The 72089-nt window shown below is 44.7% G+C and overlaps 3 protein-coding genes across 4 annotated transcripts; 1 reads left to right on the top strand and 2 right to left on the bottom strand.

Moving 5' to 3' along the window:
* Positions 1-23597: 23597 nt before the first annotated feature.
* Positions 23598-26173, bottom strand: LOC109774771 (MATH domain and coiled-coil domain-containing protein At3g58410-like). Of its 2 annotated transcripts, XR_012181162.1 has the most exons (4): positions 25809-26173; positions 24616-25513; positions 24057-24223; positions 23598-23960 (listed from the first exon to the last, which is right to left on the bottom strand). XR_012181162.1 is itself a non-coding variant. In XM_073496050.1 (3 exons), the coding sequence occupies exons 1-3, from the start codon at positions 24687-24689 to the stop codon at positions 23809-23811; spliced, it is 393 nt and encodes a 130-aa protein (XP_073352151.1). In that variant the 5' UTR covers positions 24690-26173; the 3' UTR covers positions 23598-23808. The 2 variants fall into 2 exon arrangements, 1 of the variants encoding a protein (XP_073352151.1); XM_073496050.1 differs by having other exon boundaries at positions 24616-26173.
* Positions 26174-59023: 32850 nt separating this feature from the next.
* Positions 59024-61935, top strand: LOC109774772 (ubiquitin C-terminal hydrolase 12-like). Its single transcript, XM_020333534.1, has 6 exons — positions 59024-59045; positions 59550-59676; positions 59902-60026; positions 60541-60856; positions 61524-61690; positions 61787-61935. The coding sequence occupies exons 1-6, from the start codon at positions 59024-59026 to the stop codon at positions 61933-61935; spliced, it is 906 nt and encodes a 301-aa protein (XP_020189123.1).
* Positions 61936-66630: 4695 nt separating this feature from the next.
* On the bottom strand, positions 66631-68276 carry LOC120968612 (uncharacterized). Its single transcript, XM_045232381.2, has 3 exons — positions 67208-68276; positions 67016-67084; positions 66631-66931 (listed from the first exon to the last, which is right to left on the bottom strand). Exons 1-3 carry the CDS (start codon positions 68036-68038, stop codon positions 66926-66928), a joined length of 906 nt encoding a protein of 301 aa, XP_045088316.1. The 5' UTR covers positions 68039-68276; the 3' UTR covers positions 66631-66925.
* Between the last annotated feature and the right edge of the window lie 3813 nt (positions 68277-72089).

Raw genomic sequence — 72089 nt, 5'->3', positions numbered from 1 at the left:
TTTATAGCTCATGAAAATCAGTAAATGCATGAAAAATAACAAATGAAGTCAGAAAGGGTTGAAAATGATGATGTGGCTTTGAATGGTGCATTTTGAACACACAAAAAGTCTGGAGTTCAAATAAGTTCAAAAAAATGAAATCCCTTTGTAACTGATGAGTTTTCATTCGAAACACTGATACTTCGGAAGAGATTGTCCATTTTGTACACGGAGTGCATCCAGTTTTTGCCGTAACCCTCTCAACTTTTTAGCACATGCTATGTGGGTGAAATGATGATACCATGCCAACTTTCAACCTTTTCAGAGTTCATTTGTAGTGCTTTTCAATTTAAGGGTCATTTATAGCTCATGAAGAAATAGCAAAAAGAATGAACTAAAAATAATCAATTAAAATATGCTGTTATGATCAACTAAAACAAAACTATAATATTCTTCAATAGCCAAAAGAATCAACTAAAAAGATTTTATAAAACTCCAAACGAAAAGGAATTTTCATAAAGAATGTTTTTGTTAGAAACTTTAATAGCAAAAAGCATTATCATAAAGATTTTTTTGATAGAAACTAAAATAACAAAATCTGTTTTTGAATAGAATCATAAAACACAGTAATATTAAATAGCAGGAAAAAGAATCACTCCAAAATCTATTTTTATAGTAAAGTTAATCACAAACTAGTGATTCACACAAATTTCAAAGAATTCAAATTTAAACTATTCAAATTTGAAAACTAATGGCACTAACAGAAAGTTTATAATTTTTGTGACCTAAAAGCAAAAAGAATTAAAAAATAAACTTTAATAAAATAAATAAAAATAGCAACAGTAAGTATTTTGTTGTAAGTAGAAACAAAACAAAATAAATAAAGCAACAAAGAAAAAAAAGTGCCATCTACTGGGCCACCACGGCCTGAATACGACTAGAAACCCAACCATGGGCCAGGATTCAGGCCCGCACGTGGCCCAGTAGGCCCCACAGGCACATAGTGTATGGTTAGGCCCAAAAGCCTGCAGTTGAGAGGAGCTCGAGAGGGTGGGCGCAGCAGCGCTTATAAACCACTCTCGAGCTCTCTCAACTAGCGAGGTGGGACTAAACTTTGGCCGCGACGCGGGCAGCACATGTCCTTTGGTCCCGGTTGGTGGCACCAACCGGGACTAAAGGTGGGCATGGGTACCGGTTAGTGGCACCAACCGGGACCAATGCCCCCCCTTTAGTCACGGTTGGTGCCACCAACCGGGACCAAAGGCCTCTTTTCAGCGGCGGCCTTTGGTCCCGGTTGGTGGCACCAACCGGGACTAAAGGGGGCATTGGTCCCGGTTGGTGTCACGAACCGGGACCAATGGCTTTGCTATATAAGCAAACACTTAGTAAATTTTTCAGAGTTCATCTGCAATTTGCCCCGACGACGCCGAGCACATCGACGCCGCCAGGCTGCCCCGACGCCGTCGCCGCCCCGCCCCTGAGCCCGCGCCCCTGCCCCGCCCCCTCCGTCGCCATCGCCGAGCCCGCGCCCGTGCCCCGGCCCCTCCGCCGCGCCGTCGCCGAGCCCGCGCCCTGCCCCGGCCCCGCCGTCGCTGTCGACGTCACCGCCCCCGAGCCCGCACCCCTGCCCCGCCACCGCCGTCGTCGTCGCCGTCACCGAGCCCGCGCCCTGCCCCGCCCCCGCCGTCATCGTCGCCGTCACCGCCCTCGAGCCTGCGCCCTGCCCCGCCCCCGCCGTTGTCGTCGCCGCTCCCGAGCCCGCGCCCCTGCCCCGCCACCGCCGTCGTCGTCGCCGTACGTCACCGCCCCAGAGCCCGCGCCCTGCCCCGCCCCCGTCGTCGCCGTCGCCGTTGCCACCCACGCTTTGAGCTGCCGCCGCCCCGGCCCGCTGTCTTTTTTTATTAGTAAAGTTTATGTATTTTTTTGTTCATATATAATGTAGATGTATATATATATATATATATGTATGTATGTATGTATATATGGATGGATGAAAATATTGGTGTGATGTTTTTTTGTTCATAGACCTTTTTATGTTCATAGAATTAGTATTTTTTTGTTCATATATATATAATTAATGTAGATGTATATGTATGTGTATGTATGTATGTATGGATGTATGTATATAGAAAATATTGATATTGTGATATATAGATTATTTTTTCTTTAAAATTTACCCCCTCCCCGATAACTTTAACATGAGGGGGGACGTCGGACATGCATGAGAGAGAGGCGGTCCGCTTGCCCGACCAACTATCGAGGCCACCCAAACCCTAGAAAAAGAGCGTCGTCGTTGTCGATCTACCCAGGCCCTCCCCAATAACTTCGACATGAGGTGGGGACGTCGGACTATATAACAAACACTTGTGGAAAGTTTCAGTTTTCATCTCCAGTTGCGTCCCCCTCCCGGATAAACCCCTCTCGGATAACTTCGACCGTGATAACTTATACCACGGGAGCACCCCCGGGCCCTCTCGCTCGACCAAAACTCTCAAGGACACCCAAACCATAGAAAAAAACGATGTCGGTCTCCTACCCCCTCCCGCCGCGCCCCTACCCTTAAAGCGTTGCCGAGGCCACCCCAAACCAGGAATAAGCTAGGTCTACGTTTGCACTAATATATCCACCTGTTGTCATGTTTGTGTAATAATTGCCATGTTGTAATATTTGCAGAAACAATGGAGCACGGACGAGACGAGCAAGCAGAAGAGGTGTTGGGGGACATAATCTTAGCCGGAGGTGATATCTTGTCGTATCTTAACGACAATGATGGTCTGGAAGAACAGGGTGAAGAAGCAGGCTATGGTGATCGAAGAGTGGAGGAGGAAAGACATGATTATGATGGCTCCGGTGACCCAATGTTGGTGCAAGAAGGAGCCCGTGGTGACGGCTCCGGTGACCGAACAAATTCCGGCCAGGTAAATATATTAGTTAAGCCTGTGCTGACTAGCTAATTGATGCATTCATTGTTTTGGTATGTACACATATTAATTAACTCTCATCTTTCTTCTTTTTTCTAGCCCTCCGGATCAAGCACAACTTCGGTAAAGAGACGAGGCCCGAAGAGAAAGTTGCGCTCGGATGAAAGGTTTGAGATCACAGCAATCGCGCGCGACGACCAACCGATTGAACCCATCCGGACAAAGGAAGCATTTGCTGCTCAGTGCGGGGTTCTTGTTAGGGACAAGATCCCGATCAGCATCCACCAATGGTATAAGCCTAAGAAGGAAGACCCTGAGGTGTCTTATGTCAATGATATGCAGAAAGATGATCTTTGGACTGAGCTGAAGGCAAATTTCACCCTACCGCCAGAGGAGGATCCAGAGAAGCCAGTTAAAGAGCAATTAATCAAGTCTCATGCTCTTAAGAAGATGGCAGACCTATTCAGGAGGTGGAAGAATGAGCTGAAAACGTTTCTCGACAAAGAAGAGACACCAGAATTCATCGGCCGGTATGAGAAGATCAGAGATCACTGGCCCGCATTTGTGGCCCACAAGACATCGGAAAAGAGTAAGAAGATGTCAGCGACAAACAAGAAGAATGCTGCGTAGAAGAAGCTTCACCATCGCACGGGGTCAGGTGACTACCTCAAAGCCCGGCCTAAGTGGGCCAAGGCTGAGAATGATCTGCTTGAAAAAGGGATCGAACCACAGACAATGAACTAGCCAGACCATTGCGGGACTTGGTTCTTCAGGGCTGGCGGAAAATAGGACCCTCTATCAGGGAGGTGCGTTTGGACGAACGAGCTTTTGAGAATACCAGTCAAGAAGATTCAGCAATATATCGATGCAGCGCAGGAAGGGACGTTCGTTCCAGACAGAGAGAATGACGAGCTCACAATGGCCCTCGGGAATCCTGAGCACCCTGGACGGACACGAGGCACGCTAGGCTCCGTTCCGTGGAAGGCTGGTTTTCCGGACGCAAGCGGTTACAAAAGCCAGGAGAGGAGGAAAAAATGGAGCAGACCCAAATTCAGAAGCTGCACGAAAGGGTTCAAGCGCTAGAGGAACGAGACGGCAATCGACATGCCGAAACTACCCCCGAAGCTACCCCGCCATCTCAGCGGAGAAGCAGCGTGGCTTCCACCGAACTTCTTCAACCGGAGCATGTCTTGACGGCTCCTGCTAGCTACCCCGTGGATGCTATCACGGAGTCTCAACATTGCCACCTTATGGCGCAATGGCAGAACTTCAAAGTCCAGGCGGCTGTTGGCTCTGTTTTACCTCCTGAGCCCGGCGCAACCTACCACTGCCGGCCGATTCCAGAAGGATATGCTAGGGTGATGGTGGATGAAATAACGGAGGGATTTTAGGACCTCCAGCTTGACCACCCTACCGGTGAAGGGGAGACTCGGCTGGGTTTAGCTCTGAAGACTCCGTGCCTATGGCGGAAGGAGCTCATTAACCTTCCGAACTGGACGCCTCCGGCGAGTAAGGGCACTCCGCCGCCTCCTCCTCCGGCGAGTGATCAGGGCACTCAGCCTCCTTCTGCGGCGCGTGACGGCACTCCGCCTCCTCCTCCGGCGAGTGATCAGGGCACTCAGCCTCCTTCTCCGGCGCGTGGCGGCACTCTGCCTCCTTCTCCGCCTGCGCCGGCGTCCCAGAGCAGCCAGTCTCCTCCTTCTCCACCTCGTCAGCAAGGGCGGAAGAGACCCGCTGCCGCTCCGGCTGCTCCGGCGCATCGTAGTCCTTCTCCTCCGCCTCGTAAGCAAGGAAAGAAGACAGCCGCAGCTGCTCCATCTGCTCTGCCGGCGTCTAGCAGTACAGCTGCCATAGGCGGGAGGCAATATAGATTAGGTCCTTCTCTGAAGACTCCAGAGAAGTTACCATACGAGAGGACCGAGGAGGAAACCAGGAAGATCGTGCGAGCCGAAGTGACGAACTTCTTTGAAGGGGTGAAAGCAAAGAAACATCCACCTCCGGAGGAGAAGGTAGATCCGGTGAAAGCGAAGCGCACTCTGGCTGCCCTGACAAAACCACCAAAGTCTCCGCCGAAAGGCAACTATGAGCGCATTATTGCAAAGACATTTGCCGAAGCGGAGCGGTCGGGAAGTACTGTCAGTGATCAAAGGTTAAAAGAACGACGAGCTGGGAAAAAAATTGCCCAGCTCGGCGAACAAGCGAACCAATCGTGCCCCCCGCTCAAGGTGTATAGCGACATCGTCGCTAATGATCCGAGGATGGTGGCCGGTTATAGCAATCTTGGAGATTACCTGCCCGACGATGTACATTATGAAATCATGGAGGTGGACGAACACAAATACCATTACGGAAAGCCTCTCGTCAAAGATGAAAGATCTCTAACAACGATGATGCGAAGATTACATGATTGGTACATGAAAACCTGCAGAGAGTCTGATGGGATGAATACTTTGACGCTGAGAGTTAAACCGGAGCATGACCTCATTGGAATTGAACTGCTGAATGTTCCATTTGAGGAGTTCTTCCAGTTTTTCAATCAAAAGGCCCTCGATAAATCAACGATCACTTGCTACTGTCTGTAAGTAGTACTACTTCTGTCATTAAGTCTCTCTATATAGGTCAGCTCTTTCATTGCATGTATGTATAATTATCCTCACTATATTATGCAGATTGAAGATCACCGAATTGAAGAAAAGACAAATCGGTGATATTGGGTTCATTAACACAAATCTCATAGATGCATATATGGTTGAAAAACATGCCAAACAAGCCGAGGCCAACTTGCTACGATCGTTGGTATTAAATCAAAACAAAGATATAATACTCTTTCCTTACAACTTCAAGTGAGTGTTACTGTCTTGTGCATATTCGGTTTCCCTTATTAGTCCAGGTTATGGTAATGTAATTGATGACTTATGCATGCATGTGCAGCTTCCACTATATTCTCCTAGAGATTAAGCTTGAGCAGGGAGTAGTAACCGTCTTAGACTCGAGACGAAAAGATCCCCAGGACTATGCGGACATGACTCAAATGCTCGAGAAGTAAGTTAAATCGATCATTATCCACCATATCAGCAACTTTGTTCATTTCCTGATATCAAGTAATTGTTTTCTTTGTCTGGCAGGGTTTGGAGAAAATTCACCACAAAAGCTCCGGGACTGCCGAAGAAGCTGCAATTTAGACACCCGAAAGTAAGTACTATAGTAGCATGTTCCGCACATCTCCTAGTGATTCAAGCGCTAGTTTCATCAATACCATTTAGCATGCTTGCTTATCAGTTAGATTGACCTCTATTTCTTGTAAAGTGGTTGTGGCAGGAACAAGGGAATGATTTCTGTGGATACTACGTTTGCGAGTCTATCCGCCACACGACCTGTGAGCGGGGCTACGCTGACGAACAATATGAAGTGCGTAAGCAATAATATTCACAATTTTATTTTATTACCATCATTTGTGTCGAGTTTCATTTATTCATATATATATATATATATATATGTATTGACCCCCTTCTTCAAATTAGATCTTTCGGATGCGGGATGAACTCCTAGCACCAGATCGTATGCGAGCAATTCAAGAGGAATTGGCGGCATTCTTCCTTGACCACGTGATCGCTGAAAACGGAGAATAATATGTGGACCCTGTGTTCTTACAATTTAATTAGGAGATTATATTGTAAGAGATAATTATTGTATATATGTAGCCAGTAGTGTCAGATAGATATACGAGAACTTGTTGTTCGACCAATCTCTCGGAGAAGGAGAGGTGGTTGATATCACTTCTCTCTGTATGCATATGTTCATGACGATCTTCTGTTTCCTTCATTTGCTTACTAGCTAGCGTGTCTAGTCCTCTCCATACGTATATAGTACGTAGCGTCGACCAAGCACAGAGATAAGAGAGGATACTTCTCTCTATTAATTAGCTAGCTAACACAATATATGAAACACCTAAATTAACCCCCCAAAACCCCCAACCCCCCCCCCCCCTTTCAAAAAAAACAAAAACCCCAGCCCCTGAAATGCTGACGCGTGGATGCCTATTGGTCCCGGTTGGTGTCACCAACCGGGACCAAAGGCCCCCCTGCCTGGGCTGGCAGCAGCAGCCACGTGGAGGACCTTCTGTCCCGGTTCGTGTAAGAACCGGGACTAAAGGGTTAGGGCTTTAGTAACGACCCTTTAGTCCCGGTTCGAAAACCGGGACAAAAGGCCCTTACCAACCGGGGTAAAAGCCCTTTTTTATACTAGTGTATCTTTGTCCACTTACGATCGACTGGTCCTCGTTGCCCATACGTGTTTCACTACATGGTGGGATGCGGTTTTTTGTTTATCGACTCATGATTTTCTATTGTTGCTTTCATGGGCTAGTGCACAAATTTAAATCATTAACTATGCATGGTCCAACAAGTCATGGCGAAGCGTCCATATTTGGCAAGAAAGTCCAGCTCCCCTATGTAGGTATGCCCAACTATGTAGGCAACAATAAACCGCCAAGATTTAGGTTCCTATGCATGTATTGTCAGTTCATCAGCTGAAACGATGCAGGAAGCAGGGGCAGAATCAGCATACAAACAAAAGAAGGGATCTTCTTTAAGAACAGATGGTTGGATTATAGGTTGCAAGGTTTATACAGACGATGCATGGAAGAACACTACTGACTCCGAAACTAACTCAAGGAAAATAGGAATAGGATTTTACATTTAGACTGGCGAGGAGCAAGAAGAAACAGGTATCTTAATCTCTACAACTGGCAACATTGTAAAATCTCCATTACGTGCTAAGGCTACAGCTGTACAGGTTGCTGCGGAAATTGCTTATCGCATTGCTAATAACCAAATTACTTTTCTAGTGGACTATCTGATACTAGCTCGGGCACCGGCATCAAGGAACCTTCGTCAAGTGCCTGGGCATTGGCGAATTAGAAGCTGAAGGAAATATGCCCTAGAGGCAATAATAAAGTTGTTATTTATATTTCCTTATATCATGATAAATGTTTATTATTCATGCTAGAATTGTATTAACAGGAAACTTGATACCTGTGTGAATACATAGACAAAACAATGTGTCCCTAGTATGCCTCTACTTGACTAGCTCGTTAATCAAAGATGGTTAAGTTTCCTGACCATAGACATGTGTTGTCATTTGATGAACGGGATCAATCGTTAGGAGAATGATGTGATGGACAAGACCCACCCGTTAGCTTAGCATAATGATCGTTAAGTTTTATTTTTATTGCTTTCTTCATGACTTATACATATTCCTTTTACTAGGAGATTATGCAACTCCCGAATACCAGAGGAACACCTTGTGTGCTATCAAATGCCACAACGTAACTGGGTGATTATAAAGATGCTCTACAGGTGTCTCCGAAGGTGTTTGTTGGGTTGTCATAGATCGAGATTAGGATTTGTTACTCCGAGTATCGGAGAGGTATCTCTGGGCCCTCTCGGTAATGCACATCACAATAAGCCTTGCAAGCAATGTGACTAATGAGTTAGTTATGGGATGATGCATTACGGAGTGAGTAAAGAGACTTGCCAGTAACAAGATTGAACTAGGTATGAGGATACCGACGATCGAATCTCGGGCAAGTAACATACCGATGACAAAGGGAATGACGTATGTTGTCATTACTGTTTGACCGATAAAGATCTTCGTAGAATATGTAGGAACCAATATGAGCATCCAGGTTCCGTTGTTGGTTATTGATCGGAGATATGTCTCGGTCATGTCTACATAGTTCTCGAACCCGTAGGGTCCGCACGCTTAACGTTCGCTGATGATTTTTATTATGAGTTATGTGTTTTGGTGAACGAAGATTGTTCGGAGCCCGAATGAGATCACGGACATGACGAGGAGTCTCAAAATGGTCGAGAGGTAAAGATTGATATATTGGACGATGATATTCGGACACTGGAATGGTTTGGGTACATTTCAGCGAACCGATGGGTTACCGGAACCCCCAGGGGAAGTAATGGTCCTTCATGGGCCATAGGGGAGAGGGGAGGCAGCCCACAAGGGGTGGCCGCGCCCTCCTCCCATGGGGAGTCTGAATTGGACTAGGGGAGGGGGAGCCCCCCCCCCCCTTTCCTTCTCCTCTTCCCTCTCCCTTCCCCTTTCACCCTCCATAAGAAAGGAAGGGGGCCGAATAGAACTTGGAGTCCTATTCAGTTTCCCCCCATGGCACACCCCCTCTAGGCTGGCGGCCTCCTCCCCTCCTCCTTTATATACGGGGGGCAGGAGGCACCCCAAAGCACAACAGTTATTCTCTTAGCCGTGTGCGGTGCCCCCCTCCACAGTTTACTCCTCCGGTCATAGCTTCGTAGTGCTTAGGCAAAGCCCTACGCGGATCACATCACCATCATCGTCACCACGCCGTCGTGCTAACGAAACTCTCCCTCAACACTTTGCTGGATCAAGAGTTCGAGGGACATCATCGAGCTGAACGTGTGTTGAACTCGGAGGTGCCGTACGTTCGGTACTAGATCGGTTGGATCATGAAGACATTCGACTACATCAACCGCGTTAACCTAACGCTTCCGCTTTCAGTCTACGAGCGTACATGGACACACTCTCCCCCTCTCGTTGCTATGCATCTCCTAGATAGATCTTGCGTGATCGTAGGAAAAAATTTTAAATTGCATGCTACGTTCCCCAACAGTGGCATCCGAGCCAAGTTTATGCGTAGATGATATGCATGACTAGAACACAAAGAGTTGTGGGCGGTCATAGTCATACTGCTTACCACCAACGTCTTATTTTGATTTGGCGGTATTGTTGGATGAAGCGCCCGGACCAACCTTACATGACCACGTTCATGAGACCGGTTCCACCGACAGACATGCAACTTGCTTTGCATAAAGGTGGCTGGCGGGTGTCTATTTCTCCAACTTTAGTTGAATAGAATTTGCTGCGGTCGGTCCTTGTTGAAGGTTAAAACAACACACTTGACGAAAAATCAATGTGGTTTTGATGCATAGGTAAGAACGGTTCTTGCTAGAAGCCCGTAGCAGCCACGTAAAACTTGCAACAACAAAGTAGAGGATGTCTAACTTGTTTTTGCAGGGCATGTTGTGATGTGGTATGGTCAAGACATGATATGATATAAGTTATTGTATGAGTTGGTCATGTTTTGTAAAAGTTATCGGCAACTGGCAGGAGCCTTATGGTTGTCGCTTTATTGTATGAAATGCAATCGCCATGTAATTGCTTTACTTTATCACTATGCATTAACGATAGTCGTAGAAGCAATAGTTGGCAAGACGACAACGACGCTACGATGGAGATCAAGCTGTCAAGCCGGTGACGATGGAGATCATGACGGTGCTTTGGAGATGGAGATCAAAGGCACAAGATGATGATGGCCATATCATGTCACATATTTTGATTGCATGTGATGTTTATCTTTTTTTTGCATCTTATTTTGCTTAGTATGGCGGTAGCATTATAAGATGATCCCTCACTAAATTTCAAGGTATAAGTGTTCTCCCTGAGTATGCACCGTTGCGGTAGTTCGTCGTGCCGAGACACCATGTGATGATCGAGTGTGATAAGCTCTACGTTCACATACAACGGGTGCAAGATAGTTTTGCACGTGCAGAATACTCGGGTTAAACTTGACGAGCCTAGCATGTACAGACATGGCCTCGGAACACTGAGATCAAAAGGTCGAACATGAATCATATAGTAGATATGATCAACATAGAGATGTTCACCATTGAAAACTACTACATTTCACGTGATGATCAGACATGGTTTAGTTGATATGGATCACGTGATCATTTAGATGACTAGAGGGATGTCTATCTAAGTGGGAGTTCTTAAGTAATATGATTAATTGAACTTAAATTTATCATGAACTTAGTCCTGATAGTTTTTGCATATCTATGTTGTAGATCAATGGCCCGTGTTACCAATCCCTTGAATTTAATGCGTTCCTAGAGAAAGCCAAGTTGAAAAATGATGGTAGCAACTACACGGACTGGGTCCATAACTTGAGGATTATTCTCATTGTTGCACAGAAGAATTACGTCCTTGATGCACCGCTAGGTGCAAGGCCTGCTGCAGGAGCAACTCCGGACGTTATGAACGTCTGGCAAGCTAAATCTGATGACTACTCGATAGTTCAGTGTGCCATGCTTTACGGCTTAGAATCGGGACTTCAAAGACGTTTTGAACATCATGGAGCATATGAAATGTTCCAGGAGTTGAAGTTAATATTTCAAGAAAATGCCCGAGTTGAGAGATATGAAGTCTCCAACAAGTTCTATGGCCGCAAGATGGAGGAGAATAGTTCTGTCAGTGAACACATACTCAGAATGTCTGGATATCATAATCACTTGACTCAGCTGGGTGTTAATCTTGCGGATGATAGTGTCATTGACAAAGTTCTTCAATCACTGCCACCAAGCTATAAAGGCTTTGTGATGAACTATAATATGCAAGGGATGAATAAGATAATTCCCAAGCTCTTCGCAATGCTAAAGGCTGTGGATGTAGAAATCAAGAAGGAGCATCAAGTGTTGATGGTTAACAAGACCACTAGTTTCAAGAAAAAGGGAAAAGAGAAGAAGGGGAACTTCAAGAAGAATAGCAAGCTGCTGCTCAAGGGAAGAAGCCCAAGTCTGGACCTAAGCCTGAAACTCACTACAGGAAACAGGAGATTTGCCGTCAGTACTGATCTTTGTCGTCAGCATTTCGTCGGGGCAGACGGCAAAGACAAATTTTACCGACATCGTTTGACGGCAAAGAAAGGCAGACTTTGCCGTCTGTACAGAAAAAAGTAGCCGGCAAAGAGTCTTTGCCGTCTGCATTTTTTTTACAGACGGTAAAGTGAGCTCTTTCCCGTCTGTAGAAAAAATACAGACGGCAAAGAACTTTGCCATCTGCTTTTTCGCTACAGACGGCAAAATATGCGTCTTTGCCGTCTGTAAAAAAATTGAAGACGGCAAAGAGGAAACACAGCACACGGATCCATGAGGAGGTGGCACGATCTCCCGCACACATCCACAACCGCAAAACACATTCACCCCCACGCGCTCAACCCCCCACGTGCCCCATGCCCCCAACCCACTCTCTCTCTCTCTCCCTTATCCCATCCAGCTCGAGACCGCACTCCCATCTCTCTCGTATCGCTTGCGATGCAGATCTCGCCTGCCACCACCTCACCCGCCGGCGCCGGCCCTTCCCGCTTCGCCCCATCCCCGGCCAGCACCCCCATCCCCTGTCACCCTGGCGCCGCCGACCCCTGGCCCCGGCCACCATCTCACCCGCCGGCGGCGGCCCCTTCCGCCTTCGCCCCTGCCGGCCTCCGCCTCATCCACGGCAGCCCCGCCACCCGTCACCCCGGCCCCATCCACCACCTCGCCCAGCGGCCCGGGCCACCGCCTCTCCCGCCGGCCCCGTCCACCGCCTCTCCCGCCGGCCCCGGCCACAGCCTCGCCCGCCGGCACCGACCCTGCCCCATCCTTCGACGTCGCACCACCTCCCTCCTCGAGGAGCGGCGGCTGCGACGGCCCTCATCGCATCGAAGGGTGGGGTCGGATGGATCCATGGTCCGCGACCGGATCCAGTGCCGACGAGAGTGGCGAGCACCGGCGAGGCGGCCCAAGACTTGAGCTCCGCCGTCCATGGTGGCGTCAGTTTGCTCCTGTCTATGGAGAAAGGAAGAAGGGAGAGAGGCGTGGCTGCTAGTTGGCTTGTGAAATATAGTTTTGTTTTGGATCTGATGATGTGTACTGTGTAAATATAGTAGTTTGTGTTGTAAAATCCAATCATTCTTGGAACAGCAAATGTTTATACTGTGGTGTTCGCTCCCCATCGACTCTGCACTTGGACAATTTGTTCATTAAAAAAACAAAAAAGATTGTTTGCCGTCTGTGATGTTTGATGCTGATGGCAAAGACGAAGTTTGACTAACTGCAAAGACCATATTCTTTGCCATCTGTGGCAGCCTTTGAATGACGGCAAAGTAGTGATTGGCAGACGGCAAAGACTTTGCCGTCTGCCCGACTAAATGCTGACGGCAAAGCAGCCTTTGCCGGCATCCTCTTTGCCGTCCCAGCTGACGGCAAACTCTTTGCCGCCTGTATTTTGCTCTTTGCTATCTGTACTCGCCAGACGGCAAACTAGCTGATTCCTGTAGTGACTGAGTGCTTCTACAGCAAAGGGACTGGTCACTGGAAGCGGAACTGCCCCCAGTATTTGGCGGATAAGAAAGATGGCAAAGTGAAAGGTATATTTGATATACATGTTATTGATGTGTACCTTACTAATGCTCGTAGTAGCGCCTGGGTATTTGATATTGGTTCTGTTGCTCATATTTGCAACTCGAAATAGGGGCTACGGATTAAACGAAGATTGGCTAAGGACGAGGTGACGATGCGTGTCAGAAATGGTTCCAAGATCGATATATTAGACGATGATATTCGGACACCGGAATGGTTTCGAAATGGTTCAGGTATATTTCGGAGAACCGAGGGGTTACCGGAACCCCCCGAGGGAAGTAATGGGCCTTCATGGGCCATAGGGAGAGGGGAGGCAGCCCACAAGGGGTGGCCGTGCCCCCTCCCATTGGGAGTCCAAATTGGACTAGGGGAGGGGGTGCGCCCCCCTTTCCTTCTCCTCTTCCCTCTCCCTTCCCCTTTCCCCCTCCGTGAGAAAGGAAGGGGGCCGAATAGGACTTGGAGTCCTATTCGCTTTCCCCCCATGGCGCGCCCCCTCTAGGCCGGCGGCCTCCTCCCCTCCTCCTTTATATACGGGGGCAGGGAGCACCCCAAAGCACAGTAGTTATTCTCTTAGCCGTGTGCAGTGCCCCCCTCCACGGTTTACTCCTCCGGTCATAGCGTCGTAGTGCTTAGGCGAAGCCCTGCGCAGATCACATCACCATCACCGTCACCACGCCGTCGTGCTGAAGAAACTCTCCCTCGACACTTTGCTGGATAAGGAGTTCGAGGGACGTCATCGAGCTAAACGTGTGCTCAACTCGGAGGTGACGTACGTTCGGTACTAGATCGGTTGGATCGTGAAGACGTTCGACTACATCAACCGCGTTACCTAACGCTTCCGCTTTCGGTCTACGAGGGTACGTGGACACACTCTCCCCCTATCGTTGCTATGCATCTCCTAGATAGATCTTGCGTGATCCTAGGAAATTTTTTGAAATTGCATGCTACGTTCCCCAACAGAAGCCAGCTTCCAAATTACTTTGCTGCAACAGCCAACATTCAAGCTCAGGTCTTCCATATTCCTAGGGAACTTACTATACAGGCTCACAATTGTGCATCTACTTCTTATAGAGATAACTATCCTCTGAGCCAAGTAATGGTTTCTTCTAGTGCACAACATACATGAACAGGAGATCACTATCCTAGGCATTCAAACCTAGGGAATTTATATGTTAAGGATTGCCAAATCCTATGTGTAACTTGTGTTTGATATCAATACAAGGCGCCTCAGGTGCCACCAGTTGTCCAAAAAAAAAGTTGTGCATCGCACGTGATGATAACCGTATGCATGTCAGATATTTTCCTATCTATTTTGACACACTTATTCATTCCTTAAAGATCTTTCAAAGATACACACTTGCGTGTGACACGATTGTGCAAACACTTGCCAAGAAAGCGTATTGCCAATGATCTATTTTCAAAAAGCAAATCTGACAGGCACAATTATCAGAAGATGAAAGAAACAAAATGTATGGGAAAAAATCTGGGATCATTATGAGGCGCTTTTCAACTAGGCAACCGTCATATGGCAACCCAAAGGCCCTCCCATGGATTTATCAGCCCCCATCACAAAGGAGGTCATGCCACTAACAGACCCTCACCAATCTATATTCGTGTGTTCATGTTTCACATACTTTTGCAAACGTATACTCTAATTACACGCCTTACACGTTAACACGAGCACAATTGCACAAAGTAACCCTATCTCTATCTGAAGAGAACCCCTTCCTAGTTGGTCAAAAAATAAGAACAGTAGCCATCGGATTAAAGATGGAAACCGACGAGCAGTGATGACACATGTAACATGCCCGTGTGATGCACGGTTCTACAAAAGAAGAATTCCAATAATATTTTAATTTTAATTTTATGAACTTACGGTATTAAAGGTAACAGACAAATATAGCGCAACAATTGAAATCCATCATTCATTTGCAAGATACAACCCTCCCAATTTTTTATAATTGTGAATTGCGCAACAAAATCGTGAGTGCATGTTGGTTGTTCTCCTCTACCTTTGCAAAGGAAAGTTACCCTCAGATGCTTGTCACGACCCTCCTGACGCACATCTCCATAAAAATCAACATGAAGGCATTAATATAAAAGGATTTGTTGAAGTTATATATTTACCGTAATTAACCGACATACATTCTTTGTGAACATAAAATTTACTGTCATTCATACATTTGTTCCTTTCATTTTTTCTAAAGATACACTCTTATGTGTGACACGATTGTGTATATTCAATTGCTTCTTTCTAAATAAAATCTCATGTGCAACATTTTAAGAATATGAAGAAACAATAAAGAGGAAAACAAAAATAAAAACTTGAAAAAAAATTTAGTGCACCTCTATGTGTGACACACACATTAGCAATGCACCTATAAAGTGTGACACACATTTTCCACTTTTTCGAGAAAACCAATGAGCAGTACTACCAAACGACAATAGCAGACATTTTTTTAACAATGTAATGGTGGAGATGTGAGTAAATGTAGATTTTATTTTGATAAGTATGAATTAAATATGTACCATAAATAACATGCTCGGCAATTCTATATATACCTTTGTGTATCTTCAGTTAGAACACCCCACATCGGCACAGATATAATCCCGACAACTCTTAGTTTCTGAGCGTAAAAGAACACTCAAGTCTCTGAGTTCTACCGCTTTTCTTCTCTCTCGCTAATGAGCCAGAGATAGATAGATATTTTCGATTTGTAGGTTCCCGCCGTTCGTGTGATATTTATTGTCTGCGCAAAGTTCATTTAGCTAATTATGTTTTTGTTTCCTTTCAGTAGTCTTAGAAACACACGGTCCAAAAAAATGAATGGTGTATCTTTGTCCACTTACCATCGACTAGTCCTCATTGCCCATAGGTGTTTCACTACATGGTGGGATGCGGTTTTTTGTTTGCCGGCTCATGATTTTCTATCGCTGCATGGTTCTACAAAGGAAGAATTCGAATATTTTTTCATTTTAATTTTATAAACTTACGATATAAAAGGTAACAGACCAATATAGCAAGATAATTGAAATCCACATCATTCATTTGCAAGATACAGCCCTACCAATTTTTTATAATTTTGAATTGTGCAACAAAATCGTGAGTGCATGTTGGCTGTTCTCCTCTCCTTTGCAAAGGAAAGTTACCTTCAGATGCTCGTCACGACCCTGCTGACGCACATCTCGAGCAAAAATGAACATGAAGGCATTAAGATAAAAGGATATGTTCAATTTATATATTTACCGTAATTAACCGACATACATTCTTTGTGAATATAAACTTTAGTGTCATTCATATATTTGTTCCTTCAATTTTTTCCAAGGATACACTCTTATGTGTGACACGATTGCGTACATTCCATTTTTTAAGAGTATGAAGAAACAATAAGGAGAAATACAAAAATAAAAACTTGAAAACATTCTTAGTGCACCTCTATGTGTGACACGCACATTAGCAATGCACCTATTAAGTGTGACACACATTTTCCACTTTTTTCGACAAAACCAATGAGCAGTACTACCAAACGACAATAGCAGAGTTTTTTAACAGTTTAATACTGGTGATGTGAGTAAATGTATATTTTATTTTGATAATACGATTTAAATATGTACCATAAATAACATGCTCGGCGATTCTGTAAGTACCTGTGTGTATCTTCAGTCAGAGCACCCCACATTGGCACAGATATAATCCTGACAACTCTCAGTCTCTGAGCGTAAAAGAACACTCAAGTCTCTGAGTTCTCTCGCTTTTCTTCTCTCTTGCAAATGAGCCAGAGAAAGGCAGGTATTTTGGATTTGTAGGTTCCTGCCGTTCGCGTGATATTTATGGTCTGCGTAAAGTTCATTTCGCAAATTATATCTTTGTTTCCTTTTCAGCAGTCTTGGAAACACAGTCCCTAAAAATGAATGGTGTATCTTTGTCCACTTACTATCGAATTAATGGTCCTTGTTGCCCATACGCGTTTCACTACATGGTGGGATGGGGTTTTTCATTTGCCGTCTCATGATTTTCTATCGCTGCTTGCATGGGCTGGTGCACAAATTTAAATCATTAACTATGCATGGACCAACAAGCCATGCAGAAGCGTCCATATTTGGCCAGAAATTCCAACTCCCCTATGTAGGTATGCCCAGCTGTGCAGGCAAGAATAAAGAGCCAAGATTGTGCACCAGCTGAAACGATGGAGGAAGAAAGGGCAGAATCTGCATACAAACAAAAGATGGGATCTTCTTTCAAAATAGATGATCGGATTATAGGTTGCAAGGTTTATACTGACACTGCATGGACGAATACTACTGACTCCAGAAACAACTCAAGGAAAATAGGAATAGGAATTTACATTCAGACTAGCGAGAATGAGGAAGAAACAGTTACCTTAATCTCTACAACTGGCAAGAGTGTAGAATCTCCATTACGTGCTAAGGCTACAGTTGTACAGGTTGCTGCAGAAATTTCTTACCGCATCGCTAATAACCAAATTACTTTTCTAGTGGACAATCTGATACTAGCTCGGGCACCGGCATCAAGGAACCTTCTTCAAGTGGCTGGGCATTGGCAAATTAGAAGCCAGCTTCCAAATTACTTTCCTGCAACAGCCAACATTCAAGCTCGGGTCTTCAATATTCCTAGGGAACTTATTGTACAAGCTCACAGTTGTGCATCTACTTCTTATAGAGATAACTATCCTCTAAGCTAAGAAATGGTTTCTTCTAGTGCACAAGATACATCAACAGGAGATCACTATCCGAGGCTTGCAAATCTCGGGAATTCATATGTTAAGGATTGCCAAATCCTATCTGTAACTTGTATTTGATATAAATACAGGGTGCCTCAGGTGCCACCAGTTGTCCAAAAAAAAGTTGGGCATCGCACGTGATAACCGTATGCACGTCAGATATTTTCCAATCTATTTTGAGTCACTTATTCATTCCTTAAAGATCTTCCAAAGATACACCCTTGCGCGTGACACACTTGCGCAAACACTTGCCAAGAAAGCATATTGCCAATGATTTTTTTTTTCAAAAGCAAATCTCACAAGCACCATTTTCAGAAGGTGATTAAAACAAAATGTATGGGAAAAATATCTGGAATTGCTATGAGGCACTTTTCAACTAGGTAACCTTCATATGTCAACCCAAAGGCTATCCAATGGTTTTATCAGCCCCCATCACGAAGGAGGTCATGCCATTAACAGACCATCACCAATCTGTATTCGTGTGTTCATGTTTCACATACTTCTGCAATCGTATACTCTAATTACATGCTCTACACGTTAACACGAGCAAAATTGCACAAAGTAACCCTATCTCACCCGAAGAGAACCCCTTCCTAGTTGGTCAAAAAATAAGAACGGTAGCCACCTGATTAAAGATGGAAACCGACGAGTAGTGATGACAAATGTAACATGCCCCTGTGATGCACAGTTCTACAAAAGAAGAATTCCAATAATATTTTCATTTTAATTTTATAAACTTACAATGTAAAAGGTAACAAACAAATATAGCGTAACAATTGAAATCCACATCATTCATTTGCAAGATACAGCCCTACCCATTTTTTATAATTGTGAATTGCGCAACAAAATCGTGAGTGCATGTTGATTGTTCTCCTCTCCTTTGCAAAGCAAAGTTACCTTCAGATGCTCGTCACGACCCTGCTGACGCACATCTCGAGCAAAAATCAACATGAAGGCATTAAGATAAAAGGATATATTGCATTTATATATTTACCGTAATTAACCGACATACATTCTTTGTGAACATAAAATTTAATGTCATTCATATATTTGTTCCTTATTTTTTTCCAAAGATACACTCTTATGTGTGACACGATTGCGTATATTCAATTGTTTCTTTCAAAATAAAATCTCGTATGCAACATTTGAAGAATATGAAGAAACAATAAAGAGGAAAACAAAAATTAAAACTTGAAAACATGTTTAGTGCACCTCTATGTGTGACACGCACATTAGCAATGCACCTATTAAGTGTGACACAGATTTTCCACTTTTTTCGAGAAAACCAATCAGCAGTACTACCAAACGACAATAGCAGACATTCATTTAACAGTGTAATAGTGGAGATGTGAGTAAATGTAGATTTTATTTTGATAAGTACGAATTAAATATGTACCATAAATAACAAGCTCGGTGATTCTATAAATACCTGTGTGTATCTTCAGTCAGAGGACCCCACATCGACACAAATATAATCCTGACAACTCTCAGTCTGTGAGCGTAAAAGAACACTCAAGTCTCTGAGTTCTCTCGCTTTTCTTCTCTCTGGCAAATGAGCCAGAGAAAGACAGGTATTTTGGATTTGTAGGTGCCTGCCGTTCGCGTGATATTTATGGTCCGCACAAAGTTCATTTAGCTAATTATGTTTTTGTTTCCTTTCGGTAGTCTTGGAAACACACAGTCAAAAAAATGAATGGTGTATCTTTGTCCACTTACTATCGACTGATCCTCGTTGCCCATACGTGTTTCACTATATGGTGGGATGCGGTTTTTCGTTTGCCAGCTCATGATTTTCTATCGTTGCTTGCATGTGCTAGTGCACAAATTTAAATCATTAACTATGCATGGTCCAACAAGCCATGGTGAAACGTCCATGTTTGGCAAGAAATTCCAACTCCCCTATGTAGGTATGCCCAGCTATGCAGGCAATAATAAGAGCCAAGATTTAGTTTCCTATGCATGTATTGCCAGTTTATCAGCTGAAACAAAAGAAGGGGCCTTCTTTAAAAATAGATGATTGGATTATAGGTTGCAAGGTTTATATTGACGCTGCATGGAAGAACACTACTGACTCCAGAAACAACTCAAGGAAAATAGGAATATGAATTTACATTCATACTGGCGAGAATGAAGAAGAAACAATTATCTTAATCTCTACAACAGGCAGGAGTGTAGAATCTCCATTACGTGCTAAGGCTACAGCTGTACAGGTTGCTGTGGAAATTGCTTCTCGCATCGCTAATAACCAAATTACTTTCCTAGTGGACAATCTGATACTACCTTGGGCAACGGCCTCAAGGAACCTTCTTCAAGTGCCTGGGCATTGGCAAGTTAGAATCCAGCTTCTAAATTACTTTGCTGCAACAGCCAACATTCAAGCTCAGGTCTTCCATATTCCTATGGAATTTACTGTACAGGCTCACAATTGTGCATCTACTTCTTATAGAGATAATTATCCTCTGAGACAAGAAATGGTTTCTTCTAGTGCACTACATACATGAACAGGAGATCACTAGCCTAGGCTTGCATATCTAGGGAATTTATATGTTAAGGATTGCCAAATCCTGTCTGTAATTTGTATTTGATATGAATACAGGGTGCCTCAGGTGCCACCAGCTTGCTGCGGAAGGCAAAAGCGCGAGCCAGCTCCCCTGGATTCGGAAGCATGTCACCTCAGCGGGCCTTTTATTTTGGTCAAGATGGTCCACACGGCGATTGCCATATACTACATGCAAGTCTTTGGTTTGCCAGTGGAGGTGAAGAAGATGATTGATTCCCTTAGGCGTGCTTTCCTTTCGGCCGGTTGTGACAATGTTTCTAGTGGAAAATGCAAGATAAATTGGGAGCAAGTTTGTAAGTTCAACCTTAATGGAGGACTCGGAATTCTCAATCTGGACAAGTTTGCCACTGCCCTACGTATTCGTTGGTTCTGGTTCGAATGGGAAAATCCAGATAAGCCTTGGGTGGAATTGGGTACCCCTTGTGACACCAAGGATCGAGATTTTTTCGTCACAACAACTAAGGTATACAACTCGAAAATGGGATGTTGGCCATGTTCTGGATCTCGCCTTGGCTAGATGGTGTGAGACCCAAGGATCTTGCTCCAAAGTTATATGCCTTATCGAAGAAGAAAAAATGTTCAGTTCAAAAGGCACAGCACAACAACTACTGGATTTCCCAAGTGGACATTCTCCGGGGCATTTCTCCATGGATCACCTCTCCGAGGTCTCCTTATGGGAAAGACTCACCCAGGTCCACCTGGATGCCCACACACCTGATGCTATCTACTGGAAACTCTCTAATAATGGAAATTACTCCGCTAAGTCCACCTACAAAGGTCAGTTCTTAGGCCATCCTACTCGAGCATGATTCTGGTTGTCTGGAAGAGTTGGGCGCCACCAAAATGCAAATTTTTCACGTGGCTTGCGGTACTAAATAAGATTTGGACCGTTAACAGGCTTCAACGTTGTGGGTGGACAAACTGTAACCTTTGACCCATTTGTAGGCAGGTCCAAGGGACGGCGGCTCACCTCCTCTTCCAATGCAAATACATGGTTTGAGTCTGGGGTATGATCAAAGATTGTCTTGGTCTTCGTGACGTCCATCCCATGGGGGGCTGCGACCTCTGTAAAGGAATGGTGGAACCACACTGCGCTCAAAGAAAGCCCAATGACGTAGGCCGCTTGCTTAGCTGATGTTGCTTATCTCCTGGAAGCAATGGAAGTAGAGAAATGCGTGGATCTTCAGCAATACCGCTGTCCCGGTTGGAGTCACCGTTGCTACAATGAAAGAGGAGGCCTCGCTTTGGAGCCTCGTGGGAGCGAAGCACCTGAGTAATATTGTACCGCAAGAGTGATTGTTGCAATGTCGGCCTTTGGCCTAAACCCACTACACCACAACACTACATCCCCGACAGTCAGGTTCGTTTGAAAAACAGCTTCCCATCATAGACAGTCGGTTGGGAAAAACTAATGCCGACCGATCTTGTCTGTTGGGGAAAGTCCAGACGGGAAAAGCCTTTCCCGACTGACATATCTTTGTCGATCGATCGCTTGTTGGCTATGGGGCACTTTTCCCGACCAACAATCTGTTGGGCTTGGCATGGTCCTTTCCGGACCAACAGTCTATTGGGGATGCAGTGTCGTGGTGTAGTGATCTCTATACCTTCTATCTTAAATAATGAAAATGGCGATGCACAAAAAAATGAAAATAGAAAATCTTTTGCCTCGTTAAAAAGAAAAAAAATACCAAACTGAAATCTTACTCGGTTCTTTTTTTTTAGAATCAGTCATTTTATTTATTACTATTTGTTCTTCCCCAACATACATACTCTGCCTTCTGCAAAAAAAAAATACACATACATATTCTGCCGGACTGAGCACATGAACAGATCACCCGATCTCACAAAAGTACTAGTATATCATATATGAGTCGCGGAAAAGCCAAAAAAACAAAACAAAAGGTACCAGTACAAGAGAAAAACACCTGATAGGTCATTAGTTCTAAGGAAGTTGCTAGTAGGCGGCCTGAATGAAACATGTCTGCAGAGGATGACGACGCATAAGTTACCTTGATGCTCTCTAACTAGTTCCGATTCCATGATTTCTGCATCAGCGGAATCATCACAGCAACAAAAACCAGCATGCCGACGATATACACCCATAGACCATACACAGACGCCCACAAGCCACAATCCTGCAGCTAAGCTCAACAAGTCAGTTCACTTCAGCCCGATACGAGCACTACATTTTCGATCTCAACTCCTCCAGCCACCGGCAGAGGTAGAATTGCAACCTGTCGAGTGTCTACTTGCCGACCTAGGAGTACATATGAATCTGAACAATAAGCCATACAGTTCCAAATGAACATCTTGGTTTTATGATCTACCAGCAGATTTCGTGAGGGACAAAGAAATCAAGTAGTAGCTCGTAGATATCATATCTCTGTCTCTGTGTATGTGTAGCTCCAACCAAAATATTAGATCTGGCCAGTTGAAACAAGATCGTGTACGTACGGAGCGGCTTTAGTTCGAATGAAATGTCAAAACACCCTAATTCCATAAAGCAATTGTCACGAACTACTCGTATAGTCCCAAATGTCACACACATGTCAGCTCACATGCTAACTTATAATTAATTTATTGCCGATAGTGTGGAGAAAACAGAGCAAAATTAACAAGGAATGAAAGAAAGAAGCAGCAAAATTAAACAAGAGGAACAAAATGTGAATTCCCAGGATCACTACATTGTTAATATACCAGGATCTGGTTCTCAAGACCAACCCACCCACCCTCACCCCCCCCCCCCCCCCCCCTCCCAAAAAAAAGATATGACCACCTCATCACAATCAATCAAAGAATTATCATCATCACACTAATCCAACTATTCATCAAGAACTGACTGCTGAGAATTCATATTGCTAAATATGCAAACGTAGAAAACGAAAAAGCCAATGTATGCTTCAAGTAATCAATTTGTCTTCAAATCCGGTAAAAGGATTGGCAAAAGTTCAGTTAACAATTAAACACTGCTAAAAGTGTGATGGCTGCCGAACATTGTGGCTCCTCCGCAAAGCAGAATGGCAGATCAGAGAAATTACAACAATTTCAAAGGGACAAAGCCAACATTTGAAAATGCCCGAGTCCATGAAGATGTGATCATGGAACCACATGCAGAAGAAACTCATCAACTGATAACATGATCGCAGGAGCATCATCGATATACTCATTGAAGTACTTGCAAACAATATATTAGATTCCTCAAAAAATAAAATTAAAGGTAATATACATAGAAATCATTTCTCAACTTCGTGTGAACTAGTTCATCTTTAATAAGTACCATATAAGAACATCAAACAAATCAGCAACACTATCTCATATGTATAACTCTAACTAGTAGTAGGATGAAGGCGCATTAACTCTCCATTAAGCCACAGGGAAAAGATCTAGCCGTCAATGGATGATCCAAAGATAGTGAGATCTGCCTTGAGGACGCACTTTGATTCTATAAGATAGCCTCTGGACATATCATTGAGTTCCTTGAGTGGCAAGAAGTTGGACAATACCCAGCCTTCTGGACATGTATACACCAAGAGACCTGCCATCACCACAAAAGTAGGATGAACTGTAATTATCAGGGGGTTACAAACAGTAATTCACACACTGCACTGATAGTTAATAAGGACAGCTGAACCTGTAGTTTTAGTGAAGTATTTCCCATTCTTTTGGTCCAGGATAGACAGACTGATTTGAACCACCTTCCTAGACTCGATAAAGAGCTCATCCGAAGAATCCAGGTACAAGCCCAAGGTGAGGCAATCAGTGCTGCTCCTGTTACCACGCGGATGCATGCCGATGTACCTGTTGACAAGAATGGGAAGTGACAATTCAAATACAATTGGGAAAATGTTACTGTAGATATACTAGAAGTAGTGTTCTCTGGTTCCATGCTTAAAGATAAAACTAAAATGGACATCCGAAGTGACAATAAACATTGCCTTGCACAAAGACATGGCCATCGGCCATCGGCAGTGTTCGTTGACACAAACACTAAAAGATGCTTCTGGCTACTATGAGTAACTAGGTATGGAGCTAAAGCATATGTATAAGCAATAATGTTGGATAACACATGCATGGTATTTATGTATATACAATTTGTGATGCAACTGGCAATAGGTATGCATCGTTCTGATGCAGAGGCCGGGGGTTATCCTCCTTTTCGGAAGAAAAAAACACTGGAAATAGGTGAATACCATTTTTGTCCGCCAACTTCAAACGTAGGAGAACGGACAGGACGCTGAGAGTCCAACTCTAGGAAATTGTCCATGGTCCAAGTGTATGTCCCTTTGATGAATCCCTTCTTCTGGACAAAGAGGTTCTGAACTGTGGTAGCCTTCTTCTGAACCACGACAACCTTCTTTTCAGGAGAAGAGACATCAATTTTTAATATCTTCGCACCAAAGACACAGCTATCATCAACTAGAAAAGTAGATGATTTCAGTAGCTCCTCAAGAGGAATCAAGCATTCCTTGTTTGAGTAGGTATTCTTGACATCGAAGTTGTAGTTAGCTGTGTTTAGGTAAAAGTTAAAAATTAGAGAAATAAAAACTTCAATATATCTCAAATAACATATAATAAACTTTTAACCTCGAAAAAACATATAATCAACTTTCACCCCAGTTAAGCATTAAAGGAGAGATCAAAGTAGTGAAATCCATCAAAATAAAGATTATCAAAGTAAAAGACAACATGCATATGAACACTGGTCGAATCAGAAGAGTCTCAAGTGTGACTCACAGTGATAAACTTAACAGTGAAGAAAATATGAAGCGACTTGTTAACGGGAAAAGTAATTGATCATGTTACGACATTAAACTTGTGATGCACTAAGACTATGGACCCAGCTAATAGGATGGATTTTATTTTATTTTTTTTGCGGGGAAATAGGATGGATGTACGTGAAAAAACAGGTTCATAAGTCTACCTTTGGATCCACAATACATTCCTTTTGAATGCTTGAATATTGACAACTCAAACTCTGCATGCACTGTGTGACCTAGCTCCAAGCATACAGGGGATATCCCGAGAGAAAGAGCAACATATTGATTTCCTTTATCATCTTGTTTGTGCTTAGGGTTCACTTGCAGGAACCTGGGAAGGGAATTGAAGAAAACCAAGTAAGTTTGGAAGTCATAACTGAATCAAGCCTAATTTCTTCACTTCATGCCTCCTATCAAGCTTCATTGTCTCGGCTTTTTCATGGGTTTGCGTGATTGTGATTGATATTTCAACCTGACTGAAACATGATTTCTGAGTAATCAACATCCTAAATTATTATGAACTTAGTTAACAGATAGTTACTATATCCACACCAGAAATAATCAGATGATATTTATACAGCCAATAAGTTAATTATGTAATGTTCCTTTTGCGTTATGATGCGTACCACTTGTACCCAGAGCAGTGAAAAGGAGGAGATAATGCCGAGATAGCTTTCGTCTCAACTAGCGCTGAGAAGTCATGAACCTTCCATTCTAAATCTGGAACATGGGTCTTTCCTAGCGGTGCAGGAGCTGAAATTTGACAAGTGCATAAATCAAAGTTATATAACAGAGAGAAAAAAGGAGTGTGGTATGAGCAAATTTATGTGCAAGTTGCAGTTCCAGATAAACAAGTTGCAATATTCACCATGGGGAAAATGGAATGATGCAGAATAGTTCTCTATGTTCAGAGTATATGAATGAAAATCCTGCATAGAGTGATTTGTGAAAAGTGACCACAAGTATATTATGGTAGTTATCATGTCATGAATCTGGGGTACAAACGACAGTACATACGTTTTTCTCTTCTTTTTCGTTTGTTTTGAAGAGGCCACTTTTCTCGATGTATAAATAAATAGCGAGAACTAAGCGCTAACTCAGTGGCAGGAGTTCCGGTTGTTGAACCCGCCCACCCGCGTTCGGATCCTCCCCATGGGGACTCCGCTGGGGTGCTACCGAGTTTATTCGTGGATAGATCTCACTTCGACCTAAGAACGGAAAGTCAAGGGAGAGATCCTTCCCCGTTTAGCCCCTTGGATTAAGCAATATATATAGTCTCTACTGTTGGTTGTTATCAATAAGCATTAGGACCAACGCTGTAATGCATCGGTGGTGTTTCTGCAAAAGCTTTGCTACATTCAACACATGAATATGCATTTTGCAGTCATCTGGTCAATTCATCGACATGATGGTGGTGGCCAGTGCTCAGCTTCCTCAATTTAAAGCTACAGTCTCCTATTTTTAACCTGACATGTACTTAAAGGGGGGTGGTTGTTGTGAATTGCCTCTGACAGACTTATAGCAGAAACAGTCTGAAGTTGAATTGGGCGGGCAAACATACCTGTGCTGCCGGAGTTGCCCATGGCTCCGCCCCTTCCTCTTGGCCTGCAAGTGAAATTGATCATCGCGCCAGCCATGGTAAGGGCACAATGAAAGGACATCTAATTTTGATAAAGATACTGCATAGCTTGATCAGACAGTTTACTAAGGCATACGAAAATTGTTCATGTTGCCACAATGTTCAGGGGTACTCCCAAGACAATTCAGACGGCGGTTTCAGTAGCTAACTCAATCAAAACTAATAAGAACATAAACCCGATTTCTTTCCCAGAGGATCACCAAGAAATTAAGTCCATACTTGATACTAGGTCGAAACCCTGCAACGTAGAAGGCGAAAGCAAAAGTCGGAGAGAGGAGAAAAACCTGGCTGAACTTCGGCGCAGATTCCGCAATTGCTTCCTGGGACGGCGTCTGCTGGAGCTGAGGGAGAGGGGGGTGTTTATGGAGGCTGCTTCTGCTCCGTATTCTACGGTTTGGACTCGTGGGATCGCGACGACTTTTTGTTTTTTTAGAACTCGACGACTGGTTTCCGGTAACCGGACGGTTCCGGGATTTTAGGAGCAGGCCCACGGAAGGGAGAGGACTCGGGCTGAACCCGTTCCTTCCGTGCCTCTCGGTCTGGTTGGCCTTTTGGACCGGCCGCCAGCGGGCCCGGACCGATAAATGAATGGGCCAAAATTCAGGACAAACTACACAATCAAATTTGGAGAGCCTGGTTTTCTCAAAAAGGAAAAATTGGAGAGCTTGGTACTCACATGTCGAGAGCTTGGAAGGGACACCCTTAAGGCAAGGAACTAGCAAAAGGCCCGTGCGTTGCATCGGAAGAAACAAATTTCACCCCTTGCACCCTATCCATGCTACCAGTTCTCTTCTCTGTCACCATTGTTCATGGTGGTCACATTGTCCACTACACGACCAACTTCCACATAAGCCTGAAAATAATAAAGAATTGCATGGCCTAGATGCACAAGTTGGCGAAGGATCGTGTTGAGACCTCGACCACATCCACACAATTCGATTCTTGCTTTTACGTCGCGGTAGTTTAATACCAGTTTGTGAAGGTCATGAACAAACACCAAATTCAGTTTAAAATGATCAGCGCCAAAAACCTTGTTCATATTTTATTTCTTGAGACTTTCAACCCAACAATTCAGAACATACCTCTATGTACTCGAAAGATTGAGGATTTTTGGGCCTGGCGAGGGGATCCAAAGGGTTTATTTCCGGTACGTTCTTCATATCACTTATCATGAAAATAAAGTTGCGCGGGAAGGAGTGGCTGGAACATTAGAGCAGTGCATCAAATGTCGAGCGGAGCATCAAGGGTTGGTCGTCCATATGGCAGACCAAGGTACATTCGAAGTTGAATGATTTTGCTTGGCATCTTCCCCGTTATTCTTTACCAAAAGGGGACGTGCTACACCACTGAAACATGCAGGGCCAGGGCGGAAGTGTGTGTGCTCTATGCGGAGTTACGGATAGATGGAATCAAGTACTAGTAGCCAGCGGCCATCAAGCATTCTTTCTCACTCTGGGTGTAGTGGGGCTCTCTCGGCGCCGGTAGGACAGCCCTTGGGTCAGTGCCCTGCTTCGTGTAAGTCGAAAAAACACACGAAAATGGCAGCACTCATAAAAAGTAGGCAGACTCCGAAACGGCAATGTAATAATTAGTATACCGTCTATGAACAAAACATTAGATCTGGCAAGTTGAAACAAGAACGCGTACTACTCGAATGAAATCTCAATGTCAAAACACCCTAATTCCATAATAATTAAGCAATTGCCACGAACTACTTGTATAGTCTCAATTCCAATATAGGCATGCCAACTTAACTAATTTATGACCGATAGCGTGGAGAAAACAAAGCAAGGAAAGAAAGAAAGAGGGAGAGAAGCAACATCAACATATATCAACAAAATGATCTTGTGAATCACATTACCGCCGCTGCCGGAAGATTGTCCACGTTGTTTGCTGCTGCAGCCGGAGGATTGGCCACGTTGTTCTGCGCGGCCGCCGCTGCCGCCGCCCCCATCGCCCTTGCCAGATGATGATGATGGGGCATGTCTTGCCCGTGCAGAGAAAGTTGTTTAGAGAAGGAGAAGCGTCTGTGTACCGGGGAGGGAGATGAGCTCTTTGGCCAGCGATGGGATGAACCAAGTAGTACAGCCAGTACTATAGGCTAGAGATAGATACATTGATGGTCCGTGAAGTTAAGGTGAAAGCACACTACGGTCACTGTACTTTAGAATACGCTTAATACAGTCACTCAATACGAGTTACCATGATTATACGGTCACTACTTCTACGTAGAGCACCGTATTCTATCTGCATGGCACTTCGTGGACTTGCATTTATTCTTGAATTTATTTCAGGATTTTCGGCGATGAACAAATAAAAAAAACTGCGCGCAACAGTGGGAATTCAAACCGAGATCTATCCACTGCAGTCTAGTATGGATAACCACTCGAGATAGAACATTGGACTACTATCTTAAAATCTTCTTTTATGTAAAAACACACGCATGCACCGATGCATGCACACAAGCGCATGCACGGCACGCACGCACGCACAACATGCTCACGCATGTACCGACGCATGCACAGCACGCACACCATGCACACACATGCACAGCATGCACGCACGCAGGGACGGATTCAAGGGGGGACGAGAGGGGGGGGCAAGGCCCCCCCCCCCCCCCCCCCACCCCCCCGACGATCGCATCGCCCCCTTGATAGCGATCAGATTGTTCGCTACATTTTCTCGCTATAATTGGGCGTGGCTTGCTTCGCCCCCCCTATGGGCTCCCTTAGCTAGGGCCCGTGTACCTTTTCCAAGCAATTGCACGCAAAAGGCCCAAATTCCTGGAAATGAGAAAAGGAAAGCAGCCCACAACGGAAGCAATACGCCCGCCCGAAGGCACAGTTAGATCTCCTCTAATCACCTCTTAAAAAAAGATCCCATCTAATCGCTTCGTTTCCAATCTGCTCCTGCGTTCGAGGTTGCCGCCGGCCGCAGGCCGCAGACCGCCTGCTAGATCGTCTATCGAATCTGGCAGTCGAGAAGGGAAGGAGATATGCAAGCGCCTCCTGTTATCTACGGTGCATTCTGGCCGGCCGGCCGCACGGATGAGCTTGACCAAATGATAAAAACGGTTAGTTTATTTTTATCATCAAATTCGTTCGCGTCTTTCAAATCGTAGAAGTGTAGTCGTAGAACTACAAATATTAAGAACTAGCTAGAAAATGTCGGTCTTTGATGCTGTCTCATAAATCAAATTTTGGATCAATAGCTACGTAGTCTTTGATTATCATGGGCCTGTTTAGATCAGAGCCCCATGTGCCTGACCAAAATCTCTACTTCTAATGGACGAGTTGGTGAATCGTCTCCGCGGTTTATTTTCGCTGTTTTTTTTCGTCTCTCGTCCCATCACCCCCTCCCACCCTGGTCCGCGGTTTATTTTCGCTGAGTTTTTTTCGTCTCTCCTCCCACCCTGGTCATCGGTTTATTTTTCTCTCCATTCTTTATTACAACCAGAACTTTCCTAACGTATAACAAATCACGGATCTAACTTCCTTAAATTATGCAAATCAATCAATTCCTTTTATTGGTTCAATTTGTCTTAGGAAACAAATAACAGATTTTCAGGAAACAAATAATACATTTTAATCTAACTTCCTTAAATTATGCAAATCAATCGATTCCTTTTATTGGTTCAATTTGTCTTAGGAAACAAATAACAGATTTTCAGGAAACAAATAATACATTTTTAATTTAACTTTCCTAACTTATCTAAATCAATTGATTTCTCTTATTAGTGAAATTTGTTTTAGGAAACAAATAACAGACACGTCACAACTTTCCTCCCAATAAATAGTTTCTTAACATTCGCAAACTTTCCTAATCAGACACGTCACAAACGGGCAGGTACTGATATCACGTTACCAGACAATAAAACCCCATTTGCATGGAAATCAGCTCAAAAATCCTAACTTTCTTAAATTTTTACCTTTCCTTGATAACAACCAATATTTTCTATGTTTTCCACCTATTGAAGTAAATCACCCCTCCATAGATATTAGCATTTTTTTGAACTGAGATCTCCGGGTTATGATTTTTTTTTTTGCGATTCTTTCCAATTGTGACCTCTCCTTCCACTCCGGCTCCTTCTCGCATAAACACCTCCACCACAGCCAGGTGACACCGCACCAGACCTCCTGCCTCTCCACACCTTCTCCGCCACCTCCTTCTCGTACTCCATTAACAATCCCTCCGCCACATTTGTCCACGGCGGTGTCGAGGGCATGGCGCAGCAGCGTACTAGCGGTAGAGCAGCGCATAGCAGCAGGAAGCAACACGTAGCAGGCGAGGCGAGCGGCCGATGGTGGAGGGTAGAGATGCGGCCGGCGTGGCTGAGGGGGCGGCCAACAGAAGATGGCCACGACTGGAGGAGGCGCGAGGCAGGGGCGCGACAGCAGGGCGAGCGAAGGGATAGGCGGCAGCAGACGGGGCGAGCGCAGCCAACGAGAGTGTGGCGCGCGGCCAGGGTGTGTGTCGCGCGGGGCACAGTGGTGCGGTGGCTGCGGCGAGCGCGACGGCAGCGGCGGGCGCGACCGACGCGGTATAGCACGGGCGTGGGCATGGAGAGGGAGTGGCCCCGCGGGCGCGGAAGAAGAGCGGCAGGCTCGGGCATGGGCGTGCATAGTAGCGGGCATGTGCCACGGGGTCAATCCGAGGAGCTCGGTGGCTACCCCTGCAATGGCCATGGCGGACGGCAGTTCTCGGCCACGGCGAAATACCTAACGAGAGCAAACGAGAGGGGAAACAGGGGAAAGGCAAGAGGAGATCATGGCGGTGTCAATGGCGCCCTAGGGGAAGACATGGGAGCTCGGGGCGGCGTGGATCGAACGGCAATGTCACGGTGGCCCAAGGTTGCGGAAGACGGCAGCGACGTCGATGCGGGGGTGCTGGACTTGATCTCGTTGGCGCAGACGAAGTAGCGAAGGCGTTCGGAGCTCCTCGACAAGCTCCTAGCCCGCAGGGAGGGCAGTGGCCATGTGGACGGGGTCGGTCATGGTGGCCGTGGCGTCTGACTTCGTCCAGATCGACGGGATCGAGCGAGCGAGGAGGAGAAGTGGATTGGGAGGGGGCATCGAGGAGGAGTGAGGCCATGGGGGCAGGGAAGGAAGAGCGTCACCCTTATCCATTCCCCTTCGACGGCAGCGAGGTGGTCGGGCGGGAGCCCGGCTCTGTAGCGACGCGGCTCGGGGAACAGGAGAAGACGACCGCGCGGGGACTGGACCGCTGAGCCGGTTCGGTGGCAAGGCCCGGGGGACAGGGCGAATCCCCTTTTACATCGTCCATTTGGTTTTTCAATGTATTCTAATCTGTTCCTCCTTTTTAACACCGTTTTCTATTTATTCTTATCAACTAAATGATCTCTACTCCTAATGTCTCAGTTGGTAGTCTCCGTTCTGGGTTTATTTTCGTCCCACCTCCCGAGTGAGGGAGAGGGGGGGGAGAGTGAGGAAGAGGGAGGGGGAGGGTGTGTGTGTGAGAATTTGATGGTAAAAAAGGTCGTCAATGTCACTTAATATGTATGAGAATATTAAATGTAATATTAACATAATTGATATTGAACTTTTAAAGTTAATGTGGCCCCGTTGTAACGCACGGGCGTTCTTCTAGTATTTGGAGTTGATGAGTTTGATAGCCACTGTTTGATTGTGATCGAATTATTTGGGTCTCCCTAGCTCCATGTTTGATTGTGATCGAATTATTTGGGTCTCCCTAGCTCCATTACCTTGTCCTGTTTAGAAAACTATTTTTTTTAACGAGGCGTTGGTGCTCCTTCCCTTTCACCAAAATTTGGTGTGCCGTTGGTTAGCTAGGAGAACACAACACATTTGAAATCGACCCTAGATCTTCCAATATGTACAACATTATATGTCTATATATATCCTATGGCTTTTACACTTCTAGGTCTTGCCCCCCATCTCTATTTTCTGGCTCCGTCCCGCACGCACACACTGGCACAGCACCTATGCGGCCACGCACAACAATGCACGTACGCAACACATGCATGCACAAACACTGGGGGGTGCATGGAGGTGTGCGCTATCTGCGAGGACATCAGGCGAAGAGCTTGCCCACAACTGCGCCATGCGCGATCTCTTGGAGCATCTTTTTGTCGTCGTTGCTTGACAACGGACCAGAGCCGAAGACGACAACGACCACGGCCTTAGAGCACCAGGGCAACGTACGCGAGCACACAAGCACGTATGAGTACCCATGAGCCGCCTCTACTCCTACTGCCTGAAGTGTCTACGAAGGCGACTGCATGCCTGACGATGATGGGCGACGAGAGCTTCTCAGACTCGGATCGTGAGGAGACGAGACAACCAACGACAGGAGGCACAAGAGGCAGGGCGAGTGCTAGGGCCATGGTGGCAAGGCGATGAGGCTCTTCGAGGAACTGACCCGGCAGGTGATCAAGAGCGGCTCACGTGCGAGGACGACTCCATGCAGTAGCACATTGATGAAGAGCATGTGTCAAGTAGGAGCACGTTGACCGCAGCAGGCAGCAAGCACAAGAAAAACATGAGTGTCTCGAGGACGACGAAGGGGTTGGCCATGGCGAGGCACGTCACGGCATCGAGACGACGGCGTTGTCCGGCTTGTCGAGCATGGCGCTGGTTCTTGTCTCCATGGACATCAGGTAGAGGCCGCACGCATGCACACACCATACGCACTCATAGGAAAATTCTAAATAAAAAGTTACGCATAACACACACTAGCGCATACGCACAGCACAAATGAAAAAAAAACCTGTTAAAAATATGCATGCAGTACATATACTGTTAAACTTTAACCGTCGGCTTAGAACAAAAATGATGACGTCCTTGGTGCTTAGCGCGTGATGTTTATTTCCCGAGGGTCGCAAGTTCGAAACCCCAGCCTTGCACGCATTTATTTTTCTTCGTTTCTCTCTAATATTCACTGACATGTGGGACCTATAGAGTCAGGGTTGCCCTAGACTATTTGACTGTTCAACCGAGCAAAATACGGTTCTCTACGGAGAAGCAGTGACCGTATAATCACCACAACTCGTATTCAGTGACCGTACTGAGCGTATTTTGAAGTACAGTGACTGTATTGTGCTTTAACACTAGTAGAAAAAAGGTCATTTGTCCCGGTTCGTAAGGCCCATTTGTCCCGGTTGGGGAACCGGGACTAAAGGGTCGGTACTAAAGCCCTATAACTTTAGTCCCGGTTCTTACACCAACAGGAACAGATGGGGCTCCACGTGGCCGCTGCGGCTTGCCCTGGCAGGGGGGTCTTTTGTCCCGGTTGGTAGCACCAACCGGGACCAATAAGCTACCACGCGTCAGCATTTCAGGACTAGGGTTTTTGTTTTTTTTCTGAAGGGGGTGGTTTGGGGGGTTTTGTATGGTTAATTTAGGTGTTTCATATATTGTGTTAGGTAGCTAATTATTAATAGAGAGAAGTGTCCTCTCTTATCTCCGTGCTTGGTCGACGCTACGTACTATACGTAAAGAGAGGACTCGGCACGCTAGCTAGTAAGCAAATGAAGGAAACCATTAAGTATGGAAGATCGTCATGAACATATGCATACAGAGAGAAGTGATATCGACCTCTCCTTCTTCGAGAGATTGGTCGAACAACAAGTTTTCGTATATCTATCCGACGCTACTGGCTACATATATACAATATCAGATCTCTTACAATCCCCTAACATTTGAACTCAACTTCCACATGGTATTCTCTGGCTTTATTGATGACGTGATCAAGAAAGAATGCCGCCAATTCCTCTTGAATCACTTTCATGCGATCTTGTGGTAGGAGTTCATTCCGCATCTGCCACGTCTAATTTGAAGAAGGGGGTTAATACATATATATGAATGAAACTTAACATAAATGATGGTGTAATAAAATGAAATTGTGAATATTATTGCTTACGCACATCATATTGTCTTTTAGAGTAGCCCCGCTTATTTTTGCAGGTCGCGTTGTAGATGAACTCGCACACGTAGTATCCATAGTAATCATTCCTGGGTTCCTGCCACAAGCACTTTACGAGAAATAGAGGTCAATCAAACTGATAATGGAGCATTATAAATGGCATTGATGAAAGTAGCTAGAATCAACGGGATCGATATGCGCGGAACCAGCCAGCTAGTAGTACTTACTTTCGAGTATGTAAATCGCAGCTCCCCCGGCAGTCCCGAAGATTGTGTGGTGAATAGTTTTCAAACCTTGTGAGACAAAGAAAACAATTACTTGATATTAGGAAATGAACAAAGTTGTCGATATGGTGCGATAATGATCGATTGAACTTACTTCTTGAGCATTTTAGTCATGTCCGCATATTCCTCGGGATCTTTTCGTCTCGAGTCTAAGACGGTTACAAGTCCCTGCTCAAGCTTAATCTCTAGGAGAATATAGTGGAACCTGTGCACGCATACATAACTCATCAATTACATTACTATAACCTCGAGTAATAAGGGAAACCGAATATGCACAAGACAATGGCACTCACTTAAAGTTGTAAGGAAAGAGTATTTTATCTTTGTTTTGATTTATTAGCAATGATTTGAGCAAGTTTTCCTCGGTGTCTTTAGCATGAAATTTAACCGTAAATTCATCTATGAGATTTGTGTTAATGAACCCAATATCATAGATTTCTGCTTTTCTGCATTCAACGATCTTCAATCTGAATAATATAGTGAGGATAATCATATATACATGCAATTAAAGAGCTGAGCTATATATAGAGACTTAATGACAGAAGTAGTACTTACAGATAGTAGCAAGTGACCGTTAATTTATCGAGGGCCTTTTGATTGAAAAACTGGAAGAACTCCTCAAATGGAAGAGTCAACAGTTCAATTCCAACGAGGTCGTGCTCCTCTTTAACTCTCAGCGTCAAAGTATCCTTCCCCCCAGACTCTCTGCAGATTTTCATGTACCAATCATGGAATCTTCGAATCATCGTTGTTAGAGATCTTTAATCTTTGACGAGAGGCTTCCCGTAATGGTATTTGTGTTCGTCCACCTCCATTGTATCATAATGTACATCGTCGGGCAGGTAATCTCCAAGATTGGTATTGGACAAAATCTCTGGATAATTAGCGACGATATCGCTAGACGCCTTGAGCGGGGGGCACGATTGGTTCGCTTGTTCGCCGAGCTGGGCAATTTTTTCCCAGCTCGCCGTTCTGCTAACCTTCGATCACTAATAGTACTTCCCGGCCGCTCCGCTTCGATATATGACCTTTCAATAATGCGCTCATAGTTATTTTCGGCGGAGACGGTGGTGGTTTCTTCAGGGTATCGATAGTGCGCTTTGCTTTCACCGTATCTATCTTCTCCTCCGAAGGTGGATGTTTCTTTGCTTTCACCCCTTCAAAGAAGTCCCTCACTTCAGCTTCCACGATCTTCGCTTTTCCTCCATGGTCCTCTCGTATGGTAACTTTGAAGCAAATATGCCCTAGAGGCAATAATAAAGTTGTTATTTATATTTCTTTATATCATGATGAATGTTTATTATTCATGCTAGAATTGTATTAACCGGAAACTTAGTACATGTGTGAATACATAGACAAACAAAGTGTCACTCGTATGCCTCTACTTGACTAGCTCGTTGAATCAAAGATGGTTAAGTTTCCTAGCCATAGACATGAGTTGTCATTTGATTAACGGGATCACATCATTAGAGAATGATGTGATTGACTTGACCCATTCTGTTAGCTTAGCATTTGATCGTTTAGTATATTGCTATTGCTTTCTTCATGACTTATACATGTTCCTATGACTATGAGATTATGCAACTCCCGAATACCGGAGGAACACTTTGTGTGCTACCAAACGTCACAACGTAACTGAGTGATTATAAAGGTGCTCTACAGGTGTCTCCGATGGTACTTGTTGAGTTGGCATAGATCAAGATTAGGATTTGTCACTCCGATTGTCGAAGAGGTATCTCTGGGCCCTCTCGGTAATGCACATCACTATAAGCCTTGCAAGCAATGTAACTAATGAGTTAGTTGCGGGATGATGCATTACGGAACGAGTAAAGAGACTTGCCGGTAATGAGATTGAGCTAGGTATTGAGATACCGATGATCGAATCTCGGGCAAGTAACATACCGATGACAAAGGGAACAACGTATGTTGTTATGCGGTTTGACCGATAAAGATCTTCGTAGAATATGTAGGAACCAATATGAGCATCCAGGTTCCACTATTGGTTATTGACCGGAGACGTGTCTCGGTAATGTCTACATAGTTCTCGAACCCGTAGGGTCCGCATGCTTAACGTTCGGTGACGATCGGTAATATGAGTTTATGTGTTTTGATGTACCGAAGGTAGTTCGGAGTCCCGGATATGATCATGGACATGACGAGGAGTCTCGAAATGGTTGAGACATAAAGATCGATATATTGGATGACTATGTTTGGACTTCGGAAGGGTTCCGGGCAAGTTCGGATGAATACCGGAGTACCGGGGGGTTACCGGAACCCCCCGGGGAGTGTAATGGGCCTCATCGGCCTTGGTGGAGAAGAGGAGGGGCGGCCAGGGCAGGCCGTGCGCCCCCTCCCCCTCTAGTCCGAATTGGACAAGGAAGGGGGGCGCGGCGCCCCCCTTTTTCCTTCCCCCTCTCTCCTCCTTCCTTCCCTCCTACTCCTACTCTTGGAAGGGTTGGAGTCCTACCCCGGTGGGAGTAGGACTCCCCTTGGGGCGCGCCTAGGAGGCCGGCCCCCTCCCCTCCTCCACTCCTTTATATACCGGGGAGGAGGGGACCCCATGCACACACAAGTTGATCATTGATCTTTTAGCCGTGTGCGGTGCCCCCCTCCACCATAATCCACCTCGGTCATATCGTAGGGGTGCTTAGGCGAAGCCCTGCGTCGGTAGCATCATCATCACCGTCATCATGCCGTCGTGCTGATGGAACTCTCCCTCAAAGCTCTACTGGATCGTGAGTTCGTGGGACGTCACCGAGCTGAACGTGTGCAGATCATGGAGGTGTCGTACGTTCGGTACTAGGATCGGTCGATCGTGAAGATGTACGACTACATCAACCGCGTTGTCATAACGCTTCCGCTTACGGTCTATGAGGGTACGTGGACGACACTCTCCCCTCTCGTTGCTATGCATCACCATGTTCTTGCGTGTGCGTAGGAAATTTTTTGAAATTACTACGTTCCCCAACAGTGGTATCAGAGCCAGGTTTATGCGTAGATGTTATATGCACGAGTAGAACACAAGTGAGTTATGGGCGATACTAGTCATACTGCTTACCAGCATGTCATACTTTGATTCGGTGGTATTATTGGATGAAGCGGCCCGGACCGACATTATGCGTACGCTTACGCGAGACTGGTTCTACCGACGTGCTTCGCACACAGGTGGCTGGCGGGTGTCAGTTTCTCCAACTTTAGTTGAATCGAGTGTGGCTACGCCCGGTCCTTGTTGAAGGTTAAAACAGCACATACTTGACGAAATATCGTTGTGGTTTTGATGCGTAGGTAAGAACGGTTCTTGCTCAGCCCGTAGCAGCCACGTAAAACTTGCAACACCAAAGTAGAGGACGTCTAACTTGTTTTTGCAGGGCATGTTGTGATGTGATATGGTCAAGACATGATGCTAAATTTTATTGTATGAGATGATCATGTTTTGTAACGGAGTTATCGGCAACTGGCAGGAGCCATATGGTTGTCGCTTTATTGTATGAAATGCAATCGCCATGTAATTGCTTTACTTTATCACTAAGCGGTAGCGATAGTCGTAGAAGCAATAGTTGGCGAGACGACAACGATGCTAGATGGAGATCAAGGTGTCGCGCCGGTGACGATGGTGATCATGATGGTGCTTTGGAGATGAAGATCAAAGGCACAAGATGATGATGGTCATATCATATCACTTATATTGATTGCATGTGATGTTTATCCTTTATGCATCTTATTTTGCTTAGTTCGACGGTAGCATTATAAGATGATCTCTCACTAAATTTCAAGGTACAAGTGTTCTCCCTGAGTATGCACCGTTGCGACAGTTCTTCGTGCTGAGACACCACGTGATGATCGGGTGTGATAAGCTCTATGTTCACATACAACGGGTGCAAGCCAATTTTGCACACGCAGAATACTCGGGTTAAACTTGATGAGCCTAGCATATGCAGATATGGCCTCGGAACACTGGAGACCGAAAGGTCGAGCGTGAATCATATAGTAGATATGATCAACATAGTGATGTTCACCATTGAAAACTTCTCCATCTCACGTGATGATCGGACATGGTTTAGTTGATTTGGATCATGTGATCATTTACATGACCAGAGGGATGTCTATCTAAGTGGGAGTTCTTAAGTAATATGATTAATTGAACTTTAATTTATCATGAACTTAGTCCTGATAGTATTTGCATAACTATGTTGTAGATCAACAGCTCGCGATGTAGCTCCCCGTTTATTTTTGATATGTTCCAAGAGAAAAACTATGTTGAAAGATGATAGTAGCACTGATGCGGACTAAGTCCGTGATCTGAGGATTATCCTCATTGCTGCACAGAAGAATTATGTCCTTGATGCACCGCTAGGTGACAGACCTATTGCAGGAGCAGATGCAGACGTCATGAATGTTTGACAAGCTCGGTATGATGACTACTTGATAGTTTAGTGCACCATGCTTTATGGCTTAGAACCGGGACTTCAAAAATGTTTTGAACGCCACAGAGCATATAAGATGTTCCAAGAGTTGAAATTGGTATCTCATACTCATGCCCGTGTCAAGAGGTATGAGACCTCTGACAGTACTTTGCCTACAAGATGGAGGAGAATAGCTCAACAAGTGAGCATGTGCTCAGAATGTCTGAGTACTACAATCACTTGAATCAAGTGGGAGTTAATCTTCCCAATAAGATAGGGATTGACAGAGTTCTCTAGTCACTATCACCAAGTTACTAGAACTTCGTGATGAACTATAATATGCAAGGGATAACAGAAACGATTCCCAAAGCTCTTCGCGATGCTGAAATCGGCGAAGGTAGAAATCAAGAAAAAGCATCAAGTGTTGATGGTTGACAAGACCACTAGTTTCAAGTAAAAGGGCAAGGGAAAGAAAGGGAACTTCAAGAAGAATGACAAGCAAGTTGCCACTCCCGTGAAGAAGCCCAAAGCTAGACCCAAGCCTAAAACTAATTGCTTCTACTGCAAAGGAAATTGTCACTAGAAGTGGAACTGCCCTAGATACTTGGCGGATAAGAAGGATGGCAAAGTGAACAAAGGTATATTGGATATACATGTTATTGATGTGTACTTTACTAGTGTTTATAGCAACCCCTCGACAGTTGATACTGGTTCAGTTGCTAAGAGTAGTAACTCGAAACGGGAGTTGCAGAATGAACAGAAACTAGTTAAGGGCGAGGTGACGATGTGTGTTGGAAGTAGTTCCAAGATTGATATGATCATCATCGCACACTCCCTATACTTTCGGGATTAGTGTTGAACCTAAATAACTGTTATTTGGTGTTTGCGTTGAGCATGAATATGATTTGATCATGTTTATTGCAATACGGTTATTCATTTAAGTTAGAGAATAATTGTTGCTCTGTTTACATGAATAAAACCTTCTATGGTCATACACCCATTGAAAATGGTTTGTTGGATCTCGATCGTAGTGATACACATATTCATAATATTGAAGCCAAAAGATGCAAAGTTAATAATGATAGTGCAATTTATTTGTGGCACTGCCGTTTAGGTCATATTGGTGTAAAGCGCATGAAGAAACTCCATGCTGATGGGATTTTGGAATCACTTGATTATGAATCACTTGATGCTTGCGAACCATGCCTTATGGGCAAGATGACTAAGACTCTGTTCTCCGGAACAATGGAGCGAGCAACTGACTTATTGAAAATAATACATACTGATGTATGTGATCCGATGAGTGTTGAGGCTCGCGGCGGGTATCGTTATTTTCTGACCTTCACAGATGATTTGAGCAGATATGGGTATATCTACTTGATGAAACATAAGCCTGAAACATTTGAAAAAGTTCATATAATTTCAGAGTGAAGTGGAAAATCATCGTAACAAGAAAATAAAGTTTCTACGATCTGATCGTGGAAGAGAATATTTGAGTTACGAGTTTGGTCTTCATTTGAAACAAAGCGGAATAGTTTCGCAACTCACGCCACCTGGAACACCACAGCGTAATGGTGTGTCCGAACATCGTAACCGTACTTTATTAGATATGGTGCAATCTATGATGTCTCTTACCGATTTACCACTATCGTTTTGGGGTTATGCATTAGAGACAGCTGCATTCACGTTAAATAGGGCACCATCTAAATCCGTTGAGACGACACCATATGAACTGTGGTTTGGCAAGAAACCAAAGTTGTCGTTTCTTAAAGTTTGGGGTTGGGATGCTTATGTGAAAAAGTTTCATCCTGATAAGCTCGAACCCAAATCGGAGAAATGTGTCTTCATAGGATACCCAAAGGAGACTATTGGGTATACCTTCTATCACAGATCTCAAGGCAAGACATTCATTGCCAAGAATGGATCCTTTCTAGAGAAGGAGTTTCTCTCGAAAGAAGTGAGTGGGAGGAAAGTAGAACTTGATGAGGTAACTGTACCTACTCCCTTATTGGAAAGTAGTTCATCACAAAAATCTGTTCCTGTGACTCCTACACCAATCAGTGAGGAAGCTAATGATGATGATCATGTAACTTCAGATCAAGTTACTACCGAACCTCGTAGGTCAACCAGAGTGAGATCCGCACCAGAGTGGTACGATAATCCTGTTCTGGAGGTCATGTTACTTGACCTTGATGAACCTACGAACTATGAGGAAGCGATGATGAGCCCAGATTTCGCGAAATGGCTTGAGGCCATGAAATCTGAGATAGGATCCATGTATGAAAACAAAGTATGGACTTTGGTGGAATTGCACGATGATCGGCAAGCCATTGGGAATAAATGGATCTTCAAGAGGAAGATGGACGCTAATAGTAGTGTTACTATCTATAAATCTCGAATTGTCGCAAAAGGTTTTCGACAAGTTCAAGGTGTTAACTACGATGAGATTTTCTCACTCATAGCGATGCTTAAGTCTGTCCGAATCATGTTAGCAATTGCCACATTTTATGAAATCTGGCAAATGGATGTCAAAACTGCAATCCTTAATGGATTTCCTAAAGAAGAGTTGTATATGATGCAACAAGAAGGTTTTGTCAATCCTAAAGGTGCTAACAAAATGTGCAAACTCCAGTGATCCATCTATGGACCGGAGCAAGCATCTCGGAGTTGGAATATATGCTTTGATATGTTGATTGAAGCATATAGTTTTATACGGACTTGCGGTGAAGCCTGTATTTACAAGAAAGTGAGTGGGAGCACTACAACATTTCTGATAAGTATATGTGAATGACATATTGTTGATCGAAAATAATGTATAATTTTTCTGGAAAGCATAAAGGAGTTTTTCATAAGAAAGACCTCGGTGAAGTTGCTTACATATTGAGAATCAAGATCTATAGAGATAGATCAAAACGCTTGATAAGTTTTTTCAATGAGTACATACCTTGACAAGATTTTGAAGTAGTTCAAAATGGAACAGTCAAAGAAAGAGTTCTTGCCTGTGTTACAAGGTGTGAAATTGAGTAAGACTCAAAGCCCGACCACGACAGAAGATAGAAAGAGAATGAAAGTCATTCCCTATGCCTCAGCCATAGGTTCTATAAAGTATGCCATGCTGTGTACCAGATCTATTGTATACCCTAAACTGAGTTTGGCAAGGGAGTACAATAGTGATCTAGGAGTAGATCACTGAACAGCGGTCAAAATTATCCTTAGTGGAATAAGGATATGTTTCTCGATTATGGAGGTGACAAAAAGTTCGTCGTAAAGGGTTACGTCGATGCAAGTTTTGACACTGATCTAGATCTAAGTCTCAATCTGGATACATATTGAAAGTGGGAGCAATTAGCTAAAGTAGCTCCGTGCAGAGCATTGTAGACATAGAAATTTGCAAAATACATACGGATCTGAATTTGGCAGACCCGTTGACTAAACATCTCTCACAAGCACAACATGATCACACCTTAGTACACTTTGGGTGTTAATCACATGACGATGTGAACTAGATTACTGACTCTAGTAAACCTTTTTGAGTGTTGGCCACATGGCGATGTGAACTATGGATATTAATCACATGGTGATGTGAACTATTGGTGTTAAATCAGATGGCGATGTGAACTAGATTATTGACTCTAGTGCAAGTGGGAGACTGAAGGAAATATGCCCTAGAGGCAATAACAAAGTTATTATTTATATTTCCTTATATCATGATGAATGTTTATTATTCATGCTAGAATTGTATTAATCGGAAACTTAGTACATGTGTGAATACATAGACAAACAAAGTGTCACTAGTATGCCTCTACTTGACTAGCTCGTTGAATCAAAGATGGTTAAGTTTCCTAGCCATAGGCATGAGTTGTCATTTGATTAACGGGATCACATCATAAGAGAATGATGTGATTGACTTGACCCATTCCGTTAGCTTAGCATTTGATCGTTTAGTATATTGCTATTGCTTTCTTCATGACTTATACATGTTCCTATGACTATGAGTTATGCAACTCCCGAATACCGGAGGAACACTTTGTGTGCTACCAAATGTCACAACGTAACTGGGTGATTATAAAGGTGCTCTACAGGTGTCTCCGATGGTACTTGTTGAGTTGGCATAGATCAAGATTATGATTTGTCACTCCGATTATCGGAGAGGTATCTCTGGGCCCTCTCGGTAATGCACATCACTATAAGCCTTGCAAGCAATGTAACTAATGAGTTAATTGCGGGATGATGCATTACGGAACAAGTAAAGAGACTTGCCGGTAACGAGATTGAGCTAGGTATTGAGATACCGACGATCGAATCTCGGGAAAGTAACATACCGGTGACAAAGGGAACAACGTATGTTGTTATGCGGTTTGACCGATAAAGATCTTCGTAGAATATGTAGGAACCAATATGAGCATCCAGGTTCCGCTATTGGTTATTGACCGAAGACGTGTCTCGGTCATGTCTACATAGTTCTCGAACCCGTAGGGTCCGCACGCTTAACGTTCGGTGACGATCGGTAATATGAGTTTATGTGTTTTGGTGTACCGAAGGTAGTTCGGAGTCCCGGATATGATCACGGACATGACGAGGAGTCTCGAAATGGTTGAGACATAAAGATTGATATATTGGATGACAATGTTTGGACTTCGAAAGGGTTCCGGGCAAGTTCGGATGAATACCGGAGTACCGGGGGGTTACCGGAACCCCCCGGGGAGTGTAATGGGCCTCATGGGCCTTGGTGGAGAAGAGGAGGGGCTGCCAGGGCAGGCCGCGCGCCCCCTCCCCCTCTAGTCTGAATTGGACAATGAAGGGGGGCGCCCCCCTTTTTCCTTCCCCCTTTCTCCTCCTTCATTCCCTCCTACTCCTACTCTTGGAAGGGTTCGAGTCCTACTCCCGGTGGGATTAGGACTCCCCTTGGGGCGCGCCTAGGAGGCCGGCCCCCTCCTCCACTCCTTTATATACCGGGGAGGAGGGCACCCCATGCACACACAAGTTGATCATTGATCTTTTAGCCGTGTGCGATGCCCCCCTCCACCATAATCCACCTCGGTCATATCGTAGCGGGCGAAGCCCTGCGTCGGTAGCATCATCATCACCGTCATCACGCCGTCGTGCTGACGGAACTCTCCCTCGAAGCTCTACTGGATCGTGAGTTCGTGGGACGTCACCGAGCTGAACGTGTGCAGATCGCGGAGGTGCCGTACGTTCAGTACTAGGATCGGTCGATCGTGAAGACGTACGACTACATCAACCGTGTTGTCATAACGGTTCCGCTTACGGTCTACGAGGGTACGTGGACGACACTCTCCCCTCTCGTTGCTATGCATCACCATGATCTTGCGTGTGCGTTTGAAATTTTTTGAAATTACTACGTTCCCCAACAAACTTCTCTAGAGGCTTGAGAGATGGGCCGAATCTGTATTGCCTCCCGCCTCTGGCTGTACTACTAGACGCCGGAGCAGACGGAGCGGTTGCGGCTGTCTTCTTTCCTTGCTTATGAGGCGGAGGAGAAGCACTACGACGCGCCGGAGCAGCCAGAGCGGCGGTGGGTCTCTTCCGCCCTTGCTGACGAGGCGGAGAAGGAGGAGGCTGGCTGCTCGGGCGCGCCGGCGCAGGCGGAGTGCCGCCACGCGCCGGAGAAGGAGGCAGAGTGCCCTGATCACTCGCGGGAGGAGGAGGAGGCGGAGGAGGAGGCGGAGTGCCCTGACTCGCCGGAGGAGGAGGCGGAGGCGGAGGCGTCCAGTTCGGAAGGTTGATGAGCTCCTTCCGCCATAGGCATGGAGTCTTCAGAGCAGAACCCAGCCGAGTCTCCCCTTCACCGGTAGGGTGGTCAAGCTCAAGCTCCTCAAATCCCTCCGTTATTTCGTCCACCGTCACCCTAGCATATCCTTCTGGAATTGGACGGCAGTGAAAAGTTGCGCTGGGTTCAGGAGGTCGAACAGAGCCGACAACTGCCTTGACTTTCCAGTTCTGCCATTGCGTCATAAGGTGGCAATGTTGAGACTCTGTGATAGCATCCACAGGGTAGCTAGCAGGAGCCGTGAAGACAGGCTCCAGCTGAAGCAGCTCGGTGGAAGCCACGCTGCTTCTCCGCTGAGATGGCGGGGTAGCTTCGGCAGGTCGCTTGCTGTGAACTGCTTCTCGTTCCTCTAGCGCTTGTACCTTGCGTGCATCTTCTGCAGTTGGGTATCCTGCACTTTCCTCCTCCTCTCCTGGCATTTGTAACTGCCTGCGTCCGGAAACCCAGCCTTCCACGGAACGGAGCCTGGCGTGCCTCGCGTCCGTCCAGGGTGCTCAGGATTCCCGAGGGCCATTGTGAGCTCGTCATTCTCTCTGTCTGGAACGAACGTCCCTTGCTGCCCTGCGGCGATATAGTCCTGAAGCTTTGTGACGGGTATTCGCAGTTGCTCGTTCATCCAAACGCACTTCCCTGTTACAGGGTCCAAGGTTCCGCCAACCCCGAAGAACCAAGTCCGGCAACGGTCTGGCCAGTTCAATGTCTCCGGTTCGACCCTTTTATCAAGTAGGTCATTCTCAGCCTTGGCCCATAACGGCCGGGCTTTGAGGTAGCCACCTGACCCCGTGCGATGGTGATGCTCCTTCTTCGCAGCATTTATCTTGTTTGTCGCTGTCATCTTCTTACTCTTGTCCGATGTCTTGTGGGCCACAAATGCGTCCCAGTATTCTTTGATCTTCTCATAACGGCCGGTGAATTCTGGTGTCTTTTCTTTGTCGACAAACATTGTTTTCAGCTCATTCTTCCACCTCCTGAATAGATCTGCCATCTTCTTAAGAGCATGAGACTTGATCAATGGCTCTTTAACTGGCTTCTCCGGATCCTCCTCTGGCAGTAGGGTGAAATTTGCCTTCAGCGCGTTCCAAAGATCATCTTCCTGCCTATCATTGACATAAGACACCTCGGGGTCTTCCTTCTTAGGCTTATACCATTGGTGGATGCTGATCGAGATCATGTCCCTAACAAGAACCCCGCACTGAGCAGAAAATGCTTCCTTGGTCCGGATGGGTTCAATCGGTTGGCCATCGCGCGCGATTGCTGTGATCGTGAACCTTTCATCCGAGCGCAACTTTTTCTTTGGGCCTCGTCTCTTTACCGAAGTTGTGCTCGATCCGGAGGGCTAGAAAAAATAAGAAAGACGAGAGTTACTATGTGTACATACCAAAACAATGAATGCATCAATTAGCTAGTCAGCACAGGCTTAATTAATATATATATATATATATATACCTGGCCGGACTCTGTTCGGTCACCGGAGCGTCATCACGGTCTCCTTCTTGCACCGGCATTCGGTCACCGGAGCCATCATAATCATGTCCTTCCTCCTCCATTGTTCGATAACCGTAGCCTGCTTCACCCTCTCCTTCCAGACCATCGGTTTCGTTGAGATACGACATGACATCACCTCCGGCTGCGATTATGCCCCCCAACACCTGTTCTGCTTCCTCGTCTCGGACGTGCTCCATAGTTACTGCAAATATTACAACATGGCAATTATTATACAGACATGACAGATGGATATATTAGTGGCAAACGTAGACCTAGCTAGCTAATCACAACAAGGAATCATATTAGTGGCCTCGATGCTTCTCTAGGGTTTGGGATGGCCTCGGCAATGCTTCAAGGGTTCAGGGTGGCCTCGACGACAACACTCTGTTAACTTGGTAAATTTGGGTAGCCTCGGCAGCACTTCTAGGGTTTGGATCAACTTGTGCACATTGCCAGACCCTCGACCGCTCGGCGATCCACGACCCTCTACGTACCCTATTTCCCGATCCTCGACCCCCTCATGTCACGTTTGTCTAGTGTCAAAGGATTCAACAAAACCATGTCTTCATCATTAGGCGAAAGTAACAGGCGCATGATGGTACGAAGCTCTGCAAAGTTGTTCTGGAACGGAGTCCCAGATAGGAACATTCGCTTTTTCATACAAAGTTCAGCAAGAGCCTTCCGAATATCGCTATTTGGAAGGCCTTTGCAGAAATTCGTACAAAAAGGCGAATTATCCTATCCAGGACTTCGTTCCAGAACAACTTTGCACAACTTCGTACCATCATGCCTCGGTTACTTCCAGCTAATGATGAAGCCATGGATTTCTTCAATACTTTGACACTACCTAGGCAACCTCTCGACCCCTCGGCGATCCTCGACCCTCGACCCTCGACCCCTCGGCGTTCCTCGACCCTCGAACCCTAGGCCCCTCGATGACCCTCGAACCCTGGTGACCCTCGAACCTCTACCCTAGTTCCCGACCCTCGCCCCTCGAACCCTCGGCGACCCCCCCCCCTCATGTCGAAGTTATCAGGGAGGGGGTATATCGACCGCCCCCCCCCCCCCTCATGTGGAAGTTATCGGGGAGGGGTATATCGACAACGTCATACCCAATAAAAAATAAGAATAGGAAGAAGAAGAAGAAGAAAAAAGAGGAGAAGAAGAAAGGAATAGAGGAGAAGATCGAAGAAAAAAAAGAAGAAAAAAAAAGAGGAGAAGAAGAAAGGAATAGAAGAGAAGAAAAAAATAGAATTATATTCTATTTTTTTCTTCTTCTCCTCTATTCCTTTCTCCTTCTCCTCTTTTTCTTCTTTTTTTTCCTCTTCTTATTTATTTCTCCTATTCTTCCTCTCCTCTTCTTCTCCTTCTTCTTCTCCTTCTTCCTCTTCTTATTTTCTAATGTAACTTTTGCATATATAAAACTTTTCTAAAAATGTAATGTTTGCATATATAAAACTTTTTCTTCTTCTAACTTTTGCATACATAGATAAAACTTTTCTAAAAATCTAACTTTTGCATATATGAACATATATACACAGAGAACATACATACATATATACATTTTTATAAAAATGCAAAAAACAAATCATCATATATATGAACAAAAAACCTGGAAAAAAAACAGGACATATAATCATATATACACACATACATATAATCACACATATACATATAACCTGAAAAAAACATCATATATATGAAAAAAAACAGAGAGGAAGGCCGGCGGCCGGACCAAACGTGGCGGCGGCGTGTGGTCGGGGCAGGCCGGGGGCGTGGGGCGGCGTCGGGGCAGGGGCACGGGCGCGGCCGGGGCGGCGCGTCGGGGCAGGGGCGCACGGGCCGAGGGCGGCGCGTCGGGGCAGGGCAAGGGCGCGGGGCGATGGTGACGAGGAGCGGGCGGCGAAGGTGACGGCGACGAGGAGCGGGCGGCGAAGGTGACGACAACGAGGAGCGGGCGGCGAAGGCGAAGGCGACAAGGAGCGGACGGCGAAGGCGACGGCGACCGCGGGGCGGCGACGGCGAGCACGGGCAGCCTGGCGGCGTCGATGAGTTCGGCGTCGTCAGGGGGCAAATGGTCGATGAAACTGAAAAATTTACAAGTCCTGCTTATATACACAGCGCATTGGTCCTGGTTTTAGGCACAAACCGGGACGAATGCCCCCCTTTGGTCCCGGTTCGTGCCACCAACCGGGACCAAAGGTCCACGAACCGGTACCAATGCACCCCTTTAGTCCCGGTTGGTGCCACCAACTAGGACCAAAGGCCTTGTGTTGTCCGCGTCGCGGCCAAAAGTTTAGTCCCACCTCGCTAGCTGAGAGAGCTCGAGAGTGGTTTATAAGCGCTGCTGCGCCCACCCTCTCGAGCTCCTCTCAACTGTAGGCTTTCGGGCCTATCCTGTCACTTTGTGCCTGTGGGCCTACTAGGCCTGTTGCGGGCTTGAATCCTGGCCCATGGTTGGGTTTCTAGTCGTATTCAGGCCGTGGTGGCCCAGTAGGTGGCACTTTTTTTGTTTTCTTTGTTGCTTTATTTATTTTATTTTGTTTCTACTTACAACAAAATACTTACTGTTGCTATTTCATTTTATTTTATTTTATTTCTACTTATTTATTAAATTTTATTTTGTTTCTACTTATTTATTTTATTTTGTTTCTACTTATAATGTTTTGAACAGAAAATACTTTGATAATTTTAGTTGATTCCTTTTGCTGTTAGAGTTTCATTAAAGTTTTCTAGTTCATTCTTTTTTCTATTAGAGTTTCATTAAAGTTTATTTTGTTTCTACTTATTTATTTTCTTTTATTTTTTGCTTTTTTATTGATTTTATGTAAATTCTTTTTTGCTTTTAATGTTTTGAACAGAAAATACTTTGATAATTTTAGTTGCATAAATTTTATATAATTTTAGTTTCAATAATACTAGAGGTTTATAAAAGCTTTTTAGTTGATTCCTTTAGTACCGGTTCTAAGGCTGTTACAAAGGCATTTCATTTAGTACCGGTTCTAAGGCTCCCCACGAGCACCTTTAGTACCGGTTCTGCAGCTGTTTTTTAGTCCCACCTCGCCAAGCGAGAGGCACTCGCAGCGGTTTATAAGCCCTGAGTGTAGAGACGATATGAAGGAGAGGCGCAATGCTCACCTGCACGTTGCTTAGCTTCAAGCCTTGAGGAAGTGGTGTAGACTGCACGGAGCTATCAGGGTGTAGGACGAAAACTACACATAGCTCCGTGCAGTCTACACTATTTCCTCAAGACCTGAAGCTAAGCAACGTGCAGGTGGCATTGCGCCTCTCTTTTATTTTGAGCATTGTGTGTTCAAAATGCACCATTCAAAGCCACATCATCAATTTTCAACCCTTTCTGACTTTATTTGTTATTTTTCATGCATTTACTGATTTTTTTGAGCTATAAGACCCTGAAATTCAAAAGCATTTCAAATGAACTCTGGAAAGGTTGAAAGTTGGCATGGTATCATCATTTCACCCACATAGCATGTGCAAAAAAGTTGAGAGGGTCTTCACTTTTTCTTGGCTTATGTCCTTTGCTTATTGCGCCGTAACCATGGATAATCTTCATCGTTTAACAGGGTGCTTGGGTCAGCCTTGACTTTGAAGGGAGGAATTTCATGAAACTTTTCATAATCTTCAGACATGTCTGTCTTGCCCTCCACTCCCACGATGTCTCTTTTTCCTGAAAGAACTATGTGGCGCTTTGGCTCATCGTATGATGTATTCGCTTTCTTATCTTTTCGTTTTCTCGGTTTGGTAGACATGTCCTTCACATAGAAAACTTGCGCCACATCATTGGCTAGGACGAACGGTTCATCAGTGTACCCAAGATTGTTCAGATCCACTGTTGTCATTCCGTACTGTGGGTCTACCTGTACCCCGCCTCCTGACAGATTAACCCATTTGCACTTAAACAAAGGGGCCTTAAAATCATGTCCGTAGTCAAGTTCCCATATGTCCACTATGTAACCATAATATGTGTCATTTCCCCTCTTGGTTGCGGCATCAAAGCGGACACCACTACTTTGGTTGGTGCTCTTTTGATCTTGGGCGATCATGTAAAATGTATTCCCATTTATCTCGTATCCTTTGTAAGTCAATACAGTCGAAGATGGTCCCCTGGACAACGAGTACAGCTCATCACAAACAGTTTTGTCACCTCTGAGACGTGTTTCCAACCAACTGCTGAAAGTCCTGATGTGTTCACATGTAGTCCAGTCGTCACACTGCTCCGGGTGTTTGGAGCGCAGACTGTTCTTGTGTTCATCGACATATGGGGTCACCAAGGTAGAGTTCTGTAGAACTGTGTAGTGTGCTTGAGACCAAGAATGCCCATCCCTGCATATTATTGAGTCCCCTCCAAGCGTGCCTTTTCCAGTCAGTCTCCCCTCATGCCACGATTTAGGGAGACCTATCTTCTTAAGGCCAGGGATGAAGTCAACACAAAACCCAATGACATCCTCTCTTTGATGGCCCATGGAGATGCTTCCTTCTGGCCTAGCGCGGTTACGGACATATTTCTTTAGGACTCCCATGAACCTCTCAAAGGGGAACATATTGTGTAGAAATACGGGGCCCAGAATGACAATCTCGTCGACTAGATGAACTAGGACGTGCGTCATGATATTGAAGAAGGATGGTGGGAACACCAGCTCGAAACTAACAAGACATTGCCCCACATCACTCCTTAGCCTTGGTATGATTTCTGGATCGATCACCTTCTGAGAGATTGCATTGAGGAATGCACATAGCTTCACAATGGCTAATCGGACGTTTTCCGGTAGAAGCCCCCTCAATGCAACCGGAAGTAGTTGCGTCATAATCACGTGGCAGTCATGAGACTTTAGGTTCTGGAACTTTTTCTCTGGCATATTTATTATTCCCTTTATATTCGACGAGAAGCCAGATGGGACCTTCATACTGAGCAAGCATTCAAAGAAGATTTCCTTCTCTTCTTTGGTAAGAGCGTAGCTGGCAGGACCTTCATACTGCTTTGGAGGCATGCCGTCTTTTTCGTGCAAACGTTGCAGGTCCTCCCGTGCCTCCGGTGTATCTTTTGTCTTCCCATCCACGCCCAAGAAGCCTAGCAGGTTCACGCAAAGGTTCTTCGTCACGTGCATCACGTCGATTGAAGAGCGGACCTCTAGGTCTTTCCAGTAGGGTAGGTCCCAAAATATAGATTTCTTCTTCCACATGGGTGCTCGTCCCTCAGCGTCATTCGGAGCAGATAGTCCGTCGGGACCCTTTCCAAAGATTACGTGTAAATCATTAACCATAGCAAGTACGTGATCACCGGCGGGCTTCTTCCGGTGATCTGCCTCGTCTTTGAAATGCTTGCCTTTCTTGGAAGAAATCGATGATGGCCTAGGTACACATTCTTCCTGTATTTGTCCAGGTATATACTTTCGGTGTTAGCTAAACAGTGCGTGCATGCGTGGTATCCCTTGTTTGTCTGTCCTGAAAGGTTACTGAGAGCGGGCCAATCGTTGATGGTTACAAACAGCAACGCGTGCAGGTTAAATTCCTCCTGTTTGTGCTCATCCCACACACGTACACCGTTTCCATTCCACAGCTGTAAAAGTTCTTCAACTAATGGCCTTAGGTACACATCAATGTTGTTGCCGGGTTGCTTAGGGCCTTGGATGAGAACTGGCATCATAATGAACTTCCGCTTCATGCACATCCAAAGAGGAAGGTTATACATACATAGAGTCACGGGCCAGGTGTTGTGATTGTTGCTCTGCTCCCCGAAAGGATTAATACCATCCGCTCTTAAACCAAACCATACGTTCCTTGGGTCACCTGCAAACTCAACCCAGTACTTTCTCTCGATTTTTCTCCACTGAGACCCGTCAGCGGGTGCTCTTAACTTCCCGTCTTTCTTACGGTCCTCTCTGTGCCATCGCATCAACTTGGCATGCTCTTCATTTCTGAACAGACGTTTCAACCGTGGTATTATAGGAGCATACCACATCACCTACGCAGGAACCCTCTTCCTCAGGGGCTCGTTGTCAACATCACCAGGGTCATCTCGTCTGATCTTATACCGCAATGCACCGCATACCGGGTATGCATTCAAATCCTCGCATGCACCGCGGTAGAGGATGCAGTCATTAGGGCATGCATGTATCTTTTGCACCTCCAATCCTAGAGGGCATACGACCTTCTTTGTTGCGTACGTACTGTCGGGCAATTCTTTATCGTTTGGAAGCTTCATCTTCAATATTTTCAGTAGCTTCTCAAATCCTTTGTCAGGTGCAGCATTCTTTGCCTTCCACTGCAGCAATTCCAGTACGGTACCGAGCTTTGTGTTGCCATCTTCGTAATTGGGGTACAACCCTTTTTTGTGATCCTCTAACATGCGATCGAACTTCAGCTTCTCCTTTTGACTTTCGCATTGTGTCCTTGCATCAACAATGACCCAGCGGAGATCATCATCATCGGGCACAGCGTCTGGTTCCTCTTGATCTTCAACAGCTTCCCCCGTTGCAGCATCACCGTATTCAGGGGGCGCATAGTTGTCATCGTCCTCTTCTTCTTCATTGTCTTCCATCATAACCCCTATTTCTCCGTGCTCCGTCCAAACATTATAGTGTGGCATGAAACCCTTATAAAGCAGGTGGGTGTGAAGGATTTTCCGGTCAGAGTAAGACTTCGTATTCCCACAATTAGGACATGGACAACACATAAAACCATTCTGCTTGTTTGCCTCAGCCACTTCGAGAAAATTATGCAGGCCTTTAATGTACTCGGAGGTGTGTCTGTCACCGTACATCCATTGCCAGTTCATCTGCGTGCATTATATATAATTATGTGATCAAAAACCATTACAGATTCACATGGATAGATAAGTGACCAAATTAATAGAAGTTCATCATCACATTAAAACCAAAGTACATACATAGTTCTCATTGAACAACATATAGCTCCCCAGAGCATCTAGTTAAACCATACATTGAAACTATGTAAAACCTTTCAATGCAACAACAAATGCGATCATAATCACAACCAAGGTAACAATTGATCCAACGGCATAATGATACCAAGCCTCGGTATGAATGACATATTTTCTAATCTTTCTAATCTTCAACCGCATTGCATCCATCTTGATCTTGTGATCATCGACGACATCCGCAACATGCAACTCCAATATCATCTTCTCCTCCTCAATTTTTTTATTTTTTCCTTCAAGTAATTGTTTTCTTCTTCAACTAAATTTAACCTCTCGACAATAGGGTCGGTTGGAATTTCCGGTTCAACTACCTCCTAGATAAATAAAATCTATGTCACGTTGGTCGGCATAATTGTCATAAACAATAAATGAACCAAATAGTTATAAAAAGATAATATATATCACATCCGAATCATAGACAGGACGAGGGCCGACAGGGGCGGATACCAAAACCATCACACTATATAATAGCAAGCAATAATAAAAGTAGGAAAATTAGACAAGTATCTATCTAAAGTAAGAATTTTTTTTCCAGAAAGAAGATAAGAACAAGAGGCTCACCACGGTGGTGCCGGCGACGAAATCGGCGCGGGCGATCGACGGCGGTGAAGACGGGGACGGGACGTGACGGACCGCTAAACCTAGACAAATCTCAGGAAAAATGGAGCTCGGAGGTCGAGTTTCGAGAGGAGAAAGCTTAACTAGTGTGGCTCGGGCATTTCATCGAACACCTCATGTGCATAGGAGGGTGAGCTAGAGCACCACAAAGCTCTCCCCTCGCCGGCCAGAAAAAACAAAGCAGTATGGAGTGCTCTGCTCGCCAGCGAGGGGGTATATATAGCCACCTCATTGGTCCCGGTTCGTGGCTGGAACCGGGACGGCCCACGGCCATTGGTTCCGGTTCGTGCCTAGAACCGGGACAAATGGCTCCACATGAACCGGGACAAATGCCTCCCGAGGCCCGGCCGGCCCCCTGGGCGCACGAACCGGGACATATGCCCCCCATGGGTCCCGGGTCCCGGTTCGTGACATAACCGGGACTAATGGACTGGCCAGGCCCCAACCAAAGCCCTGTTTTCTACTAATGTAACATTAACTTCAGTGACCACCAATATATTTATCTCTATAGGCTATAGTAGCCATCAGCCAACCGAGCAGAATAATTCGTTTCTCGTTTCGGGTGTAACAAGGGCTCTCGTAGGACGGCCCCCAACAGGCTCCTGTTCCGGGAAAAACGGAAAGCGCTAGCTGTCAAGTGCGACTTCCATCACAAACCTTTTCTGTGGTTTTTGTTGCCTCACATCTTCGATTATAAACAAGAGGAACACAATGTGAATTCCCAGGATCAACTACATTGTTTCAATACCAGGATCTACTTCTCAAAACCAACAATAAATAAGTAAAAACACTGCCACCATCTCCCATAACAATCGGTCGAAGATTTATCGGCATAACTCTAATCAAACTATTCATCAAGGACAGACTGATAAGATGTCAAATTGCTAAATGTGCAAACATAGAAAACGGAAAAACCAATGTACTCTTGCACACCAATAATCAATCAATTTGTCTTCAGCTCCAGTCAAAGGATGGGCAAAGGTTCAGTTAACAAATAAGCACTGCTCAAAGTGTGATGCCTGCTGAACAGTGCAGCTCCTCGGCAAAGCAGAATGGCAGATCAGAGAAATAACATTTGTAACATCACATTGTGGTCGGTATTAGTGTTATGAAAGCAAGAATTGCACGCACCAGCTTCCTTGTATATGCAAAAAAAAAGTGCAAGAAAAGTGAGATAATACAGAGGAAATGCATGGATAATGGTTCTGCTCGATGAATGGGGAGGAGGTGAAGAACGCATAGGGAACCGATTGCAGGGGGGTTTCAAGTATCAGGGAGGAGGTGAAGAATGCATGGGAACCGATTGCTCTTATTAATGTGCAAGTTTCTGTTTGCTCTTAAAAAATCAGTTGACACTTATTGAAGTCGGATCAGCCTGGTTGTTAGTCTACCATCATTGATGTATTATTATTCACAGTGTGAATCGGAAAGTCATGTGCCTTCTTCACTTGGTTACACATAGTAGGACTGCTAATCGATGCTCATTTGATCAATTTGTTGTAGGACTGCTTCTGGACTTCTGGTGCTGCTGCTGTTGTCGAGGCTATAGAAAAGCCTGAAATGCCTATGTAATGTTACGTAGTGTGCTGTTTAACTGCCGGTATGGTGTAGTAATGCTTGGGTGATGGTTCTCAGGTGTTTTACTGCCGGATTCACATTCAAGAAACTTACTCCGAACATTTGTGTTAAATTCTTCTTTTACCACTTTATCACAATTATAGGAGTTCATTTTTTTTTAAAGCTTCATAAAGATAAAAAAATTGATGCAATTCCACTTAGCATTTTTTTGTAGCTTCCTTTTATAAACCAAACTAGCAAATAAATAAGAAACTAAAAGATTCAATTGCAAGATCTAAAATTATACCTTCAAGCACTCACCTTCCCTGCAACAGAACCATAAATAGCTTGGTGTCTACTACGCAACCTTATTTTTGTAGACTCTCTTGGGCATCCAAGCGTAGAGTTTTGTAGGACAACAGCAAATTTCTCTCAAGTGGATGCCCCAAGATTCATCAATCTGTGGGAGGTGTAGTATGAAGATGGTCTCTCTCAAACAACCATGTGCTTAATTAAATCCAGTTTCGCCTTCCGTCCTTGGGGAAACCCCTAGCGCGTCGCCTCCCGTCTCTCCACGTCGACCTCTTCCTCCCCCCCCCCCTGCCACCGGGCAAAGCTCGGCTGGCGTCGGTGGCGGCGGGGACCTTTTCCTCTTCTTTGCGGCGGTTGGCTGCCGGCGCAGCACGAGGAGGCGTTGGGCTGGCGTGGGGCTCGGTGGCACGGCGTCAGTGCAGCGGCGACCTGGGGTCCTGCCGGCATGTGGCGGCTGCGGTGTGGCGTCTTCCTCGATTAAAAGAAGGTGTGGCCACATTGAACACCACATCGTTTCTATGCTTCCAATCTCCCATAGCACAAGGAGTAGCATGGAGTGGAGGTCCTTCTGGGTGCTTGTCGATGGCGCCAATGAAGTGCACAAAAGCAATGATGGCATGCTACCGGGCAAAAGCATTGTGTGACACAAACCAACATATGATTAGATGGTTGGGAGGACAGTGATATTCCCAGCACACCAGAGTTCAAGTCCTAGACTTGACATTGGTACTCGCATTATTCCTCGATTCATTTCAGGCTTCCAGCAATGTTCGTTCAGTGGGAGGAAACGTTCCCGTCAACTCCGAGACGCGTATGATGACTTTGTAAAATCTCAAGATGCTATACTGGCACAGTCTCTTGGAGGTGCTCATATGGATAGGATGTGCATCCGTGCGGTCATGTGGATAAGTATATGCTCCTGTATGTGAGGTACTCTGATTGTAGTGTTAAATAAGGGAAATTTTACGGTACATCATACTACTGCCTATTATGGGTAGTATTAATCTAATCCAACGGTAGATGTAAAGGGCATTTTAGTCCATTCTTATTAAATTGGGATTTTCTTTCATCAGGCGTCTTCCTGCCCGCAGTCACCGCACGGGACCAATCCTGTTCATCTTTTCCTCACCACATCATCGTGTTGATCGGCTGCTTCCCAATCTCTTCCTCCGCTGTTGCCAGTCATTTGTCCCCAATACAGCCGCAGACCTAGCGGCGCCCATGCCCCTCACCGCCCACTGCGTTGCTCGTCACCACGACCATGAGCTAGTTTAGGTAATTAGCGCCTACCTACATGCCGCAGCTAGCCTAGGCACCCACATGAGCTGGCTCATGTTTACATGGCCGGCTGCGCTTCAGTTTTCGGGACACGAAATCCGAACAAATCCGGCGCCAGCTAACCCAGCACTAATCCTTCCATGGCCAGCTGTGCTTCAATTTTTGGGATACGGAGGGCTAACCAATCCGGCCATCTTTTCTTCTCCGTGGGAGCAGCGACGCAAGAAGCAGGATTGGCGACCCGTGGACTAGAGCACTCAAAAATTTGTGCTGGCTTTTCCCGTCGACGTTTTTGTTGCGGCGGCCTGCGACACGGCGGGCCAACGCGGGAGGCCAACCAGCATCGGTGGCTGTTTGTCTTGTCGATCGGCTACCCTCTTGCCGGCCAGCACTGTTCCTCTGCTCGCCACGAACCTTTTCTCGAATTTGCTCATCGCGGATGGCTTAAAGGCACCGACTTTGTCCATCTTTGCGCTGGATTCCCGTCTCGATGATATTAAACTCTTCCAGTTTTGCCCTTTTTGCAAGGAATACTACCCATCTAATCCCGTAGTATAAATTAATATTAACCTTTAGATCGGCAAAAATGGACGGTCATTATTTATCTGATGTACCGTAAAAGGTCTCAATAAAGCATTGTGTGTCAAGTACAGCTGTAAAAAGGATCGTCAAAAAATAAATTCACAAGACGGTGCTACATGTTACGAACTCACGAAGGTGGGCTACCTTTGCGTGGGGAGACACAGAAGCGTTCCACGCCACATGATATGTGTGAGGTCGGACGGCGCCGGACGCGGCTTATAAAAGTAAGATAATTATCCGACTGTTTTTAAACATTTTCCTAGATTGATAGGTCTCGCAATAAGGGAGATATAGGGTTCACGCGGAATCCTACCCAAACCGCGGAACGGGACGCTGAGTCGCTGACGCCGTGGGCCTGCTACTAAAAAAGCAGTGCTATCAGGATTAAGGGCGATGGATCAAATCATCCGTTAGATTGCAATCTTTTCACAAATCAGCAGCATTTGAGATGGACATTGTCCAGATTTCGTCTGTGCACTGTCGTGTCCAGAGTGGTTTTAAATGCCCGAATCGTCTGATTACTGGAAACTACTCCTACGTCATGATATACATCCCCGAGTTGGTTAGAATCCAAACTGTAGGATACGGAGCACAGGCAGCCTCCATAAATCCCATCCCCCTCTCCCTGAGCACGCAGCCCTAACAAGACGCCGTCCGTCCAAGGAAACCAAGCCATTGTGCAATCCACGCCCAAGTCTAGCCAGGTCTTCCTCCTCTATCCCACTTTTGCTTTCGCCTTCTACGTTGAAGGATTTCGACTTTCAGGGTTTGGCAGTGCGACTTAGTAAGTACTGTATTGACTTTCTTGTGATCGTCTGCAAAAGAAATCGGGTTTAGGTTATTTTCAGGTTCATCTCTTGTACCTCTGCATTGCGGTCGGCAATATGAATAATTTTTGTATGCTTAGTAACTGTGTGATCAAGCTATGGCTATGAGGCATCATTATCAAGATTAGATATCTTCTTCATTGTGCCCTTACTACTATGGCCGATGATCAATTTCACTTGCAGGAGAAGAGGAAGGGGCGGAGCTATGGGCAACTCCGGCAGCACAGGTATGTTCGCCCGCCCAATTGAACCTCAGACTGTTTCTGCTATATATAAACAACAAGTCAACACGAAATTCACAACAATTAATCCCTTGTAAGTACACGGTGAGATCTCTCCATTAACTTTCTTAGGTAGAAGTGAGATCTCTCCGCGAATAAACCCGGATAGTACCCTAGCGGACTCACCATGGGGAGGATTCGAACACCGGTGGTTAGGTGAGCAGATTCAACAACCTGAACTCCTGCCACTTTATCACTATTAGTTCATACATATGAGAAAAGTTGCCTCTTCAAACCAAGCAAAAAAGAAGAGCAAAAACGCATGTACTGTATCTGTATGCAAGATTTTCATCCATATAACCTGAACATAGAGAACTATTCTGCACCCTTCTATTCTCCCCATGGTGAATATTGCAACTTGTTTATCTGGAACTGCAAACCTGCACATAAATTTTCTACCCTTTTTTTCTCTGTTGTATAATTTTGATTTATGCACTTGTCAAATTTCAGCTCCCGCGCGTCTAGGAAAGACCCATGTTCCAGATTTAGAATGGAAGGTGCACGACTTCTCAGCGCTGCTTGAGACGAAAGCTTCCTCGGCGATATCTTCTTTTTTTCACTGCTCTGGGTACAAGTGGTACGCATCATAACTCAAAAAGAACTTTGCAAAATTAACGTATTAGATGTGTAAATATCATACGGTCATGTTTCAGTCAGGTTGAAATATCAATCACAATCACGCGAACCCATGAAAATAGCCGAACAATGAAGCTTGAGGATGCATCAAGTGAAGAAATTAGGCTTATACTCATTCAGTTATGACTTCTAGGCTTACTTCGTTTTTCTTCAATTCCCTTCGCAGGTACCTGCAAGTGACTCCAAAGCACAATCAAGATGCTCAAGTGTCTCCAAATCGCAAACAAGATGATCAAGGAAATCCATATGTTGCTCTTTCTCTTATGATATTCCGGGAAGGCTTGGAGCCAGGTCACACGGTGCATGCAGTGTTTGAGTTGTCAATATTTAACCATTCGAAAGGAATGTATCGTGGATGCAAAGGTAGACTCGTGAATGTGTTTGTTCAAGTACATCCATCCTATTTCCCTTCAAAAACTAATACATCCATCATCTTAGCTGGGAGTACATAGTCTTGACTGCATCACCAGTTAGAGCTATAGATTCCATCATTACAAATCAATACCTATCAATGTCGTAACATGATCAATTACTTTGCCCATTAACAAGTCGTTTCATATTTTCTTCGCTGTTAAGTTTATCCATCGACCTTCTGTACTGTGTGTCACACTTGAGACTCTTTTTGATTGGGACAACCTTCCAGAGTACATATGCATGTTCGCTTTTTGAGAATCATTATTTAGATGGATTTCTCTACTTTGAACTCAATTGATTGTATTCTTTTTGCTCGAAAAGGTTGATTATTTGTTATTTTGGATATTTCAAGTGTTTATTTCTCTAATTTTCAACTTTTACCTAAACACAGCTAGCTACAACTTCAATGTCAAGAATACCTACTCGAACAAGGAATGCTTGATTCCTCTTGAAGAGCTACTAAAATCACCTGCTTTTCTAGTTGATGATAGCTGTGTCTTTGGTGTGGAGATATTAAAAATTGACGTCTCTTCTCCCGAAATGAAGTCTGCCGTGATTCAGAAAAAGGCTACCACAGTTCAGAACCTCTTTGTCCAGAAGAAGGGATTCATCAAAGGGACATACACTTGGACCATGAACAATTTCCTAGAATTGGACTCTCAGCACTTTGTCCGTTCTCCTACATTTGAAGTTTGCGGGCATAAATGGTATTCACCTGTTACCAGTTGCATCACAAATTCTCTCTCTATAAATACTATGCATGTGTTATCCGACATTGTTGCTTACCATACCTTGTTAGTAGTTACTTCACAGTGGACAGAAGCATTTTTTAGTGCTTTGTGTCAATGGACATTACCGATAGCCGATGGTCATGTATTTGTGCAAGGCAGCAAGGTCTATTTTTAGTTTGATCTTTAAGCATGGAACCAAATAACTCTACTTCTTCTAGTATATTTACAGTAATATTATTATTAAATTGTACTGTAGTCATGTTTTGCTCAGATTTTTTGTATAATTGCAAGACTTAATTGTAATGCCACCAAGTCATGTTCAAAGTTAATGGGTATACAGCATGGTTTTAAATAGCCCGCTATAGCTCCGCTATAGCACGCTATAGCATTTGAAAAAGGTCATGCGCTAAGGGTCATTTGTCCAAACACATGAGAAAACATTTTAAATAGCGTGCTATAGCACATTTAGAAAAGGTCCGCCGCTAAAAGGCTTAGCGCGCTATTTAAAACTTTGGTATACAGTGTACCTGCCTACACCCAAGCTCAGCCACAACTTTCTGATTTCATAACTAACCACATTCTTCAAATACATTTTCCCGGGTACCCAATTGTAAGAAGTGTCACTTCCCATTCTTGTCAACAGGTACATGGGCATGTATCCGCGTGGTGACAAGAGCAGCACTGATTGCCTCGCCTTGGGTTTGTACGCGGAGTCCTCGGATGAGCTCTTTATCGAGTCCAGGAAGGTGCTTCAAATGAGTCTGTCCATCCTGGACCAAAAGAATGGGAAATACTTCACAAGAACTTCAGGTTAACTTGTCCTTAGCAACTACCAGTGCAGTGTGTGAATTACTGTTTGTAACCCCCTGATAATTACAGTTCATCTTACTTTTCTGGTGATGGCAGGTCTCTTGGTGTGTTTTAGTCAAGGCTGGTCATGGTCCGACTTCTTGCCACTCAAGGAACTCCAGGATCTGTCCAGAGGCTACCTTATAGAATCGAACTGTGTCGTCAAGGCTGATCTTACTATCTTTGGGTCATCCAGTGATGGCTAGATGCTTACCTCGTGGCCTGATGTAGAGTTAATATGCCTTCATCCTACTACTATATATACATATATATGAGATGGTGGTGTTGATTTGTTTAAAGTTCTTATATAGTATTAAAGATGAACTAGTTCACAAGAAGTCGAGAAATGATTACTAGGTATATTGTCTCTAATATATTATTTGCAAGTACCTCAATTTGTGTATGGATGATGTTCCATCGATCATGTCAGTTTGATGAGTTTCGTTTGCATTTGGTTCCATCATCCCATCTTCATGGCCTCAAGCATTTTCAAATGTCAGCCAAAAACGTTAGTGGACTTGCTACAAATTCATATAAACTGTAAGGCGTTGATTTTGGTCTTCTATGTTTTCTTCTCTTTGAGAGCGACCAATTCAAATAAGACTAATTTGCTTCTTTTCACTTTTTACCACTGTATCACTGCCACATTTATTTACATCCATTTAATATTGATTCCTCACATGATTATCTGCATGTTTATCACTGCCACATTTATTTACCCTTTTTTAAGTCTTCGTGTTGCAAATGAGACTTCATTGGTTGCCCTTGTTGTGTTGTGGTTTACGTGAGCACTCATCAGTTATGTTACGGTGCTGCAGTTGTGCTGTCTATTTCCTCTTTTGAAATGTCAAATTGCACTTCTTCCTGTCCTGTGACAACATTCAGGTAATATAGGATGAGCATCCTTGTACGTTTTTTTTTTTTTGAGGGATCCTTGTACGTTTCTTGCTCAACACAGCAGAGGCTATCATAATTGGTGACTGTTGTTGTTGTTGAGTGAGTGGTACCCCCTCCCCTGCGATCCTTTTTTTTTTGGTGTGCAATGGCTCAACACAGCAGAGTGGATGTCCCTGTGCCGTGCGTGTCCATTAGATTTTCAGTCCACAGCTACAGGTAAGCCTGGTATAGTCGTGGATGACCTACCTGGGAATTTCATACTCGTCTCTGGCCTCGACAGCAGCAGCAGCAGCTGTCCTACAACAGATTCACCAAATGAGTTTCGATTATTAGTCCAACTATGTAACTTTTAAATCACTTCAACGGGTGCACATGACATTCCGATTCAAACTGCGACTAATAATGGATCAAAGATGATAGAGCTTGGCTTCAGAAGTGGCAAATAAGATTCGTGCAGACTTTTCGCTAGATGGCAAGCAAGCAGAGGCAGGGTTTTCAGAGAGACAGGTTGAGTAGGGCGTTGGGTGGATGTGAGCTTGTATGTAAGCGGTGATGTTTTTGGTGTTGTCAGTGTGCTCTCCCTCTTGTGTACAACTCTCCTTTCACTCAATATAATGACACTCAGGCCTTTTGCGTGTTCTGGAGAATATAATCAATTTGTGTTCAGCTCCAATAGAAGGATGGGCATAAGTTCAGTTAACAAATAAACACTGCTATTAAGTGTGATGGCAGCTTAACAATGCAGCTCCTCTGCAAATCAGAATGGAGGATCAAAGAAATAAGAATTGTAACATGATCAGTATTAGCATTATGAAAGCAAGACTTCTGAATGCCGTGGACAAGTGCAGTATGGCATTTCTGAGCAAGCGCAATTGCAGCAGCAACATAACTTGATGATACTCGCAGCAACCACAGCACAACATGGGAATCAATCATTTGCAATATGAAGCGAAGCATTGTCGTCACGTCAACCATGGAAACAATCTTTAAAAGGACCTATATATAATCAAATGTGATAATCTGAACCAGCAATGTACTCTTGAATTGCATTTGATAAGATGTCAAATCGCTAAATGCGCAAACATAGAGAAGAAAAAACCGAAGCGGCAATGTACTCTTGAACACCAATAATCAATTTGTGTTCAGCTCCAGGAAAAGAATGGGCATAAGTTCAGTTAACAAATAAACACTGTCAAAAATGGGATGGCTGCTGAATATTGCAGCTCCTTGGCAAAGCAGAATGGCGGATCAGAGAAATTACAACTCTAACATCACAGTAATCAGTATTAATGTCACCAACAAAAAAAATGCAAGAAAAGTGGAATAATAGAAAGGAAAGCAATGGATAATTATTTCCACACTTTTGTACACAATACACAAAGAAGCAGGAGATAATACAACCTGGTCTCCTGCAGGGCAGAGGTCCAGGGACAGGCCAGCCAAGGACTCATGCAATGCAGCTAACTATATATCTTCCATCAGTAAATCCTGAGAGTGATCTCAAGAAACATGTAAACATCCTCAAGAACAATTTATAACCACAATGCTTTGTCATACTCAAGAACTTTTTGTCTGAACCAAACACTGTTAAACAGGGCGATGGCTACTGAACATGCCACCTCCTCCGTAAAGCAAAAATGCAGATCAGAGAAATAACAAATGTAACACCGTAGTTACAAGCATAAGCATTCTGAAAGCGAGGAAGGCATGCAACAAATGTTCTTAATATACCAAAAAAAAATGCTTGGAAATGTGAACATGAAAAGTAAAAAAGACAAGGAAAATGGATGAATATTGTAGAAGAGAACTTTCAGAAACATTACACATAAAAGGAGATTAAGACACGATGCAAAATTTATCTGATAATTTGCATGGATTTACACTTGTTGCTGAAAAATAGAGAGGCAACAGTTAGTCGGCCATTATATTCTATCACTGGTATGAAGCACCTACTAGCCCGAGTAATATTCAAGCTGGTGTTTCATCTGTCGTCGTACAATGAAGCGCCTGGTCCAGGTCAACGACATTCAGTTGTCCCAAGCTGGTGCTCAGCAGTACATGTGGAAGTATTTTACTGTATATACTGTTTGGGTGAAATTTTATTGTGAAGTCTGGTCTTTAGTCAGCTATTGGCGTCCGGGTATGGGTTTAGTCATTTCTCCTGCCACTGCCCATGTGCCATTTACCTTTAGGGCCGGGGCGCCATGTGATGATTGGTATTGATAGACTTTGCAAGGTGTCAATTAGCGTCATTATCTTTTTTACTCGCTAACCCTCAAGACAATTGTGTACTAACAGGCAGTTCTTTCTCATTTTCTGATGTTTTGCTTAGGCGGTGGATAAAGGTTTTGCCAGGTTGATCTGGTGATGCTTGTCCTCAAATCCTGACCAACATGAGCCAATGTAGGCAACTAGGTCTGATGTAGTCGAGCTCGACGGAGCCCAGCCACAGCTCGTTGTTCCTCTCGGTCACCTCACTGAGCCGCGGTCACTGTCGGAGTCGCACAACCGTTGAACAGAAGTACACAACTAACTGTTAAGCAGTTCAGATGGCATTGACCTGGGAGTAGGACAGGATGGGCGACAAACCATGTACAGCCTGATGAATGCTGTCAACAGGTTGACACAGCAGCAGCAGCATTCCGGCTGCTTCCTGAACAGGTGCAGTATGGCATTTCAATAGAACAACTGCAGCACAGTAACATAACATGATGGATAAACTCACAGCAACCACAACACAACATGGGGGTTAATGAAATCAACATTTGCAACATGAAACATTATCGTCAGGTCGATCATGGGAACAATCTCTCAAAAAAGGGTCAATTACGAGTACCCCGCACTGATTATAAACCAAGAGGTACAAAACGGAAATTCCCAGGCTCATCTACATCGTCAGAATACCAGAATCTGGTCCTCAAAACCAAAAAAGATTCACCGTCCCCCATCACAATCCATAAAAAACATGATTTAAACCTTATCGATAACACTCGTCAATTTATTCATCAGAAGCGGATTGATAAGATGTCGAATTGTTAAATGGGTAAATGTGCAAACATACAAGGAAAAAAAATACAACGGCGATGTACTCTTGAACAATAGGAATCAATTTGTGTTGAACTCGACAAGTATAGATTCGGTCAACAAGTAAACCCTGTTACAAAAATGTGATGACTGCTGAACAAGGCAGCTCCTCTGCAAAACAGAATAGCATTATGAAAACTGTGACATAACATTGTTACAATATGAAAGCAATAATGGCATGCACCAGCTTCCTCATATATTGAAAAATGCAAGATAGCATGAACAAGATAAGTAAATTAAGAAAAAGGAAATGGATGGATAACTATCAATATATTTATTTATACACATAGCACAGACAAGGAGATTAATACAACCTGATCTCGAGGTAAGTAGGGCCAGGGAGATGCCTGCCAAGGAGTCATGCTATGCAGCTAAGAGCTAACTATCTATCTTCCATCAGTAAATCCTGAGAGCGATCTCAAGAAACATTTAAGCATCCTCAAGAACCCTTCATAACCAGAATGCTTTGTCATACTCAAGAATATTTTGTCTGAACCAACCACTGTAAAACAGGGTGATGGCGGGTGAGCATGTCACCTCCTCCATAAAACAAGAATGCAGATCAGAGAAACAACAAATGTAACACCGCATTTACAAGTATAAGCATTCTGAAGGTAAGAATGTTATGCAGAAATATATCAGAAAATGCTTGAAAACGTGAACAGAAAAACTGAAGAATAGAAGGAAAATGGATTAATAATTGTGAAAGAAAACTTTCAGAAACATTACACATAAAAGGAGATAAGACAAGATGCAAACTTTGTCTGATAATTTGCTTGTATTCTTCTCTGATTTACACTTATTACTGAAAAATAGAGAGGCCATGGTTAGTCAGGCATTATTATATCACAAGTATGAAGCACCTATTATTTTCACTTCCAATTAGCCATGTCCAACACTATTTGATGATTTAAACAATGTACAAAACGTGGCTGCTTCCCATTATATAAGAATATTATCATTTCTTACAAGCTGCAGGAACTATACTCCAAACCAACATAGCTAGCACCCTGAAGCATAAACTTTCCCCTCGTTCTGGCAGCTCTTCTAAAAGGGAAATCTGTATACAAAACCACTCAAGGAACCTAACTAGACCCAATTTGCTGTCTCTACCTCAGAAGAACCAACACCATTCAGTAATGGGCATCAGGAAGAAAGATATGGGAGCAATTGAGAAGTTGCTCCCGTCTGAAGCTTCATCACGGCAGCCAAGGATCACCTCTGCAAGAGGAAAACAAACGCACATGAAGAACAAGAACCAACTTTGTTGGCAACAGCAGCATAACTGATGGGTCGGCATCTTACATTATTATTATCATCGATCTTGTAGTTGTCCAGGTCGACCGTCGAGAGGAAGAATCCGGGGCACAGCGCCTGCAGTTCCAATCAACCCAAGGAGCGAGAATCTCTTAATTTAACACCGAGGCGGACCCAAGATCGGGCATGAGGAAGGAAGAAGGGAAGGAATCGCAGGTGAGTCGAGGATCGGATGCTTACGTCGATCTTGGCCTGCTGGGCTTTGGACCGCTTCTTGCCGCGGCGCGGCGGGCGCTTGCAGCGGACGGCGGCGAAGTCCCGGGCGATCTCCTGTTTGGTGAGGGCGACGGCGAATCCCCTCTTCCTAGGCTGCTGCGGCTCCGTCAGCGGCGGCGGAGGCGCCGAGGCGGGCGAGTGGAGCGCCTGCCCCGCGCCAGCGTCCGATGATCTGGACGCGGGATGCGTCGCGGGGTAGCGGAGCGGGCGGAGGTGCCGGGATCGCTGCGGCCGGGAGGAGGAGCCGGCGGCGTCGCCCTGGGGCGGCTTCTCCTTGTCCGGCGACGGGGTGGTCGGGTGCTGGGGAGGAGATGGCAATGCGGTCGCGACGACGGGGGCGCCGTCCTTGGAGCAGCGGAGGCGGCGGCGCACGCCCCAGGTGAAGGAGAAGCAATCGAGGGGGGACGGGGACGGAGACTCTGGGTGGGGCTGGGGCGGGGGTGGAGTCGGCGAGCGTTTCGCCGCGCGATGGCGGCGGCGGTGGTGGTGATGCTCGCGGTGGCGATGGTCGTCGGAGGCGGCCGCCATGAGAACCATCGACGATTGACGAGAGTCGCGCGGCGCGGCAAGGGGGCAGGGGGAGATGAACCAGGGGAAGGAAAGGGCGAGGTTTTTGAAAAGGAAAAGAGTAGCTTTGCCCCTGGATTCCCGGTCTCTCCGCCTCCGTCCCACCAGAACTCGGCCGCCGAGTGCGATCCGATCGGTTCCGGTGCGGCGCGCGTCGTCGCTCGCGCGGTTTCTCTCTCGCCACGGCCGGGCTCGCACGCGCCGTTGGGTTTGCGACTCCCGTCCCATGGCATGAAGTGTGCACACTCAAAAACTATCTGCATAATCCAAATGTCATAGTACGATATTTGGCAAAATAATAGCATAAATTGTTCGATCAAGTCTCGCAACAAATCGGCGGCGGCGGAGGAGGGGGGGCAGCGGCGGCGGAGGGGGAGCAACGCCGCGATGGCGTGCACTGATCGGGCCCTTGAGCGGAAGGGGCGGCAGTGATGAGAGGAGGGGGGTGGCAGCAAGGTGAGGGGAGGGTCTGATCAAGCGGTGGCCGACTGATTTAGGTCACGCTCTCTTACATACTGGGAGGAAATAGACAGTGCGTTGGGCTATTGAGTTGTTAGGACTATGGGTTTGTTGACTGAAATAGCCAAATTGTGACAAATTCTCATGGGCCACGACCCACCCGGCCTACCATTTAGGTCCGCCAAGGGTACTAACCCCGCGATGAACTCACACATCGGGAACGTTCTGTGTCGCACGATCCAATAAGGCACCTGGTGAAGTGTCCATATTTACTCCCTAGTCTCATAAGATGTATAAATAATTTTGATGATTCACGACATTTGGAATGTGTGATTTGTGAGTACTGCAGTGGACTCAGAGGCGGACAGTGCGAGCTACTCGCCGTACTCAGGGTTGGATGGATTTGGTGCGGGTTCGGGTGGAGAGTCAATGTCACTAACCCTGCCTGCTGTTTTCATGCGCCTGGCACATCGCTCTCGCGGTTTTATCGCGACAGGAGTGTTTTTGTCGCCCCTGGCTCCTCGGTTCTGTCTTGGGTTGGGTTGATGCCTTCAATCATAAGGCTACCTTTTTTCCTCAAGTAAATTTATATTAAATTTATATGTATATCATTTTAAAAAGAGCAAGTTGCTGAGTTTCAAGTATCTCACTCGTTCAATCGCATCTATAAAATACTCCCTCCGCAAAGTGTTGAGCTTCCAAAAGCGTCTTATATTGTGGGACAAAGGGAGTAGTATGCATCGCTATGATGTTTAGTGTAAAATATGTGTAGCATCCTTCATTAATTAATATCATGCTTAATATCAATGTACTCCTTCCGTTTCTAAATATAAGACCTTTTAAAGATTTCAATATGGAGTACATATGGAGCAAAATGAGTGAAACTGAAATCTCTAAAGGGTCTTACACTACTAAAAAAAGGCTGTTAGTGGCGCACTAGTTTTTGCTATTAATGGCGCACTATTGGTGCGCCACTATTAACACGCCACTAGTAACAAATAGTAATGGCGCACCAAACCATTATTATGCCTAGAAGTGCGCCATTACTATCTGACTTAATAATGGCGCACCAATCCCGGAAGGTCACCCATCCTCACACTACTCCAGCCCGAGCACGCTTAACTTCTCAGTTCTATCCAACCCCAGCACCAGCTCACTTAACAGGCACTTGTTGATATATTTATCATATCAATCCTATTAAACCTTGTTGATGTCTAGGACTTTGTTCATGTTCATGAGTGTGATGAAATTTTGAAAAAATATTTCAAACTTCTCGGTCATATTACGTATCATATTTTGAACATTTTTTCCAAAAAAAAATTCAAAACCATTTTTTTTCCTGTTACTAGTGGCGCACCTAGCAAATGGTGCGCCATTACTAAGTTTGAATTTTTTTTCCATTCCCCCCCTCTAGATCTTAAAAGCCTCGTATCTTTTATTCTGTTAGGTTTTTGGGGATTCTAAAAATCTTCAACGGGGTTCCCCGGTTGAATTCGGATGTAACTTTTCGAGTAGATGATTTTTCATATAAAAAACTTTTTAATCCGAGTTCATATGCAAAAGTTATGCCCATTTTACTAAATTCCAGAGAGATTTTGCAAATAAAGTCGAAATTCATATTTGTAAATTTTCCCAACAACTAGACCACATATCACATGGGAAACTTATTTTCATTTATTTTTTGACATTTCCATCATTTTCTTTTATTTTTTTAAACTGAAAAGGCGGTCCACCGGGGGTTGCATTTAGTAATAGCGCACCTTCACAAAGTGCACCATTACTATGTGTATGACTTGGTCAAAGTTAGTAATGGCGCACTTTGTATAGGTGCGTCATTACTAAGTTTGATATAGTAATGGCGCACACCTATACAAAGTGCGCCATTACTATATGTATGACTGGGTCAAACCTTGGCCAAACTTAGTAATGATGCACTTTTCACCTGGTGCGCCATTACTGTTTTGGTTACTAATGGCGCACCTACACATGCTGCGCCATTACTATTTAGTAATGGCGCGCCACATGTATAGTGCGCCATTAGTGTCTATATTGGCTATAGCTGTTTTTCTAGTAGTGTTATATTTAGAACCTGAGGGGTAGCATTAACCAAGTAATTATATCATACCTAATATCGTAAAACAATGTATATCTTGCCTAATATTAATAACAAAATTTTATATCTTGCCTAATATTAATGTACAATACGATGCAATAATAATAATAATAATAATAATAATAATAATAATAATAAAAGTACAATACAAATAATATTCTGAAAAAATATTAAAGTGCAAGCACATACACAATTACTAGTTCGTACTCCCTAGAAAAAGAACTACTAGCGTACTAGCTAGTGTCTATCTCTACAATGTACTAATAAATTTGGTAGAGTATTAACTACATGTTGATATTATGCAGGATATTAAATGCATGCTAATGATACCATGTGACTATCGGTCATGCTTCCTCTATTTCTAAATATAAGTTTTTTTAGAGATTCAAATAAGGGATTATATACGGAGCAAAATAAGTGAATCTAAACTCTATATACATCCGTATGTAGTTTGTATTGAAATTTCTACAAAGACTTATATTTAGGAACAGAGGGAGTACTGATTTGGTATGATATTAATTGTATGATACTGATTTGGTATGATATTAATCGTATGATACTGATTCAGTATGATATTAATTGTACGATAAACATGTTGAGCACTCACCATTTAAACAATCTAAGTCATTGGATTAACATGATTTGATGCCTATATAGAGAGAGAGGTATAGATAGATATAGATATACTACATAAAACATATGTTAGGTTCATTTTTCTGCTAGGCAAAGCTCTTTGTCAATTGGTTCCCCTCCTCCCATCGTGTTCCTTCACCGATTTTTTTCCAACCGGTTTTTTTTTCACCACATCATATTTGACTGCACCTTCCCGTACGCCCCTCAATCACATTAATTAGCTTACCTTTTGCACCACTGCATTAATTCCATCTTAATTAACCACATGGTGCAATGCAGGAAACAACGTTAGGCTATTTAACCTCGACGCACGACATGGTTAAAGGAAAAGGAAATAAATTTGGGTTTACAAGGTTCGAACTATGGCAACCACCCGATTTAGAATGCCAAAACCGTAACAAATGGCGCCAACAATCACGGTAGATTGTTCTATTAAGGGGTTTTGCCGGTAAGTCAGGAGTACACCAAACACATAGAGGCGCAACAAGTAGAGTTCATGTCGTAGCTTGAGAAAATTAGTGTTGTGTATTAGTCGTTCATGCTGAAACCAATATTAACGTCCATGCTTGTAAAAAAATCAGACCCTTATAGATTGCAAATAATTAACTCTCTTGCATTCTTTGCAAACGAATCTATTTTCATTGATTTATTTGGCCCCTACAAATTTTCCAAAGATACACTCGTATGCATTACAAGATTGCGCAAATGTATTTCCAATTATTACTTCATCCAGAAGATTTCTCATAGGCAACATAAAAAAAGATGAAGAAAAGAAAAATAAAATCCCTTTTGTGTTAGGCAAACATTCAGATGGCAATCCAACAACCATTCATGATTCAGTCAGTAGGCAAAATACACAAAATAAGTAAGCATCATAATTTCTTTAGGGACACAAAAATCTATTGAGATATAATCTTGCATGAAGGTTCATACAGTTGTGCGGACGCGAGACTTGTCACGGGTCATCCGTTGGCCCAACGGTGCACCAAGAGAACCCCTCTAGCGCATTGTCGGATCAGAGAGCAAGGCATCGTGTGACGTGTGAGGAACCGTCCGTTCGCCCAAATCTCATCG

Source organism: Aegilops tauschii, chromosome 1 (assembly GCF_002575655.3).
Source record: "Aegilops tauschii subsp. strangulata cultivar AL8/78 chromosome 1, Aet v6.0, whole genome shotgun sequence".
Lineage (NCBI taxonomy): Eukaryota > Viridiplantae > Streptophyta > Magnoliopsida > Poales > Poaceae > Aegilops > Aegilops tauschii.
The sequence above is the reverse complement of the archived record's forward strand: the minus strand, read 5'-3'. Positions and strand labels throughout refer to the sequence as shown.

Coding starts and splice junctions, on each gene's coding strand:
- LOC109774771 (XM_073496050.1), bottom strand. CDS start 24,689: ATGGACAATTTCCTAGAGTTGGACTCTCAGCGTCCTGTCCGTTCTCCT. Junction 24,224..24,615: donor GAAGTTGGCGGACAAAAATG/GTATTCACCTAT, acceptor TCTTGTCAACAG/GTACATCGGCATGCATCCGC. Junction 23,961..24,056: donor ATACTTCACTAAAACTACAG/GTTCAGCTGTCC, acceptor TGGTGATGGCAG/GTCTCTTGGTGTATACATGT.
- LOC120968612 (XM_045232381.2), bottom strand. CDS start 68,038: ATGGGACGGGAGTCGCAAACCCAACGGCGCGTGCGAGCCCGGCCGTGG. Junction 67,085..67,207: donor CCCAGCAGGCCAAGATCGAC/GTAAGCATCCGA, acceptor TTGGAACTGCAG/GCGCTGTGCCCCGGATTCTT.
- LOC109774772 (XM_020333534.1), top strand. CDS start 59,024: ATGGGCAACTCCGGCAGCACAG. Junction 59,046..59,549: donor GGGCAACTCCGGCAGCACAG/GTATGTTCGCCC, acceptor GTCAAATTTCAG/CTCCCGCGCGTCTAGGAAAG. Junction 59,677..59,901: donor CACTGCTCTGGGTACAAGTG/GTACGCATCATA, acceptor TTCCCTTCGCAG/GTACCTGCAAGTGACTCCAA.